Raw genomic sequence first — 72,089 nt, forward strand, 5'->3', positions numbered from 1 at the left:
AGATTATACTGTTCTGAAGATTAAGAGCAAAATATTAAATAAAACTAAAATATTTGTTTGTCTTCTATGAAAAATATATATTTTTTTAACACAAGAACACAAAATACCAGAGGGATATTTAAAAAGTTTGCATTTTTTGTAGCTACTGTATAAAAGTGCATGACTGAAGTCTGTAAAAAATAATTGACTGTCCTTCAAAATCAAAAAATCTAAAAACAGACTAGGCTCTTTAGTCAGTTGTCTACAGTATCTACGCAGTTTAGGGACTGTATTATCCATGCAGTATGGACTCTGTATAATCCTTACAATCTGTTGTCTACAGTATCTATGCAGTCTAGAACCTGCTTATCCATGCGGTCTTTCTTTCTACAGAATCTACGCAGTATAGATGTTACGCAGAAGAACTGGGCTCTATATTTCTGAAGTATAGAAATTCTTTTTCACTTTCCTAGTCAAGACACTGCAATACCCAAATAGTCAAAACTCAACAGTACCAATCTAGATTCTTAGTATTTGTTTTACACTTCTTCAGAGAATAGCTGCTACAACATCTACACAGTAAACACTCTACTGAATCTAAGCAGTTTAGAATCTACTGTATTTTTGCATCCTAAACCGTGCATGCCAAACGCATTTTGAATACAATTTCAAAACACTAACTAAATCAAATAGAACTCAAATTGTAGGGTAAAAGTTCATATCAAAATAAAAACATGAGTCATTATTTGCTCTAGAGTATAAAATAATATTTAGTAATCAAATTAAAATATCTACTTATACTGGAATTAGATAAATAACTGAAGCAGAAGCAAATCTACAGATCTATCATTTTCTAAAGCCTAATTCTATGGATAGTGTCGGTCTGTCATTTGTAAATCGACTTTAACTTTTTATACTAATTTCTAAATGACTTAATTTTTATGATAAAGTTTATTCTTTTTGTTGCTAAAACAATAATCCTAAATAAATTGGATATTCTAAAATTAAACATAAGTTTTATTCTTTAAAAATGAGATGATCAGTATTTATTTTCAGATATTTTTTAGAATATTTATCAAGATTATTGAATATTTTTAGAGGAATAATATGCCTGAAATAAATTTACTAAGATTTAAAGATTAAAATCTGGTCTGTCCGTATGTTAAAACTTCCAATTGTCATATTTTCCATGTTTGAAAAGCACAGTAACCCTGTGATTGGTACTTTTTTAACTATTTCTTTAAGCTCCGCTTTTCTAGGTTTTCTTTTCTTCCTTGTGTTATTAATATTATACGCATATTCTTTATATTATCCAATATTTTTAAAAGCGAAGCTTTTCTATAATTAGGGTCGGTCCGTCCGCCCGTCCGTCCGTCCGTAACGGATAGCTTTTTTCGCTAATTTAGGCATGTTAGAATTGTCCTATTAATTTCAAACTTTGCAATGTGATTCCTGTAGTAGTTAGGTACGATTTAGAAAGCGTAGCAACTCTATAATCATTACCAGAATGTCCATACGTCCATTTTAAACATGTTGATTTTTTTACTTTTTTAACAACAAATTTTTATGTGATCAAATAATCCGATTTATCTGATTTTTGGTATACTGATTCCTGGGACAACAAAGTACAATATTATAAGCGAAGCAACTCTATAATCAAGTCCTAAAAATGTAAGTATGTCCATAAACATTATTCTGAATCAAGCAGTTTTTCAACAATTTTACTTACAATTTTGCTTCGACATTTATACATTTATATTCTGATTATTCAGTTCTGACACTATACAAGTGTTAGTGTCCGTTTGTCCTTCCGTTTCAGTGCTTCGCTTTTATGGATGTTGTCATCCTTGTTTTTTAAATTCTATAAAACTCCTGTTTATTATCACTTATTTTTAGTTTAATTCATGTAAATAGTATTACCAGTTGACTTAACAAAACACCTCTTAGTAGCGCAGCTACTCCAGTGTCTGTACGGCTGTAATAGAGTCATTCAACAAGTATGAGAATTTCTCAACGGCCAAGATTTTTTAGTGTAGATTCCCCTAAGTTTATTATGTATGCTTAAGTATTTAACACCATTGGCAGCCAGATAACTTATTGGCTGCTTTTCACACTTTTCTTATTTTCAGAATATTTTAGTAGTTTGAGTTTAAAAAGTATTTTCAATAGATATCCGCTGGATTTCAACCGGTTCATAGACAAACTGAAAAATCGTGGATAGCATCGTAATACAGACAATTTCCACGAAATTTTTAAAAATCATAGAAATAATACCAGCCACTCGTGGCTAACAAAACTGGTGCTAATATTATAATTTTTCGTTTTAATCTCCGTGGAAAGCTGTCTATAATACAATGCGATAAATGAATACTATCTTTTACTAGGATTACACCTCCCCTTAAGAATTAAGGGTTAACAGAAATTTTTATGTTGATTTTTTATCAACCCCTGTTTTGTCCAAGAATGATATTTGATAATTATTTTACAACAGTTTAAATATTGAAAAATTTGCTATAATATGAAAAAATATGAAATATCTGAATTATGTAATTGTGATATCAATAATAAACGTACTAAGTACTTGAATATAAACACGATAAGATAAAAAATGTTTTTCTTTAGGGGACCGAGCTGACCAGGTATAAATCTGCAGGTTATATTTTTCAGACTTCTAGGATGCAGGTTATTTTCTTATTTTCGAGTGTTTGTTCATTACTTTAGGACAGGTTAAGTTAGGTTATATTGGCTTCTTCGTAGCCCTATAGAGTAAAAGGAAATACTCCCAACTTCCCATATTTTTTTTAAAAATGAGATTGATAGGCACTTTGGGGAAAAGGACCTTTTTATCTTTCTATTCCCGTCTCAGTTTTTTTAGTGCACAAAAGAACGGAGAGATAATTTAGTCGATCATATTTTCTTTGGCATCCCTTTAGCGTTTAGTCAGACGTTTATTTTCAAAGATTTGTAGCAACTCTACAGACTTCTTTAACAAGCCTTTATTATAATTTGTCTGTTGAATGCATTTAGGGAGATTATGATTTACATTCTGGAAATTTATTTGCCTTTTATATGAATTTACTTAAAATTGACATGAGAATCTTCTTTGGCATTGTAATTTGTAAAAAGATTTTAAGTGGACTATTTGGCCTTTATAAAAAGTGGTAATATCGACATGTCATTTTTGAAATATTTTTAAATTAATACGTCGACGATATGGCTCAATAAAAAGTAGTATTGGCTCGCATAATATCGACAATCTTTTAAAATAATGGATACATACAAATGTTGACATTCAAACGATGGATTTTTTGGCGGAGTCATAAAGTCATATTGACTTTGTCTGTCCCAATAATTAGATTAGTCAGTATTTGGAAATTCAACATAAAATAAATTTGTAAAGCTAAACCACTATGGATGTTTTGCTTCTTGTATATTCAATTATTCAGTGTATGATAGTTTCAATATAATACACATTTATCATAGTAGGGTCCCTTTCATATCACATTTATTTCAAAACTTATTTATCTATATGTTCCCTATACCTATTAAAGTAAATAAATAAACTTTTTGATACATAAAGGTTTTTTTTCTTAAGGATGACCTAGTCCAAAAAACATTTGCCCTTACAGACAACTAACCCTTTGATTGCACGACTTTTGTCTTGTAGTACATTGACTAAAACAACAAAAAGTGCCTTGCAAAAAAATCGTCCTCCTTTTTTAAAAATTGATTTACAATAAGGCGGTCAGGGGTTAGTTTTTTTCTTCCTAACCCCTGTGGGGCTTCCTAAGATAACCCGACCTAAAGTTAAAAACACAAAAATAACCCTTTCCTTCCCCGTTATTTTCAATTTATATGCAAATATGGAGGTACTGTGCTCAACAAGGCACTTTGAGGGTAACAATCAAAACAACTAACCATGTGTTATCTGGGTTAGGTATTGAATTAGGGACCTAAATGTATTGATAAAAAGGTTGGTTGCCTGTTCCTTATTCTTTATTGCCAGACATAAATCTTGGGGCTAAAATTATTCAATATTAATATTTAGATTCCTGTGCAAGATTTTAATCATTCCAATATTTATTGGTGGTGTTAAATTTAAGCGTCTACCACAGATATAATGTGTGCGGGAAAAAATGTTCTACAATATTAAATTAAAGGTTATTCAAGATTGAAAAGATAAATTGTATTTAAAACACATTTCGATGACTTTTTCACACTCTTAAGTCTACAGTTGGGACTTGGTAGTTTAGCTAGATGTTAAATGTACATGAAAACCAAATATCTCCTAAGACTGCATAATATATATAAAAAAGTGTCATGTTTTTTTTCTAGAAATATATATCATTTAGTAATAAACAAGCTTTATATACTAATGCTTTACAGACGAACAGTGCGAGGGATCCTAAGCTGTTTTGAGCACAATTTATGTGTTAAAAATCCTATGTTTTTTTTAATACATAATATGTATGAAAAATTGAATTTTCCCCCTATTATTCCAAAAAAAAATATAGTTGAGAATCCAAAACTTAAGTAAATGGAGTATCAAGAAATGGCCATAATGAGTTTTCCAGTATGATTTCTGCTGGATTTGAACCTGTTCTCAAATATAACCGTTTCTCAGCTATATTGAAAAATTATGTATAGCATCGTGTTACAGACAATTTTTCACGAATATTGACATAAAAAGCATAAAAAATATCAACTTTTTTAACCAGGACTTCGGGGTTAACAAAACTGGATTTAATCTTATATTTTTTATTTTAATATTCGCGGATAGCTTATAATATGATGTGATAAATAAAAATTATTATTTTACATGATGAAAACTATTTTGTACTATTATTTTATAAAAAAGTAGATCCATAACTAATCATGACATTTATACACAGATTAAAATATTTTTTATAAAAAGTTTAAACTTATTTAAATTATCTGAATGCGTCTAAAAAATTTGGCTATCCATATTTAAAGAACCTTTTAAAATGGTGGCTGTTTCTTTTGTCACTTTTATACTTCAGTATTACAGCATAAAATATTCAATCTTTATAATAAAGTAACAGTATCTCTGTGTGTCTGTACCGAAGGATCTCGCTAACCACTGAACTAATATGGTCCTTTACAATGTAGCTTCTCATAGGTCCTGGAAAGGTTTATAACTATTAAGGTATTGGGTACACCAACTTCCTAAGATAAATCGCCAAAAAAAAGTATTAGTCCCCGACAAAAAAATTTTATGCCTGTCTTTCTAAAACTAAAATAAAAAATTGGGTTGTCGAATTCAACCCACACTCTCTCAAGTGTCCTGCAGTATAGTAAGTAAGTCGTTTGTCTGTTTTTTCGTCTCTCTAAGCCTATCAATTTTTTGTCAAACTACATTGTTCATTCACGTTTTATGTGTAAAAGGGTGTTTACTCTCCTCAAACTTTGAAACACCTCATTTACGTTTGTCTAATAAAACAAAATGAGTCTATACAATGCATTAAGTGACAATGCTGTAATGGAAAAACCTGAGAACCAAGCTTGAATCTAAATGTATTGTCTATTGAATATAATTATCATATTATGTATGAATTACAAGGATCAACAATTCATCATCATACAGTTTGGACAAACTTTTTGGAGATGGGTTACTTCTGTATATATGTGGTATCCGCCGAGGATAAATGGCAGACACCGGAGTTCAAGTAGATTACGGCAGTGTGACAGACGTGGACACCTTACTATAGAGAAGCTACGCTTCTCTAGCTTTCACTAGATAATGATCAACATCTATCTTCAGTTGTCACTTTATTGAAGGTTTAAAAGATACTGAAGCTATATACAACAAACAATAATTACATGGATAGGAATAAATAATCATAACATAAAAGCATAATAATACATATACAATGGTCAGTTTGGGCAATAATGATCCCCCATCCCTGAAAAGGGTGGGGGAGAATTAAGAATACAGTTAACCATAATAAACATGACAGATTCAATCATTAATTCTAAGCGTAGGGAGGGGGTCACTAGACCCCTTCCCCAGGACTCGGGGGAGGGCCATTGACCCTCCACCGAACCCCAGATCAGGGGTGCCATAGGCATGGCTCACGGTTGCCGAATACCACATATACACACAGGTTCCGTAGATATCTACCTATCTATTTATCTTATATCTATTCATCATTATATCTATAAACTTGCGACTCTGTCCCTAAAAGCCTCTAGGAGAAATTAAAAAAAAAGGATTGGCCGGGGGATAGACCCTCTTCTTTCAATTTAATTCTTTTTAAAAGCGAAGCTTTTCTATAATTAGGGTCGGTCCGTCCGTACGTCCGTCCGTCCGTCACGGATAGCTTTTTTCGTTAATTTAGACATGTTAGAATTGTCCTATCGATTTCAAATTTTGCATGATGATTCCTTTAGTAGTTAGGTACGATTTAGAAAGCGTAGCAACTCTATAATCATTACCAAATTGTCCGTACGTCCATTTTAAACATGTTGATTTTTTTACTTTTTAAATAGCTTTTTTCGTTAATTTAGGCATGTTAGAATTGTCCTATCGATTTCAAATTTTGCATGGTGATTCCTGTAAAGGTTAGGTACGAGTTAGAAAGCGTAGCAACTCTATAATCATTACTAGAATGTCCGTACGTCCATTTTAAACATGTTGATTTTTTTTACATTTTTAACAACAAATTTGTATGTGACCTAATTCTCCGATTGGTCTGATTTTTGGTATACTGATTCCTGGGACAATAAAGTACAATATTATAAGCGAAGCAACTCTATAATCAAGTCATAAAAATGTAAGTATGTCCATAATCATTATCCTGTATCAAGCAGTTTTTCAACAAATTTACTTACAATTTTGCTTTGACTCTTATACATTCGCATTCTGATTATTCAGTTCTGACATTATACAAGTGTTAATATCCGTTTGTCCTACCGTTTCAGAGCTTCGCTTTTATGGATGTTGTCATCCTTGTTTTATTGGGACAGTGGTATTTTTTCCAGGGGCGATTTTTCTTGGAAGGGTGGAAATAATTTCCCTAAAAATAGTCATAAACCTTCATTGTACCTATAATGAACTACAAGGAACATTTTATTCATATTATCACTTTGTAAACAATATAGGTTTTATTTATCTATCCATTCATCTACCTTTCTTTCTAGCTATAAACATATTTTATATGGAATGCTTTTTTAAAACTTTAAATTAATTTTATTCTCTTTTTTTCATATATCTGGTTTTGTTAATTAAGTATAATAATAGTAATACATATGAATCTATATAAACACATTAAATATTAAAACAGTAATAATATAATAATCAGCACAGCAAGCAGCACAATAGTTCAACCATATAACATAATCAATTAAAAGCTAAAATTGTCAACAAAAATTATTTTATATTTTTGTATTTACTGAAGTCTTGTCATCTGCGTCTTTGCCTTTATCCTTCTCTTTTCCTGAAACAAATATATTTGAACAAGGAAGACAACATTCATGAGTAAAGAAGCTCAAAAATTATGAATGGATATCGGAAAAAAATCATTAAACTTGATTGAATAGGGAAATCACGAACTCTTTTAAATTACGCAACCTTTAAATCACGAAAAATTAAAAATCTAGGAATCGATCTAGCACCACAATTAATAGACAGATCTTAATGGACGAAGCCCATTTTGTTCCGAATTTGTATCACTTTTGAAAAGTGCGACTCCAGTTACGTCATATTTTTCTTTCCCGAAAAAGGGAAGGGGGGAAGAAAATCTCTTCAAAAGAGATGGGGAAAATTCCCTTTTCTCTCATTTCTTTTTTCTTCCCCCCTTCCCTTTTTTTTCTTTCCCCCTTCCCTTTTTCGGGAAAGAAAAATATGACGTAACTGGAGTCGCACTTTTCAAAAGTGATACAAATTCGGAACAAAATGGGCTTCGTCTCTTAATGCAACTTAATGGAAATATGTAGAATATGAGCATATTCAAACCCTGATAGTTTCAGCCGTCAATCCTGAATAGGAATAGAGAAAATCACGAGAACCTAAAAATCTAGAAATCGATCGAGCACCCCAATTAATAAACAAATCTTAATAAAACTTGGTGAAAATATGTATAATGTAATATAAATTACTCTCTGAAAGTTTCAGCCTTCTATCTTGAATATGAATTTTAAAAATCATGAAAACTTGAAAATCTAGGAATCGATCTAGCACCCAAAATAACAGACTGATGGACAAAACAATGTATAGATTAGATGGGCATATGTCATAGGAATCTTCACTAAAAATTTCAGCTGTCTATCTTGAATAGGAGCCGAGAAAATCACGTTTCTCTCATAGCGTTACTGACTGACGGACTGATGGACTGACGGACATACAAAGGGAATTATAGAGTAGCTTCGCTTCTAAAAATTTAGATGAAAGCTGTAAAACCCAGGGAGGAATGAGACATTGAGCTGTTTATTACACTAGTCCCAAAATTATATATTTTTTTTCTTATTCATCGGCTAATTATTTAGGGACTTTTGATTTTTTGAATTTTGATTGATTGGGATAATTTTATCAGTTTTTGGGGATGCACATCATTTTATCACCAAATGTCCTATTTCTTAGCACAAAATAGCCTAAAGCCATCAGTTGATTGAATTTTAAAACCTGGCAAATATCCTTAACTATTCTTAAAGCTATATAGTAGTGGAGCACTCTTATGGTGCGGTAAGGGGTAAGGGTTGGGTGTTGAACGCTCCTATTAGAGTCAAAGGCTAAATAAAATTTGTGCATATCCTCTGTTTATTAAATAATTACCGACTATAAGTCAGTCTTAAGGACAAAATCAGAGAATATAAACTTCATAAAAATGCATTACATGAAATAAATGTAAATTTACCTATTCCAAGACTTGGAACCAATCTTGCTAATTCCTCTCTGTATCTTGGGTGTGAGAATGCAAATACCAATGGATTCATACAGCTTCCAGTTTTTGCTAAAAAATTAGTTCTAACTAGTTTAGTTTAGTGATACCTTATGTCTTTTTCAAATAAAAAAAAAGATTACTGACTTATTTGTATTGGCATACAAACCTCATTTATATCTAGAAATTTTTCTTAGCAAATAATAATGGTGTAACAAATGATCTAGGTGATGAAAAATTGGCAAGTAAAGCAATATTTTATGTAGAAAGACATACATTAATTTTACTTCCTTGGAAAATATACATCCAATTACTGCATAGAACAATGATGTAATGATTGGAACTCCATTACAGAGAAATTACAATTTTAATGTGGAACCGACAGATAGACAGACAAACTTTTTAGACAAACTATCTATCTATCTATCTATCATTTTCTAAATCTTAATTTAATAGACCATTGTTCCATGTTACATACCAAATACTACTGGTAGCTGAGAAGCTAGTGGTGTAATCAGCATAGGATCTCCAAAACAGCCAATCATAGTAATGACAGCATAAGGAGTCCAGGTGAATGTCCAGACCATCACACTTGTCAGAGCAACCTTAAATAGTCATTTATAATTGAAACTAGCGGCTACACCCCTAGAATCCTCTATGGGCACCAAAGGTGGGTGGGAGAGTTGATAAGCTCCCTTACCCGTTTTGAATTGAAGCATTTTTTAATGTAAAAAAATTGTATCAGGGTAAATTTTTTCTATGGAGGGTGGAGATGAATTCCCCAAATAGTTAATAACCTTCCCTGAACCTATAAGAAGCTTTACTGTAAAGGAGATCCATATAGGCAAAGTTGTTGACGAGATACTTTGCTACAGACAAAAAAAAGCTTACTACAGGGTGCACCACATAAATCCGGACTTTTTCTTATTTTTAAACAAATAAACATAAAATCGTCAATTTTAAAGATTTTATTGAATTTTAAAAACTGGGAAGCAACCTAGGTATATGACTATTAGATTATTTAATAAAATCGCCGCCAGCCTCAAACACCGCCTCTACCCACCCCCTGAACCGCCCGCCCACCCTGGTCACCATGTCCCTGTTCAAGCAGGCGAAGTTCTCCATGATAGGAGCAATGTGAGAGGTCTTTTTGGTATGGGCGCGTCTATTGGTTCATGCTTAAATGGCGCTCTAGGCCCAAAAGTCCATTGGATTAAAATCGGGGCTGCTGGGAGGCCTCATCTCCTTAAGGAGTGAGTAACAGCAGGATCCAAATTAACCCATCTTTAAAGCTACCCTTTGACACGGCGGCTCTCATTTGGGCCACAGTTAAGCTAGAACAACGTTTTATACCTTTTTAAAAATGGCACGAAGATTAAGATAGGGTTATCAGCGCAATACATTGTCTAAAACGAGTTTCAAGGTTCCGTATGGGCCCCTGAAGGCAAGAACCGAGAAATTTTCAAGATTTTTGACGTTTTTGACATCTTAAAATCTACCACGATCCACTTTGTCGGAGTACTACAGCCAAGTTAGCTGGGATAGAGAGCTCTAGTATTTTCTAGTATTTTCGCTAGGTATCTGATAGTATCTCCAGCAAGTTTCATTAGTCCATCTCACCTACAGATGGGCTAAGGTCAGATTTAGTAGGCCCTAGTCATAAATCCACGGTAATTTATCTGCGCAATTCGAATCTGCCTTGTTGAACATATGCGCGGCCAGCTCGGCGTACACGTCCTCCATCGTCCAAAGATTTTTATGGGCAAAAAGGTCATTACCTAAGCTTTTTATAGTGGGGTCACTCGTCCTGATTGGTCAAGTAGTTTTAGCGCTATGGCCGTTTTAAAAAAGTCCGGATTTATGTGGCGCACCCTGTACATAATTTATATAATAGGATATATTAAATTGTAAAATATATTTCAATTTTAAAATCAACCTAGATCTAGTAAGTTATTTGCAACCACTGTTCTCATGGTATTGATCTATCTTGCTTGGCCACTTTAGTATTAAGGAATAGATAAACAATCTAAAATGCATAAAAGACAGACCAACAGGGTGGAATTAAAGGGTGGCTGATAATAGTTATTTCTCGCATCGTATTATAAACGGCTTACCACGGATATAGAATGTACAATTATATGATTAAAATTGGATTTTTTAGCCCCGAGGTGCTGAAGGCACCGGCTAAAAAAACCGGTTTTAATCTTTTGGTTGTACATTTTTATGTTCGTAGAAAGCTGGATATAATACGATGCTAGACATAGTTTTTTCGTATGGATAAGATCCGGTTCCTATCCACTGGATTCGAATGAATACGAGAAAATTCTTTAAATGTATTTAAATTAAAAGCTGGAAAAGTAAAACTCTAAACAGACAGACTAACATTAGTAAATATTATAATAGCTTCATCAACAACAAAAACATCTCCACCTTTGCAATTTTTAGTTCTTGTCTCTCATTGTTATTGGATCTGAGAGACTCGACATTCATTTTAGCAGCCTGGGCTTTCAACTGACGCTCATTGGCAATTACAGCTTTTACTATCTAAAATAAAACAAGGATGACAACATTTATAAATAGCGGAGCACAAAAATATCGTAGATGGAATTACGGACAAGGAGATCATTTGTTAAAATTAAGAATTTATTAATAAAGAAAGAAATCACGAAACCTTTCTCACGAATTTTTATATTTATAATTGACGGACATACTTAATGCCTATTTGTATGGGGAATCTTTACAAAAAAAAATCCTTCTATCTTGAATAGCAGCTGAGAAAATCACTTTGCACGCCAATAGCCTCTAGAAGAGTGCAGAAGCCTAAAACCATTCCATTCAATCGTAAAATAATTTAAAAATACAACTTATTCGGACCAGCAGTTCCCGAGATCTAAAGCTTCAGACTTACTACTTTATTTAATAGGATTATATAATTAGAAACGTACTTACCGACCAGTACATAACAAAGAGAATGACCAGAGGCAAAGCATAGTTTGATACAAAGGTGAAAATCACAAAAGATTTGTTATTCCAATCCTAAAGCAATAAAAAGTTTATTTCATTACAATTTGCTTAGATACTCTTTTCCACTTGTGCTTCGAAACAGATTAACCCTTAACGGTCGGGGGGGGGGGGGGAGGGGCGTTGAACGGCCCGACCGATTAAGGTGCGGCAAGGGGCCCGACTGTTAAGGGTTAATATCTTCTGGATTAGATCATGTTCTCAGTACTGAAGCATCATATATAGCATCGTGTTACAAACAATTTTTTACTTATTTTAGGAATAAGCACGGGCCTTCGGTCCCTCGTATCTAACAAAACTGACTTTAATCTTATTTTTTCATTGTAATATCCGCGGAAACCTACCTATAATATGATGCGATAATAGTTATTTCTCGTATCGTATTATAAACGGCTTTCCGCGGATATAGAATGTACAATTATAAGATTAAAACTAGTTTTTTTAGCCCCGTGGTGCCGAAGGCACCGGCTAAAAAAATAGTTTTATTCTTATGATTGTACATTTCTATATTCGTAGAAAACTGGATATAATACGATGCTAGAAATAGTTTTTTCGTATGGATGAGAACCGGTTCCTATCCACCGGATTTGAATAAATACGAGAAATAACTTTTTGTAATTTTTGTCTTTCATCTAACTAACACTAATATATTACCTGTTTTAAATAGACATAACCACATGTAATAAGGAGACCTTCAGCTTCATAGCTTCCCCAATCAATGAACAAGGGCAGAGCACAGGACAAGAAAGTGTAGATCCATAGAAAGATGATTATAATTACAGCCTAGAATATTTTGAATGTATATTGAAAAGTATTTTGCAACTGAAAGAAAACCATCCACTATGTATGCAAATGGCTTTTTTTTAGTTATATAAGTTCTCAGATAACTGGACAAAGTGTCTCAAAAATCAGCCATATGACGTCATAAAAATGAGGGAGAGGAAGGAGAAGTAGGAAAGAAATTCCCTAAAAAATGGATAATTCCTCATTTTTTGATTTTAGAGACACTTTGTCAAAATACGTTCTCAGCATCTCTAACGAAAACGAAAGTACAAAAAAAAATTTCATGGATAGAAATTCAAGAATTTTTTCGACAATTTTCCACAAAGTGACTTATCAATCATTGACAACCCCCCTCCAGTCACTACTTACTTTTGAAATAAATTGAAAATTATTGGGTGGGTGTTTTAAAGAAAAAAAAATATTTATAATCAATTCATAATAAGAAATGAGTAGATAGGTTTCAGCGCTCAATAGGCACCATTTTATGGGGAAAAAAACATCATTTATTTCTACTAATGTTACCTTAAAATGTGTAATTTTACCGCCAGCAATACCTCTGACAATAACATTATATCTGTCATAACCAATGGCCACCAGAGTTACCAAGGAACAGGTGCCAAAAGACGCCCCCAGCATTCCATAGATTCTGCAGGCTGAAAAAAATATTTAGTTTTTGGCGACTAGAACAAAACCGCATTTGTAAATCTTTGAAAAAATGCACTAAAATTTATTGTTTTTAGAGAGGGGGTGGGGGGTGGGATGATTGTAAATTCACTCCTTCTCTTTGAAGGGAGAATGAGTAAAAATCTAACCATTAACGTTTTTAAATAAAATATTAGACCTTTGAGATCATACAGGAAATGCATAAGAACAATATCTATTTTATACCTTGAACACCAAAGGCCCAGTATCTAGCAAAGAACTGGTTAATGACGACAGGGAAGCCCATAGAGGTGATCATACACAAGTCTGAGAAGGCCAGGTTCACCATAAACATGTTCGTAGGTGTGCGCAACTTCTCAGACTAAAAAAAGAAGTTTGGATCCAAAAGCTGCAGAATTTTAATTAATTAGACGATGGACGATAAATTAATTTACAGCCCCATTGATAATAAACTAAACTACCCCTTTTGTAATTAAGATATTGGTTGTATATTTTGGACAATACTTGTTTGGAAACAACCCGTCAAAATTCAGTAAAAGTACCCATAAGGTTGGGGCAACAAATAAGATAAAGTAGTTATAAAACTTTTGGTATTGGTGAAATTTACAGTTCAATGTTCCCAACCTCTATGCTGCTGAGCCAATGCGAAAAGTTTACGCCAATAGGTTTCGTGTTTTCTTCAAAACATCGAAAATATAGGTATTTGTCCCTTTCCTTCAATTTATAATTCTGAATGAATCTAAATAAAACTTACCCTAATGAAGGTATAGATAACAAGACAATTTCCAGTGATGTTAGTGCATAGTAAACAAAGGATTATAAGCACTATCATATGGATAATCATCGGATGCTGAAATAAAATATATAATTTATCTGAATTATTCAATTATTTTTTTTTAAATGTAAATGTTTGAATGTTTAAAGTTTTGAAAAATCCTTAAGAGTTATCATATCGTATGATTTATTGACAACACTGCAGTGCCTTCTCTTTTTTTTGGGGGGGGGGGGAATTGTTGTAGTTATTGTAGTACCCTCCCCCAAATTTGTATAGCCTTCACCTGGACCTATAAGAAGTTTTAATATATATGGGAGAAACATATGAGTTCAGCATTTAGAGAGATACTTCGCCATACACACAGACAGACATACATACAAACACCTGTTACTTTTTACCATGAATGTTTTTATTGAATACTACCTGGGGAGGGAATTTACCCCAGTGCGGGTCTATAACAGCAAACATTTCTTCTGGAATACCTGTAAAACAATAATGAATATACAATACATGGATATTATGACAAGGGGTTTGCTCCTATAATTCTCATTTAATGGACAGTGAAGGGAAGGAGATTGGGTAAAAGAGGTCGTTAGGTGGCCATCCTGTGCAATATCCAAGTAATTATATCTCGATTGATACAATACTCAAACTAAAATATAATCGATTAAACAAATATGTATTAATGCATTTTTGGGGGGATTTTATCGAAAATTGGTCACAAAGGTTCAATTCTATGATGAATTTTTGTCCCATATAATAAAAACTCATTAAACTGGACATATCTTTACTTTGCATTTTACCAATGTATCCTCTACTTCTCCGTACATCTAATAATATAAATGTATAACCGGGACAACAACCTAGCTCCAGTGATCGGGACCTTTTTTGTCTGCTCCTTCTCTTTTAAAGTGAATTGGCTGTGTTTATATTTCCGACGCTATTGGTTTTAATTAAAAGGCCCAATTGAAATTCAGCACAGGGTTCCCAGGGAGCTACATAAAGCTACTATTCTTTTACTTTAAGCATCAAAAATTACCTTACCTGACATATGATTTGCCCCTTCCTTATAGTGTAGTCCAAACCTTGCGTCCATATACACAGGGTATGGATTATTTTCATCCATACCCATCTTGGCGCTAGAAAATTGACTCTGAAACAAACAAGGATGACAACATCCATAAGTAGCGAAGCACAAAAAATCGTAGATGGGAATACGTACAGGTAGATTTAAAAGGTTTTTACTAAAATCAAGAATAGATTTATTGGATAAAATAAATATGAAACCTTGTTTTATTTTGTATGATGACGATGGTCAAAGTAAATTATATTAAAGATGCTCATAACAATGGGAAAAATTATTTTGATACTGATATCCCATAAAAGTTTGAAAATTGGATCAAAATAAAAAAAGATCTTGGGAAATATGTAAAACATATAAAAATAGCCAAAAACCTGATAAAAGGCAGTCTGGCCGCCATGGTTGTTTTCTTAAAACGACAAAAAATTTAATTTTTAAATCCTTAAAAACTTTAAAAATTTGGAAAATCGGACCATATACACTGAAGATATGAAAAAAAATGTTAAATATATTTATAAATAGCCTAAAACCTGCCAAAAAGGCAGTCTGGCCGTCATGGTTATTTCCTTTATAGATGGGAAATTTAATTTTGATATCTACAACTGAAAAAATTTTGAAAATCGGACTAGAAACACTGAAGATATGGAGAAAAATGTTAAAAATATAAAAAAAAACAGCCTAAAACCTGCTGAAAAGGCAGTCTGGCCGTCATGGTTGTCTTCTTTAAAAGACGGGAAATTTAATTTTGATATCTATAACTGAAAAAATTTTGAAAATCGGACCATACACTGAAGATATGGAGAAAAATGTGAAAAATATAAAAATAGCCTAAAACCTGCTAAAAGGCAGTCTGGCCTTCATGATTGTTTCTTTAAACGACAGGAAATTTAATTTTGATATCTGTAACTAAAAAAATTTTGAAAATAGGACCATAAACACTGAAGATATGGAGAAAAATGTGAAAAATATAAAAATAGCCTAAAACCTGCTAAAAATCGGTCCGACCGCAAATGATGTTTTATGGTCAATTGTGCTCCTTAATAATGGGAATGTTGTCAAAAAATTTCAGCATTCTATCTTTTATAGGAGCTGAGTAAATCCCGTTTCCCCCATAGCGTTACGGACTGACGGACTGACGGACTGACTGACGGACTGACGGACGGACGGACAAAGTGAATTATAGAGTAGCTTCGCTACTAACAAAAAGTTGAAAAATAACCGATGGCGGATGTCAAAGCTTTTTTGAGGTTGAGTAAAATGATAGGTTTAAATTTTTGAGGGTGAAATATAATGTATTCTTTAAAAAATTTTGTACCCTACCCCTGCTCTGGAAAAGAGTTAACAATGTAAAACTAATTTATGTTTTATCAACTTGAAATATTTGAAAAATGAATAGTTAAAAATTAAGAAATTCGGCTAATTTAAATAATTTTTGATAGGGACTGTAGAATTATGTAAATATGGAGTGTCTTTATTGAAGGATTTGAATACGACGGATTGGAAGCTCTTCATAGTGCCCATAAAAAATGACGTCATACAATAAAAATAACCAATGATAGGCCAATGCACAGACTACATTACTAATTACAGGCTAGAATACATTTAAATTAACAAATGGTAGGCCATTTTTAAAAATCTAAATTTCTTTTAACTTTTAGTTGCGTGTTATGTGAAAGATATGATAAGATTAAACAGAAATTAAAAATGTTCTGTAATTTATAGAAATGATTATCCCATGTAGGATATCATCAGATTAAGAATTAAGAATATAAGATTAATATTATCTTGAATTAATCTACATTAATTTTATCTTTTAACTAAGTTTTACAGGAAGGGAGGGGACATTGAGCTGTTTATTTATTAGTCCCTAAAGTTTTCTTATTCTTTGGCCTTGCAACTTAGGGGACTTTGTTTGGTTCATTAAGTTGAGTGTCCAATCGTTTCAACCACAAATTGTAATCTACAGAAGGGGTAACTTTGTGAATCATAATTTGAAATGTACATCAATTTATCGGCCATTATCTTATCCCTTTTAATCTCTGAAGTTTTAGCATCGTTAGTGTGTTAGATGGCAATTTGAATTTTTGTAGCAAAGCAACTCTGTCAATCTAAGTAACCGTCTTATGCTCAAGAGTCGGTTATCATCATTATGCAAAAAAATAAGAAATGGAGGGGCGGGAGTGGTTTTTTATTAGTTAGGGATAGTTTATGTTTTGCACCGGGTAACCTGCATGGTTAGGGCACTGCAGGTTAAAGCCTTAAAGGTTTAGTAGGGTTTAAAGCTGTCCTTATAGCGTTAAAATCAAGGAATAATTTGAGGGAAAGCACCATCGAAAATATGATTTACTCGGCTGCTATTAGAAATAGACGGTTGATTTTCAATTTTTGAGATTCTACTGTTATCAAGCTTTTAATGATTAGTTTGTTAGTTTGTTGTAATGCTTTTAGGGCTCTGAAAATTTTACAGGGGAAATGTATTAATGTTACTTACACACAAAATAAGATAAACCACACTCCCCACAATGAATTAATTATTACTTGGATGTTATACCAGATTTTCATGTCTTAATGTAAAACTCGCATCGGGATAAAATAACGATACAACCATTTCCCCCCTTTACTATACCCCTCACATCCTACTCGATGATCAAACAAACTAATAAATGAGTTCCTTTTTGCAATCTAAATAGACGTAAATTTTCCCCTGTCATACTATCCACGTATATTCTATATCCGTTATTCCCAATCTTCATTAATGAAAAAATTTTATACATTTTTTTGCGTACTTTTTATACCAAATAATCGGATTGAAATGAAAACTTATATATATATTATGATTCAAATTATGAATAAATTCTGCTGATTAACAACGTGGATGAAACCCTTTAAAATTTACAAATTTTACCAAATATATGTTTTTACATTATCATATTAGCAACTCTAGAGCAAAACAACTCTCTAAACTACATTTATTATATTTTCAATTTTGATTAATTTAATAAAAAAAAATGGGGATAAGTGTCAGTTTTTCTCCTAGGAGGGTGATGATGACCTCCGCAAAGTAGACTTCCCAGAGGCTATTTTATGCTAGACTGTAAAGGAGAGCCATATCGGTTAAGCGGTGAACGATTTACAGACAGTTTCTATAAAAAAAAAACAGTTTCAGTTTATTCGATTAAAAAATTACATTGGGTTTTAAACTCAGAGGCTAATTGCTGTCATTTTTATAGGCTTTTCGCTTTTATGGAAAATACTACTCTGATTACAATATAAGTAATCCATATTGTATTATATTTATACAGAAATATTTTTTTATATATTTTTTTTTATAAAGCTCCACAAGTGTTTGTGTTTCTGCACTTTTCTTCTGAAATTTGGTTTTGGCTAAAAAGAGCAAATAGTTCCTTTTTAAATAAACTTTCAAAGTTTCAAGTCATTTTCGATGTCTGCTAAAATATTGCTGGTAACGAATATTGCCAAAAATTTATGAATTTTAAAGGCTGCTAGCTGCCAAACGGCTGAACGTACAGATCATGGCCGCACACTGTTTTAAGCGGCATAAAAAGGACTACAAAAATCTGGATAGCCATAAATCAATAATGCATAATTATCTTGCAGTGCAGAGAAATGCGCGAAAAAGACCTATTTTACGCGGTTTTTCTTCAGTGAAGCTTCCCTGTGCATCATTGGATCTTGTTTATTCCAGATTATTTGTAGGCCTTCTTATGCCGATTAAAATGGTGTGCGGGTATGATCTGTACGTTCAGCCGTTTGGCAGCTAGCAGCCTTCAAAATTCATAGATTTTTGGCAATATTCGTTACCAGCAATATTTTACCGTGAACTGCAGTAGATCCAATAAATTTATACCAACATTTCTTAGATACTTCACCTGATTGTAGAATTAGATACAAGATTTTGTGCACAGACCTAAAAGTGAACCACTCCTACGATTACCTTAGGAATAGCAGAAAATCTTAAAAATCCATCCCTACATTATGGGTTACCATAACCTTCAGTTGAAGATAGGGATATAATTTCCATTTAATTATGTAAAATAATGTAAAAATGAATGGAATATACTTTTCTATTTGTTCTCTTTTGGTCTGTCTAGTCAGAGGGAGAGGATAATGGGCTGTTTGTTACACCAGTCCCAAAATTTTTATTATAATGTTTTCTTATTCGTTGCCTCAAATTGATTGGGGACTTTATTGAATTTTGATTGGTTGGTTCACTAAGATGAGTGTCCCCAAACATTTCAACCACAAATTGTTATCTAAAGAAGAGGTAAGTTTGTGTTTCATCATTGGATTTGTACATCAATTTTTCGGCCATTGTCTTATCTCTATAGATCCCTGGGTACAATTGGACGTAATTGTCATTGATTTGATGAAGTTACGAAAAAAATGAAAAGAAAGGCAAGAAAATTCCACTTTTTAGCAGACATCGAAAATGACTTGAAACTTGTTTATTTCTTTGTGCCGTAATAAATATGTAATTGAGATCATATGTGGGTCACAAAAAAAACGCATCAGTCGTAATTCAAATGTGTATGTGAAAATAATGTTACATATCTATGAAATTGACAGTAAAAAAGTGTATTTTTAAAGAAATTGTTATAATTATGAAATAAGCAAATATATAAGCAAAAAACAGCCATGGAAATGTTTAGACTTATTTCTAGTTTATACAATGGATTTATTATTACTTGGAACTTACACCAGATTATCATGTATTTTAATAAAGTGAAACTTGTAGCGGGCTAAACTATACGTTCCCCTCCATCCACCCCCCTAACCCAATCCCGTCCCTAACTACTGGATGAACGAACAGACCAATGAATGACAGGAATATGAAGGCGGGCATGAATTTATGGCATAAATTTTATGAAGAGGGAGGAGGGTATAACATTGGGGAGTAGTATTACCCCTTCCTCCTCTACAAAAAGGACAAGCAATTTACTCCCTTTGTTGCTATCCTAATAAAAGTATTTCAGATAATTGAATTTTTTGTTATTATGGCAAAATGTTTCTAAATGTTACAGTGTTCTTGCTAAATTATTTATTTGCTCCCAAGGGATCAAATCTACATCCAATAATATTAGGTAATGTATTGTCGGTAACTAACGGCTTAGCACCTAGAGGAATTTTCAGAGAAACTTGAAATAAGGGTAGGGAAAGGTCGACCTACATTTTTAATTTTCAGTTTTAGAATTTCCTTGTGAGGGTGGAATAAGCCACCTACAATTAAACCACTCCTTGACTTATAAGAAGCTTCAAAGAAAAAAGGAATTGAGGTTGGCGAGATCTTTTGGTACAGAAAAAATGATATATATCCCAAGTAGAAATAACTAAAATTACTCCTTCTGATTAAATAAACTATTGGTTGAAAAGTTTGAACACTACTAGTTTTTACCAATAAAGATTCGATAAAAGTCCCCAAAGTTTTAGAGCCAATAAAGTTTTGTTTAGTTCCTGGAGATGGGGGGTCCCAGATAGAAGCTCGGGTCAACAGATCTACTCCCATCCATTTCTGGTGCTATGATCATACAGACTGGTTTGATCTATGGTTAAATATAGGTAAAATATATTTGCAAAAATAATGGGCGGTATTTTTCTTATTATCTCAGCTCCTATTAAAGCTAAAGGGCTAAAAAATGTTGTGCATATCGCCAGTTTGATAATGAATTTCCGACTATAAGTGAGTCAAAGTCAATTTTCGCTTTCTTCACCCTTTTATTTAACAACCTTTGTTTTTAGGTCCTTTTTTACTTTAAAATTTCAAACGGCTGTAATTTTCTTATTTTTGAAGCTAGAATTTTTTTTTATAAATGTTTATCTTTATGTAAATTTTATATTATAAATCTCAAAACATAAATTTCGGCGGCTGCAGCTGTACTTGGCAGCTGCCAGCCGCCACACTCAGTGGAAAAACGGCGGCGAATCTTGATGAAATTTTAAAATGTTCTGTAGACATAAAAGAAAAGTTTAAGTTTAGATTTTGAAGTCTTTAAGTCAAAAATTGCGGTCACAGGAGGCTTTTAAAGATTTCTGGAGACCTGGAGGATCAGGACCTGCAGGATCATACCTAGAACCTGAAATTGACCTGAACACCTATATTTTATATAAGGGTTTACTACTAGAGGATATTTTAGTAAGATAAAACAATATTTTTGCTCTTTACTTGAATGACCCTGCTAGGTTTGCTGCCAGGATGGAGATATTCATAAAATCAAACTCTCAGTTTTGTGTCATACCCATATTTAAAAAGTCACTGAGTTATAGCCCTCTATCTTTCACACACAGAAAATGAGATAAAAAAAAACCTGACCGTTAAGGTTATGTGTCTTGTGGACCCCTTGTATTTTATTTTTAAAAAATAAACTTAGGACATGTTAGGTTAGTTTTTATTGTGTGCAAAGTAGCCCCTTACGGTTATATTCTGCTGCTAAAAAAACTTGCCCCCCCCGCCCACCCTTTATTTACATCAAGGGGGTTCTTTCTAAAAACTTTTAGTAAAAACACAAAATGAAATATTACAAACAATTTATACTATCTACTATCCTTTTTTAAAAATAATTTTAAAGAATAATCTAACATTTTATTAATTTTTGTTGTCTTTTTTAGAACAGCTTCTACCGCCAGCCGTTTACTGCTGGGAACAAAATATCCGCCTTAGATATAACAGAAAAACAAGAAAAACTAGCAATGCCCGTGGTGTGGAAACTAGGTCATTTCTAACACGCAACGAATGTTCTACAATACATAATAGTATTTAATCATATATTCTTATAGACAGCTTTCCATGGATATTAAAATGAAAACTTATATATTAAATCCAGTAGGCCCGAGTGGACAAAGGCCTGTGCAAAAAAAAATAGTATTAATTTTATGACTTTTAATTTTAATATTCGAGGGAAATTGTCTGTTATACAATGATATACATGAGTTTTGAATATGGCTGAGAACCGGTTCTAATCGAGCGGATATTAATCGGTTTCAAAGTCATACTGGAATAGTAATCAATCATTAATCTTAGGGATATCTGCTATCAAAAACGCAATTTTAATAATAAATATTTTTTTTATATTTAGGATTCCTGGGTTTGGAGATACGTTTACTGTTGAATACCTAGATAAAAGTAGAGGGTGAATATCTTATAATCAAATCTTCTCTATCCTATTATATAAAGTAGTAAGGTTGTTTGTCTGGAACTAAAATAGTGCCATAGTGCCTAAACCCCTCTATGTCGACTTTGGACCAAAAAACTGTGTCTAATCAATCAATCAATATAATCCTCGTTTTGTTAATAAATCTCCGAAAAAATATAATTTATTTTATTTAGATCTGTTGGTTATTATTTCAATTCGATTGTAGATGATTTGGTCAAGAAACAAGGATATATTAGGTAACATTTTGCAGCAAAGCTACTCTACAATACTTAGGATTTACCAGTTGGTTACAGGCAGGGCTCGGCAGCCGCGCGTTTGCGGGTTTAAATTTAATGCTGAGGCGCGGCTGCAGATCCCTGTTTACAGGAACAACCAACAACTAAATTGATTTTTTCATTATCTGGTGGGCTACCTTGTATTTAATAAGACAGTGTCTGAAAAATCTGCTGAAATTTCGAAAAATTTAGAATATTATTAGGTTGTTGTTTACAGCTGAGTTATAACACCTTTAGAACAATTATATTGCAATACAAATTAAATAACATTTACGAACTACGAATACCTAAAATAAAAACCTTGATTAATTTAGAGCTGTGAATATTCATGGGGCACCATACGACTTTAGACTGGCAGCTAATGAACAAAAACAATATTTCATAGAGGTAAATATCATAATACTTGTTTATCGCATCGTATAATGGACAGCTTTTCGCGAATATCGAAATTAAAAGAGGGAGGTAATTTTCTTGTAAATCCCGTAAAGGTGTGTGTTATAAGGCCTAAAATTAGTAGTAGAATGATAAGGTGCTCTATATATTTGTATTCCCTATTGAATAGAACAATAGGGAAGAAATTTTTTTTTTTTTTTTAATAACCTTTCCTGGAATATCTTTAAAAAATAAGAAATTTCTATCAAACGCTTTGTTTGGCTCAAACTGACACAAATAAAAAAAAATATAATTATAATAAATCAACCTGTAAAGAATGACTTCTTCCTTTGTTTAATGGTATAGATTGTTCTTAACCTTTACCTTGTACCTTTAGAAAACATTATTATTATAATTATATTTTTTTTAAATTTTTGTCAGTTTGAGCCAAACAAAGCGTTTGATAGAAATTTTGTATTTTTTAAAGGTATTCCAGGTACGGTTATCAAAAAAAAAAAAAATTTCCCTATTGTTCTATTCAATAGGGAATACAAATATATAGAGCACCTTATCGTTCTACTACTATTTTTAGGCCTTATAACACACACCTTTACGAGATTTACTAGAAAATGACCTCCCTCTTTATAAGATAAAAACCAGTTTTGTTAGACATAACAAAACTGGTATTAACCCTTAACGTTCAGGCCCCTTGCCGCATCTTAATCGGTTGGGGGGGGGGGGGGGGGGGGCGTTCACCCCCCCCCCTATTATCTCAATTCCTTTAAGAGCTAGAGGGCTAAAAAGTTTTGTGCAAGTCCCCTGTTTGATAATGAATTTCCGACCTTAAGTAAGTCAAAGTCAATTTTCGCTTCCTTCACCCTTTTATTTAACAACCTTTGTTTTTAGGTCCTTTCTTACTTCAAAATTTCAAACGGCTGTAATTTTCTTATTTTTGAAGCTAGAAGAAAATTTTTGTACAGAAAATGTTTATTTTTATGTAAATTTTATATTAGAAATAACAAAATATAAATTTCAGCGGCCGCAGCTGTACTTTTAAATTTCAAATTTTAATACGTTATGTAGACATGTAAGAAATGCTTAAGTTTAAAATTTGAAGTCTCTAAGTCAAAAATTGCGGCCACAGGAACCTTTTAAAGATTTCTGGAGACCTGGAGGATCAGGACCTGCAGGATCATACCTGGAACCTGAAATTGACTTGAACACCTGTATTCAATATGAGGATGTAATACTAGAGGATATTTTAGTATTTGGTAAGATAAAATACTTTGTTTAAGTCAAAAAAATATTTTTGCTCTTTACCTGGATGACCCTGCCAGGTTTGCTGGCATCCTGTGCCCACCAGGATGGATGTAGATATTCAAAAAATTCCAACTCTCAGTTATGTGTCATACCCAAACTTAAAAAGTCACGCAGTTTGGGCTCTTTATCTTTTACAAACAGAAAATGAGATAGAAAAACCCTGGAAGGGGGGGGGGCGTTAAGGGTTAAATTTATGATTTTTACTTTAATATTCGTGGAAAATTGTTTGTAATACTATGCTATGCATATTTTTTTTAGTATGGCTGAGAACCATTTCTAGTTCAGCGGATATTAATCGGTTTCAAAACCATACTGAAAAGATCTTATTTACTACTCATAATTTAATTCTTATATAATAATATTTATAAAAAAGCTTTTACAGCTCATTATCTTTGTTATCATCAATTGCATAAATTCTTGTTTTATTTAGCTGAAGAAGTTGTTTGAAAAAACGTATGAATCGAATGGAGGAAAACCTGTGATCTTAATATCACATAGTATGGGTTCTTTGATGGCGCTACATTTTCTGCAGTCTCAAACACAGGTAGATAGATAGATAAATATTTATAATTACACAGATAGATAAATAGAAACACAGGTAGGTAGATAGATAAATATTTATAATTACACAGATAGATAAATAGAAACACAGGTAGGTAGATAGATAAATAAACAGATAAACAGTTTCTAGCCTTTGCGGGGACTCGAGACTCTACCCTTGTTGGGCCAATCACCTAACCCTGCAGGAAAATCAGCATTATGTAACCTAAATAACCTATCAAAAGCTACTGTAAAAATGTGACGAAACCAGCTACCTCGTTTTTCCATGATCCGAAGATTTATCAGATTACAGATTATTCTATGCAGAAAAATAGATAAATTAATTCATCATCTGGAAAACATATCTTGCCAACAAAATTAGAATTAATCATATAATTATTAAGTTTACCATCTGCGGAAAAGTATCTATAATACGACGCAATAAATAACTATTCCTATATAGGCCTGGAAAGACAAGTACGTAGTAAGATTTGTAAGTCTGGCTGGAGCCTGGGCTGGTACTGCACAAGCTGTTAGGGTAACTCATATATTAGAATAAAGTAACAGGATGTTTGTCTGTCTGTACCGAAGGATCTCAAGCATGTAGTAAGATTTGTAAGTCTGGCTGGAGCCTGAGCTGGTACTGCACAAACTGTCCGTCCGTAAAGATTTAGGAGAAATGCAATTTTCTCAGTCGCTGTTTATAATAGACAGCTGAAAGTTTTTGTGATTATACCCCGTACCAATGAGTATCCATTTTATTATATACTTTGTCTGCCGGTCATTCTTCTAAAGAAAGATTTTGAGATTTATTTTTTCGCTACTAAAAACATCTTCATCTTCCAGGTGTTTGCTGAGGGTACCGATCTTAATTCAAAATTTTTAAGCGAAAAACATTTGCTCTGGGAGAGAACTTGTCCTAGCCTCGCATGGTTGATGCCAAACAGGTATTTAGTATGTTGACAATTTATGATTTTTCACACAAAAAAAAATAAATGTTTGTTGGAGCATTTAGCGAAACAACTAATGAACCAAATAAATTTTAAATTATTGGTATAGGGATTCTCTGCAAAAAATATTCAGCCTTCTATCTTGAATTGCAGCCAAGAAAATCATATTTTTCACTAAAAGTAGTAGATATAATTTTAGAGTATCTTTGCTTACAACAAAAATTACTTTTATTTGTGTAATAGATGTATTTAGGTTTTAAATAGTTCATAATATTCAAATGATTAAATAGGCCACAGTAAAAGTGTCTGACTATGACGTCAGAAAAAATTAACAATTAACCAATGAGAAGCCAGTATTCACAATGGAAAATATATAGCGGCCTCTCATTGGTTAGTTGTTAATTTTTTCTGACGTCATAGTCAGACACTTTTACTGTGGCCGATTAAATATGTTACTTTTTTTTAAAAGAAGACCTTCAAACAATATAGTCTAAATTTGAACTAGATTGTTTAAATGTTTTCCAAATAAAGTAAAATGATTTTAAATTTTAATTTGAATGTTAAAAAGCTTAATAAAAAGGCAGAAAATTTTAATGATACAATTATAAAAATAAATATTTTTTTACTTATTTATAACATATCAATTTAGTATTTTTTTTTTGTTTTTTAGTCTTTTAACAAATTTAACGTACCTATCTAATTTTAAACTTATTAAAAATTCTAATTCGTCATTTTTGAACAAAAAAATGTTATCTTGAACGAAAAACAAACTTTAATTCTATTGTGGTATCCGCCTAGGATAAATGGCAGACACCAGAGTTCAAAATGACTACGGCAGTGTGAACAGACGTGGACACCTATACTATAGAGAAGCTACGCTTCTCTAGCAATCACTAAATAATAAACAGCATCTATTCAGTTGTTCCTTTATTGAAGGTCTAAGGATTACTAAAGTTGTACAACATAATATAAATACATATGGATTAGGAATAAAGATAGTTAAAGGTAAATCATACAAGTAAAACATAGATAGTTGCAATGGTTAGGTAGATGGCTATCCCTGTCCGGGGGAGGCAGGATAGCCCATGGAACAGCACAATAGGTAGATAAGCATAGAGGGGTTGAGTGGTAGGTCTGGGTACTAAAAAGGGAAGGTTTGATGATTACTGTGACAACAACAGTCTGTGTGGGGGTGATTCTATCAGGTGAGGTAAGGCTTAGATCCTTTATCCTCAGGGCTGAGGTGGTGCTGATAACTTGGTGGTTGAAGGGGAAGGTTCCAGTGCTTAAGAAGGGAGAGGGAGGGGTAACATCTCTCCCTCCATTTGCAGGACAACTGAGAGATGAAATCAATACCGTTATCTGACATATTTTCAGGTGGCTTTACAATTGTAGAATAACAGGATTTAGCTGGGTGCGTAGCATCACTATAATGTCTTGGTTTCTGCATGGCCCAGAGTTGCCGCATACCACACTATCATGTCATCTTCTGTGACTTCCATTAGCCCAGAAAAAAGCAGTGGATTTATAAAGATTTAAAGAAAAGAGCGCTAATCGTGGTTATGGCATCTGAACCGAAAAATAATCCATGTAAATAATTTTTAGTAATAAATGGGACGACAAGGATGTTCTTATTCAACTTCCAGACAAACAATATACCAGGTATAATAAAATATTAGATTAAGGAAATAAGTCTATCGTGTCAACTACTTAATTTTACAATTGTATAATTTTTATAAACCTAAGAAAGGGTGCTATTCCTCTCGAGCAATGTTAACCCCCCTCCCTCTAAATAAATTTAAAATAATTAAAGGAATTTTTTTGCCTTTTTTTTTTACTTTAAGTCAGGTTAGGTTAGGTTATATAGGGTAATAGCTAGGTATAGAAAAAATACTACCTCTAATTATTTTCATTATAGTTCAAACTTCAAACTATGAGGGAAAAATGTTAAATGCAAACTTATTGAGAACAAAATATCATGTATGGATCTAAAACATTTATTAATTATAATATTTTTGGTCAAACCATAAGAAATATATTCTTATCAAAGCTAGTGAATTTTTGTTAGTTCATATTCACTTAAGTTCAAATACTCATGTATATCTAGATCAAACCTGACAGAATTTTTCAAAAGCCTTTCCAATAAAACTGGAACTAACATGGAATATATGATGGAAGACACTAAGGTAAAAAATTAATGACCGTATGCTGTATCAAAATAACAGGATGTCTAAATCTTGATTTCCCTGAAAATAAGGTACAAATTTAAAGGATTTTATCAAGAATCATCAGCAACTTTTTAATAATTATTACAATAGGACCTTCTACATGACTTGGCCGCACCAAATGTACCAATGGACTGCATACACAGTAGTAAGGTTAATATTTTTTTTTTAGCAAATTCATTGCTTTCACACAAAGTGACTATTGAGCACTGATAAACAACCCTAATTATTTTTCTTTTTCATATAGATTCAAATTGAGAAGTTCTCCAATAGGAAGTTCTAGCCCTGCGGGGCAACCCAGTATAAATTAACCTAACCTAAAATAAAAATAAATAAAAAAAAGTACAACCCTAATAGAAGCACTTGAGGGGAGGGGTTAGTCAATACCTCCATATTCCAGAAGAGTTTCAAACTAAAAAATAGTGGGGGAATTAATTCTTATTTTTTTACATTCCTGTTACTTTTACCTGGATGTACGATTACATCATGTATTGTTTTAGTATTCAACTCCGGAAAAACTGGTGTATCCTCCAGGTATGATTTAAACCTTCACTTTTAGACAAAAGTAACCCCTATGTAGATTTTATTAATTGGTGGAAAAGCTTGGACACTCCAATTTTGTACATACTAATATTAAATCAATGTTACAACCTTTATGTGTTGGCAGAGTTTATAGTCTCGCCCTGAAAATCATAGTAAATGGTAAATTAAACAAAACATTTGAAATTTAGAGAGATACTTTTTACTGAAAATTTTTAATCATTCTATGATTCTATTTTATGTCACTATTATAACTAAAGCAACAAAATTAAATTACCTTTCCTTTTTAAATTTATTTTAATTTTCTAATTTAGATATCAAAATAAAATAATAAAGGGGGCATGAGCTATATGTAACTCTGTCCACAGGGCGCGTGCCCTGTCCCGATTTTGTATTAGGTCTTTGAAATCAGCTAATAGTGTCGCAAATAGCACAGTCCTTACAAAATAACATATTGCTAGCAGACGAAAAAGGGTCTCCATCACATGAGGCAAGGAGTTGTCTGGTTTATACATCTATATTTATACATTTGTTATTCAGATACATTCCCACTGTACGACCCGAAGACAATTTATGGTGATGGCGATGGTACTGTCAACATTAGGTAAAACATTATTGACATAAATGCAAACGTTTTAGGGATGTAGAAATAAAAGAAAAATATAGTCCAAACAAGGACAACATCCTTAAAAGCGAAGCTCTGAAACTATAGGACAAAGGAGTATAGTCCCTTTCGTGACAACGCCCCTTGAGGGGCGATTAGTCGTATTTTTAAAATGGCTTTTAACAGGTTATTTTAGGTTATATTGGGTTAGGTGATTGCCCCGCAGGGTTTTTGAGCACCGGCAAAGGCTAAAATAGGAGAAAAGCTACTGTTAAAATACGAAGAATCGCCCCTTAAGTTGCGTTGTCACGAAAGGGACTATACCCGTACAGAGAAACATTAATGAATGTATAAGTTGGACGGACACACGGACGGACCGACCCTAATTATAGAAAAGCTTCGCTTTTCAACTTAGTAATCTAGAAATAAAATTAAAAGATAGTCCATAGAAGAAATGGTAAAGCGCAAGTAAAGAAAGACAAAGGAATAGTTAGTTTTGGTTTATAACACTGGAATCCTATACAGTAATGTAAAAAAATCAGGAATAAAAAAAGTATATAAAAGTATTGATAGTGGTGTTGGGGGGAAGGGGTTATTGAAGTTAAAATATAGGTTTTTCTCGTATTCATTCGAATCCGGTGGATAGGAACCGGTTCTCATCCATACGAAAAAAACATGTCTAGCATCGTATTATATCCAGCTTTCTACGAATATAAAAATGTACAATCATAAAATTAAAACCAGTTTTTTTAGCCCGTGCCTTCGGCACCTCGGGGCTAAAAAAATGGTTTTAATCTTATAATTGTACATTCTATATCCGCGGAAAGCCGTTTATAATACGATGAAAGAAATAACTATTTCAATTTTCAATATGACTGAGAACCAGTTCATATCCAGCTGATATATCGAAGCCATGCTGGCAATGCAATTCTGATATTATATTATAGAAGCTTGGAAACATGCCTAGAATGGAAGGATAAACAAGAAGTTAACCATGTAAAGCTAGAAAATCTAGAACATCTTAGCATGCTTAGGTAAACAAGTGCTGCTAGCATAGCTGCTCTATAATTTGTGTTGATTGGCACAATATAAGTATAGATGAATAATCCAAACAGCTATCCGTCTTATTGTCCACTGACCCTTTACATGTCAGAAGACATTGTCTTAAAATGTGTGCATTCTTTTACAGTACAAGCTTACAAATCTTAGTTCAAATTTGGTTGTATAGAGGTTTAAACCTTTTTAGCTATTTCATCCTTTAAAAAAAACTGTATTGGTATAGCCAAACGTACAATAACTTTGAAGTCGCAGATATTTGGTAATCTTTAAAAGAAAGAAAAAAGATTTGTAAAAAAAATGATACAACTATTTTGATGATAAAAATCATTGGCAGAAAAGTTTAAACATTGTTATTATGTACAGTATAATCCTGGTCCAGATAGATTTTATAGTTTAATAATGCTTCCGGACAAAGTAGCTTCAGGACATTTACTTAAGAAAAGTAGCTTCCACTATTAATAAAGGTCATGGCCGCAGCGCTCGGCCCCCTGGCCTGCCTAGCCGCGGGCGCTCGGCCCCCTAGCCTATAACCTAACCTAACCTAACCAAAAAAATTGTAAAAACATTATTAAAATTGTAAAAATCTATCAACCACTTTTTGCAAAATCCATGAAATTCTAAACCACCTATGTATTATCAGTTTATGATATTTTTCTTAAATAAATGTTCTGAGGCTAACATAGGTTAGGTTAGGTTAGGTTTTAGGCTAGGGAGCCGAGCGCCCACGGCTAGGCAGGCCAGGGGGCCGAGCGTTGCGGCCATATTGGAGACTATTTTTCTAAGGAAGCTACTTTTCTTAAGTAAATGTCCTGAAGCTACTTTGTCCGGAAGCTACTTTGTCCTGAAGCTACTTTGTCCGAAGCTACTTTGTCCGAAGCTACTTTGTCTGAAGCTACTTTGTCCAAGATCCAATTTAATATTACTTGGATATTAAACCAGATTATCATGAATCATTAGGTTGAAATAACGACCTCCCCCAATCCACCACCTTTACCCTTATCCTCTCCCCTCCGTCTAGATGTACAAACTGTCCAATAAGTGATGTTCATGTTAGCAATCTACATTTTTTTAGGAGTGAAGAAGTTATCAAGCTTGTATCTGAGACTGTTGCTAAAATAAATGGTGCCTAACAGTTTCCTTGGAAATTTTTACTTTCAAATTACCTATACTTCACTTTTTGTACAAAATTTACATTTTTATAAATAAATTATTTAGTCTACCATTGAACTTTATACATAAACTAGCGGATTCGCCCCTAGCCTCTAGGGGCTTTGCCCCAAGAGGTTTCATCAAACTAATTTTTCGTGTTTTAGATTGCAAAGAAAATTTTATAAAAAAAATTTGGGAGGGGATTTTTTTTTTTTTTTTTTTTGGGGGGGGGTAATCGACCCCACTATTTTAATTTTAGTTTTAAAAAGAAAAAAAAAATTTTTTTTGGGGGGGGTATTTTTCATTTTTTTGGGGTTAGGGGTGTCCAAACCCCCGCAGAAAATAGCTATAAACCTTCGCTACAAACAGACAGACATCGTTCTACTTTGTAATTGTATTATAGATAAATAGAAATATAGACAGACAGGAGGACAGATAGATAGATAAATATACAGACACACAGACAGACAGGTAGATAGATAGATATGAAAATATGGATTGATTAAAGGTAGAAACACAGCGGTAGCCCAGTACTTAACAAATGACTTCAAACATACCTAAACACAATCAAAACTGACCAATCACAGCTAAAATTGAGCCTTGAACAGTCTACAATAGTGGTGTGATATTTGAAGAGATAATAATACAATGAATTATATTTAAAGAAGGGTAAATATAGATTTCATTATAGTAAGTAACTTAAACAGACAAATTAAACTTCTGCAATAAATTTGGGTTTAGTAACGAGGTTTCAGGAACTTGGACCAACGTAAATTAAAACTTTTGCTTTGTTGATAAAAGACTACAGTTGATTATTATCCTTATAGACTTAAATATATGCTAGGCCATGAAGAAAAGGGTTGATTGTATTATATTTGTCAAAAAAAAGAGTTCAGTGTATTATTAATTACATAAAAATGTAAAGATTTGATTATTTTATAGTTTAGATATGACATTATAGGGTGGATTAAAATAGGATATCTGCCAAATTTATGCTTTGATTAGGAATATTTGTATTTTAGCCATGTACAGCATAAGAACCAGAGATATAAAGGGATTTAAGGCAATACAATGACCGATAAATTTATGTACATCCCCAATGATGAATACCACTTCTGTAGATTAAAATTAGTGGTTGAAGCGTTTGGACACTGAACTAAATAACCAACCAATTAAAATTCAATAAACGTCCCCAAGGTTGTACAGCCAACTAGTACGGGGACTAGTAAAATAAATAGCCCAATGTCCCCTGATAAGAACCCTTTAGTCAACACAGCAACATTGAGAAAATGATTTAAGCCTATATTTAACCCTGTAGGAGATGTCCTACTGTTAAAACACAAAACCAAATTGAATGATGAGAGAATATTTCAAAAAGGTGTTCTAAAAACATGTTTTAAAACAGAAAACAGCCAATTTAAAAAGATGAAATTCTGAATTTATGAATGAAAAAACTTAACAATAAATAAACTTTCTAAAGTGTTTTATTTATTACTATTGGCTGTGCCCCTTACATCTAGATGCTCTGTATTCAAAGCTTAGAACCATCCCAAGACTTAAATTTGAAAATTAAATAGCCTTAAACCATCACGGGATCTATATGGAGCTTATCTAAAATAGGTAACAAAATTAGTTTAGAAGTTATTGAGATCTTATTCTTAAGCTTTATATACCTTTTATGATAGGATAACGTCTATGAGTTTTTACATATTAGATCTTTTTAGAAAGTTATAGAAGATAACTTGCCTTACATTTTCTTCGACATTATGTCCAATGTTAAGCAACATTAAGGAATGAAATACAACAAAATTTTTATTTCCTAATTTTTAGCTAGAAATGAGGAACATATTAATGAAAATTACTACATAAAAGAAAAGAAAGGGTTTGTAATATTCAAGCACTGGGAAAAGTGTAGGTTAGGTAAAGTTTGGGTTCTATAGTCTTTTTGTCATAAATTTTTACAGCTTAATATAACTTACTCAGATAAAGATTAATCTAGTTATAGTTAGTTATGTATTGACTTTAGGAAGAATATATAAAAGTAGCCATTCTACACTTGTTATTGTACACCAAATTCAGTAAGTCTTAAATCAATTTACATATCAAGTACTTTATATATTTACAAAATTAAAACATTTAGAAGACTATGAACATAACAGAGGCAACCCAACAAACGAACATAAAAACAATTATAAGCTTACATTTCATAATATATTTTTCAAACAAAGTCGCAACAAAACTGCTATGTTAACTTTTATGACAGTATTTATGATTTTTACAATAAGATTTAACTATAGAGATGCTATAATTGTAAAAATATGCCTAGATGTTCTGGGAATCGCGATATTATAGAATCGAAATAATAGGATAAATTAATGTATTTGTAGAATATTTTTTGTCGAAATCAGAATGTTTGAATTCGACCTAGAATTATTATGGAGTTGTCAAGCCTTTAATCTTATCTCTAATAGTTGCAGGATTTTTAATATGATGCTTAACTTACGCGCCGACAAATCCTAATATGAGAAGCAAAAGCTCTCCTACTATATAATATGAATGTCCTGTATTAATAAGATTAATATCTATTTTGACCTTGTAGGTAAAAGAAAGATCAAAACCACTAATCAAATTGTTTCAACTAAAAAATATATATAAAAAAGGATGAAAAAATAAAAATTATGAAGAAAAAAAAAAATGAAATCTAATATAGAAACCTTTTTGCCACAATGCCAGTTTTTAGCTTAATTTTGTCTTTGAAATAAAACAAATTATTACTGAAACTAAAATCATAGTTATTTCTCGCATCGTATTATAGACGGCTTTCCGCGGATATAGAATGTACAATTAAAAGATTAAAACTAGTTTTTTTAGCCCCGAGGTGCCGGAGGCACCGGCTAAAAAAACTGGTTTTAATCTTTTGATTGTACATTTTTATATTCGTAGAAAGTTGTATATAATACGATGCTAGACATGGTTTTTTCGTATGGATGAGAACCGGTTCCTATCCACCGGATTCGAATGAATACGAGAAAATAATTTTACAGAAAGATGTGTTTTTAAAACAAAATTAATTCTTTTTTGCTCCTTATTGCAATGAACTGTAGAAAATGTTCATTCAATATGATTATGCATTTTCTTTAAATCAAATCTACTTGAATTTTAATATTTTCTCATAAAATAAATTTCAGTATATAATTTGATTGGTTGTTTTTTAAACTTTATTATTATGTTGAATTGGGTTTTCATTGACTGCACGTCATGACCCTACCATGGTAATGATACATAGCTATTGTAGTTTCAATGAAAATTAATATGTCCATGGATAGAGAAAATGATTCTTAAAACTATTTTTGATATTAGCAGCAGGGTATCTAGGGGTAAGAAAGGACAGAGAATTAATCTAAAACCATTCTGGCACTCAAATGTAAAATATCCTGAAACCATCCAAGCTTCCGAAAAATGGAGAACTCAACCAGACAAAAAAAAACTAGCATCTAGAGGCTGTACATTCAAAGGAAAATAAAAAAAATAGTTCAAAGCCATCATAAGACTTATATAAAAATTAAATAGCCATCATGGGACCTGTGTGAAGCTTCCCTAAAGTTTAGTAGTAATCTTAAGGTTAAAAACCAAGAAAATCTTATCTTGTTTCAAGACAATATTCTACTTGATTATTTATGATTATTTTGCAGTTTTTTAATCGAATAATGTATGTTTTTTAGTAATATGATCTTTGAATTTTAAACTTAGATGAATCATTTTAGTATGTCCATTTGTATTTAATATCCACATCCGCGAAAAATTATAATTACTTCCATAAAAGTTAGATTACAAATTAGAATAGACCTCCTACATATTATACATATACATCAGGATAGACCTCCTGCGAAGACAAATTAAATTGACCAATCGGCAAAAAACGCGGGTAACCATTGTTACACTTTATGGGAGATTCAAATTCAAAACAAGGGAGAAATGGAAATAAGGTAGGAAGTTGTTTTTGGGTTTGAGATATAATATAGGGATAAGTAAACAGTAACAGAAGGGAAAAAATAATTTGTAGCACTGGAGGGGTGCCCACAACCCCCATGGCCCTTACAACATCAGAGCATAAAACCCCAAACAACCAAAATTAAAGGACTTTGTTATGGGTAATGATGAAAAAAATAGAGTAAATGCATTCCACAAAAAAATTACATCAACATTAACATCAAATATTTATTTTAATTGGAATATCAAAATACAATGCTAATGACAGATTATGGATATTTACATACTAGAGTTAAGCTCGATATAATTATCTCGCTATTGGCTAGGTTTATTCAATGTTTTATTTACTTTCTTTTGGTTATCGAAATTCTGACTATTAACCCTATTCTTCCATTATCTTCTCCCTAACGATTTCCTTCTTTAAACTATTTTAGGATCTTAATATCTTTTATTTCAAATTATCGTCCTGGTTAAAATGTTTAGTTAACTGTTAAATTTTAGTTTAATATCTGACCACATTACTCACGTATCGCTAGCATCAAATTATTTTAAAACTAAGTATTCTTTTATTTACTATTTTATAAATTTAAATTTTCTGTTTTATGGATAGAAATGTAATTGTTTCGGAACGCAATACCTAGCCGTTCTCGAAATCTTAATCTCAAGCCCTCCGAATGACCAACATAGTGAAGTTTACAAATGTGTATTTATTACCATGAAAACAGTGAGTCTAAAACAAAAATATAAGAATTAAATACATAAAATTAATTGTTATTTTTGTAACATCGAGGTTGCGTGATTTCAATTTAATAAGAAATATAAAATTTCTAAAAAACTTTAAATTGGCACGAATCATATTAAACAGCATCAGAAATTGATAATTTTGGAATAAAATGATCAATAATATAAAGGAAAATATTCGTATGTCAAAACTTAGCAGTTAAATGGTCTATTTGTTGAAAAATTAATGATTTAAATTTCTTCATAAAATTATACCATTCTACGCTTATTTTCAAGAATTAAAAGATAAATTCTTACCACATATGATGTCAAACTAAGCAGGAAGGCTTATTTGAGATATTCCACACATCAGAGCGCATGTATATTCAAGCAATACATTATTTTCATTTACGTAGCTCCTCACGTGGGACTAATCAAAGGAAAAGTGCGCGTTTCTTTTGTCCGTTTACAAGCCACGCGCCGCGCGGAGATAGTTAGGAATGCCGCGTAACACACTCATTCTCTAGGAAATTTGGTGTAAGGAAACAGGGATTAATGGGTTCGAACTTGCCAGGGAATACAAGAAATACATACCGAAACAGTAATACTTCGATGTAATTCAAATAGCAACATGAAGTAAAAAAAAATGAATTTATTCTTCATACAGTAAAATAATGGGTCTTATCGTTCCGGTCAATGAGAGTTTATTATCGATTGTTGGAGCACTATGAGTTTTAAACATTTATTGTTTGGAAAACTTGAGCTCATATATAGACATTTATTTCATATATAGATCTGTCATGGATCTTGGTGCAATAAAGTAGGCTGTTTTGTAAATGTTAAAAATTGGAAGATTTCATTAAACAAAAGTTCCCGCAAATATAAGTATTAAATAGCAAAGTTTTAGAGCTTTGATACTATATAAAAAAAACAAGAAAATGTTGCTAAAGGCAGGATCTAACGCACACATAGTATTACAAAGTATTTACAGTGCCATATATCCCTGATAAAAAACGGTGACCAGCAGGTGATCCCTGGGGTGCGCCCCGTTAGGAGCTTTTCCTCACGGTAGCACTTGCAAGCCACTGGTTAATCATTTTATACCTATTTTTATTTTATTATTTTAGCAAATTTAATTTTGATGTAAATGCCAGTTGTTGAAAAACTTTAATCTAATGGTTTTTTAGCTGAATGAGTATACCAATAATAATAAATGAAGGGAAACGTCTAAACATTTTAAATGGGGTATATTTATTGGATTTTGATAAGCTCCTTCGCTGTAAAATTATAAACCCCAGTGATATATAAAAAAATAACTTTTCAGTATAGCTTACTTTGGTTCAGGTAACCTTTTTTCCACTCTTAATAATATGGACATTAAAACATCTAACCATTTTGATATTTTGTTCTGCTAAACAATTTTGAGACTTCATGATAAAGCCTTATTTCATGCAAAATATTTCAATTCACTACATTTGGCAAATTCACTTGTAATTTACTATTTTCTACTTAGGGAAAAAAAGTGTACGTTTGATTAAAAAGCGCTGTGTATTATAATTGATATATCATTAATTGCACGTTCACTAGATTTTATGTATGATACTCCCAATCCAACTCCTTTACCCCAACTCCTCCCCTCCCACTGGATGTACGAACTGACCAATAAATTTGTCAACAAAATTTTCCTCTGTTAATATATCCGCGTATTCTGTATCCATTCATATTATCGTAACAAAATTTTACTTTTGTGAAATGTGTTATTTTTATACAATATTCATAAGTTATCTTTGTACTATATTCTACTAATAGCGGCTAAACCCCTTGAGGCCTCTAGTGGCACTTTTTTTAAAAAGTAATAAGATACCTTACAATGTTGCAAAGGAGTCTATATCAAATTATTACGATACTTTGCAATGTTACGTAGGAGTCTCTATTCGAGAAGAAAAAAATTCGATTTATTGTGATTTCTCTTTGGAGGGTGGTGGTACCCTCCCCCAAAATAGTTATAAACCTTCCCGGGACCTATGAGAATCTACCCTGTTAAGGAGAACCCGATCGGTTCAGCTGTTAGTGAGATCCTTCGGCACAGACACACAAACAGACAGACATCCTGTTACTTTAGTATAAGGATTTTGATTTTGCAATAAAATAAAATTATTTTAGAACAGAAAAAGGTGTTTTTAAAACAAAATTAATCCTTTTTTTGTTCCTTTTTTGCATAAACTGTAATGCTAAAAAGGTCATATCAAATCTTCCTAAAGTTGTCTTAAAAAGAAAAATTTTAACCCCCTGGCCCCCTTCTTTCAATAAACCTAAACAATTCCAAATTTTAATAAACGCAAGATCTTGGGTGTGGTGTCAAAGTTGCCGCCCATTTTCCAATCAATAATAGTTCAATACAAATGATTAAATTTACTTTGTATCAACCATAAATTTGCGTGAATTTTCTAGATATTTTAGGTCAGCAAATAGATATTAACTTTTTATGAATTTGGCATAGTCGGTATCAATTTATGAGGGGTGGAATTTAAACCACACAGGAACATAATTCATCCAAATAACATATTCTGCCCTCATCTTTTGTATCAGTTAAAACGTATAGAAGACAAAATAAGTTTATTCTTTCTCAATCCTTATTATTAAATATTAAGATTGAGAAAGAAGAAAGATATATTTTTATGGCAAAAAATATATCTTTTCAAAATCAAGTTTTTAAAAGTATATATATAAAAGTGGAAATTTTTAATGTGTATGTTTTTCACATTTTTCTAATTGAGTTCCCCATTTAGGGGAAGCTTAATATAAACAGATTCTGGGCAGGTTTTCATCTATTTATCCAGTAAGGTCAGTTACATCCTTCTTAAAAAAGTGGCACATTTAACCCCAAGCGAAGCTTTTTCTATAGTTAGAGTCGGTCCGTCCGTCCGTCCGAACGTCCGTCCGTGATTCCTGTAGTAGTTAGGTACGATTTAGAAAGCGTAGCAACTCTATAATCGTTACCCGAATATCCGCACGTCCATTTTAAACATGTTGATTTTATATTCTGATTATTCAGTTCTGACACTATATAAGTGTTAATGTCCGTTTGTCCTATCGTTTCAGAGCTTCGCTTTTATGGATGTTGTCATCCATGTTTTTTAAAGGTTTCTTTCCCCCCTCCTCTCTTATACTCGCCTAAAATATTCTGCCTGAATATTGGCTTATCTTGTCTATTATTAGTGTCGCATTTTTGCCCCAAAAATCAAAAGTTTTTTGCGCAGTGGCAAAAACTTAATCTGTAGGGGTGGCAAAACATCTTGGAAACAGAGTTGCCACATCAAATTATGATTGAAGTAAAAATTACAAATATGTTGAATGTATGTATCTACAATTGTACTACTTTTGCAGTTATGCGGGTTTCTCTCCCTTTTAATATTTATGGCATAGCCCCTACCCTTAAAGATCTATATCTAATATAGAGAGGTTACCTCATAAAAATAAAATATTATATAAAAAAAGTTGGCAACCGCAATGGCGCCAAACGATAAAACACACCGCAATATTGGTTTTCAATCAAAACAACACATTTACATATTTGTGCGGACATATAATAGCTTCATTTCTGGAGACTTTTAAGTCAGTTAGTAAATTGTCACTAGCTAATATTTTTTGTAAACGTTCTAATACACGTTACTACACCTATACACGTAATTATTTAACACCTTTTATACTGGTATGAATTTTATCTTATGTTTATTTGTATAATAAAAGTATAATAAGTATGGAATAGTAAATGGAATAACAAAATTACTTAATGACAACAGTACAAGGTTCAATACTGTTCCAAAGTCAATTGCTAAAAAAATTGCAAAGTCTTGCTAGATTTAAGGAACACTTCCTGGCAATATTCGCGTGCAAACTACAAAATTGGGACCATGCATAATCAAGAAACAAACAAAAACCTTCTATTATCAGACTTTAACTGATATTACTAAATTTCAATAGTCTAAGTCTAAAAAAAACAAAAAAAACTAACCTTTTTTAAAATCCTAGGCTTATGTTCCCAGCCAGAAAGTAGCGTCACTATCGCGCTACTATAGCGCACGATATCGTGTAGCAATCGAGCACGAGTTCTTACGATATCGCTAAATAGTCGTCCAATGCACATCGACGATATGTTACGATAAATGGTCGAAAAGGTACTTAGAGCTGCGCGATACACCCACGAAATCGTGAGCGATATCGTAAGGCTCGTAAGCGATATCGTGCCAAAATCGTGAATAAAAAGTACATTTAAAAAATATTTAACATCATGTAGTTTTGTTTGTAAATATTGTATGTAAGTAAGAGGTTGCTTAGAGAATCCATTTTATACTGTGCATGCAGACAAAGAAAGAGAGAGTGAGAGACAGAGAGAGTTATAGTGTAAAGAGGAACCATACTCTGTGCCCTTCTGCTTAAGGTATACTCTCAACAGTATATTTATGTTTATCATACTGGATGGCAATGATTTAAGGAATATTAAGACACACATTTAAAAATGTTGCCATTTAGAAAAAAAGCTTTTTAAAAATACTTTTATTTGTAATATTAAACATAAACACATTATGACAATTTTAGTTATCAGTTTTATATTTATTTTGTTTGACAACAGAAAAAATGCAATATATTTTTTAAAATAATGTGAACTTCTAGCGGCCAATTTATAAACTATATTTCTCACAGAATGATGTTGATTATATGTTGGTTGTGTGTCTGTTTGTAAGTGTGTGTTGACACACATAAAATGCTATTGTTTACGATATCTTAGGGAAATCGTGGTTGCCGCGATTTTTACTACAAAATCGAATTAATCCCTAGCGATTTTTTTCGATTTTTGCTATAAAATCTTAAATAAGATTTTGGCGATAATATACTACATATCGGATGCGAGTTTCCTTACGACGTTTCTAGCTGGGTTATTTTAGAGGCACTTAAACTTGAAGAAAAGTTGTAGGCAAACAATTGAAATGACAATACAGGAAAAAATCTAAAATTCAACCTTTAAGAATAAGAATCAGTATTCCAAAAATCAGAGAATAGGATATAAGAATCATCATCCAAAGTTTAAAACTGATAGGACAATTCTAACATGTCTAAATTAACGAAAAGAGTTAACCGTTCCGGAAGGACCTACCTAAATTTTAGAAAAGATTCGCTTTTAATAAAATTTCATTTTATTATACGCCTGTAACACTAACAGCTATTGAGAAATTCAAAAATAATTTTAATGGTCTTTTTATCATTTATAAAATTAGAAGATCCCCATAAATAAAACAAGGATGATAACATTTGATAAGAACGAAGTTAAATCGTCTATTTATATTTCATCAAACTGGCTGGAATTGGGTTGCCATCCTTTCTATATCAGTTACTAGCGGCTACGCCCTAGAGCTGCCTCTAGTGACATTTAAATGTTTTTTTTTATTTTGAATATCTAATTTGAGAAATAATTTGTCCATGGTCAATCAGCTGTTAAATTTATGTCTCTACGCAGCGCCACTAAGCTACTTAGAGACATTCATACACTAGCGACACTATGCGGCAGGAATATTTCAATTTTTTTCGATTTTATTGTGATTTCTCTTGGGAGGGTGGTGGTACCCTCCCCCAAAATAGTTATAAACCTTCCCAGGACCTATGAGAATCTACCCTGTTAAGGAGAACCCGATCGGTTCAGCAGTTAGCGAGATACTTCGGTACAGACACACAGATACACAGACACACAGACAAACATCCTGTTACTTTAGTATAAGGATACTATATCATAACAGAAATCTTTCTTTTGCAATCTATAAGAACATTTTCTTTTATCTAAATTCTTGTACAAAGCAATCCGTCGACGCCTAATGGACGTACAAACACTACGTGACGAAAGCTTTGCTTTAAAAAAATGATTATATTCCTCATCAAAAAATAAATTAGATTATGAAAATGATTAAGTTCTATTCAAAGAATATACAATTTTGGAGAAAATCATCAAACGCCCTTAGATTTATGAATTTTTCTTTTTGTGTATTTTTGTTATAAATTATAGAGAAAATTGTTTCAATATATTATTCAATGTTTTTTTTTAGTACGACTGTACATTTCAAGGTTAAAAATAAAAACAAAAAAGGAATAGTTATTTATTCCATAGTGTTAAAGACACCTTTAGGATATTAAAATAAAAAATTATTGAATAAAAACCAGTTTTGTTAACCCGAAGGGGCCGATGGAATTTATCTTATGATTTTTATTTAGATATTCTTAGAAAATTTCTGCAATACGATGCTATACATGATTTTACAGTATTGCTAATAACCAGATCTAATCTGGCGGACTTTAATCGATTTTGAAGTCTTACTGGAAATGCCTTTAAACTTCAAGAAATACAAATTAGCAACAAAATTGACCAATCTTTAGATATGAAACTCTGAAACAATGTATTTTATTCATGTTTATCAAAATTTGTAATCAATATTTATTTTTAGATAATCTTTTTTTTTATTAATTCTGGTCTTTAAGGCTGTATTAAGAGGATGAATAAAATACAAAGCGTAAAGGTTTTTCATTAATTAGTTATGATTTGTTTATAATTTTAATTAACAATCAATTCAGAAGATAGTTGGATAAATAAATAACTTCTTTTTTTTAAAGAAAATTTTGTCATATGTGACTTTTTTATTATTTTAGAATAATTCTCCCTACCTAAAATGTGAAGAAAATGATTTTATCATTAGCGCGCGAGCATTACAAAAATTGGTGTGAGAGAGATGTGTGTGTTAAAAAAGTGCTTTACAAAATAACCAAAAAGTCAATCTTAAATATAAAGCTATCAAAACCCTTTTTGATATAATCTATTAATTTGTATGGCCGTCAATCTTAATTTAGATATTGAACGCTCTCAAGATCATTTATAAAAATAATAGAAAAACAAATTTTCTTTTCATGAAGCTTTTCTCTATTGGGCTACAAGTATTATCCTTACTTAACTTTACCTCCCATGAAATATACAGCAAAATGGATGCCCGTGGTCCGTTATATGGTTAACGTTAAATCACCATCCAACATTTCAAAAATGATTTGCTACTATTTTTATCATGTTACATTATATAAACTTTTATAGGGACCATCTAAAAAGAATTATATGTACATAATTTTTGGACAGAAATCATTTTCATATCAAGAATACATTAACCTATACAAAAGGTTCATCAAAAAGGTTTTCCATCAAATTGGGTTGGCAATATTATATTATTCGATTTGTACAACTTAAAGGGAGTGTGAACGTAAAAATTTCTCATCTGATTATCAAATCTTAACATTTACAAAGCACATTTCACTACACTGATCAACCAAAAATGTCCTATTCACAAAAATATCCAGAAATAATGCCTTGATTTTATGGTATTTTGAGAGGGAAAAAGGAAAAAACAGGGAAAATCTGAACGTTTTTGTTTCTTATAATGTTTGTAGGGATATTTAACTTGTCATATATAGTTGAAACAATTTACTTACTGTTAAGGATTTATTTTATGCTATAAAATTGCCAATTCGTTTTTTTATAACATAGTAATTAGGTAATAAAGACATATTTTAAATTCGTATTATTGACAAAAAAATACCTCTCTGTCTACAAAGGGTTGAATCTCATAGGTTATATAAAATAATAATATCCTTTTTTATTGTGTTGAACAATAAATAACCCACTTTGGAGAATTAGTTTACACTTTTATCAGACTGTTTATAAAGAAATATTGCGTCTTTATTATTTACAAATTTGTAATTAAAGGTGGGCGAGAGATGGGCCATTTAAAGTTAATTGGATACTAATAAAAAACCTGTTTCTGGCTTTGTTATTGTATTTAGTTTTCAATAAAAAAATATTGCTTATTTTATCAATTTCTATGTAACTATACATTGGATTAAAGCAAGGATTATGTTAAAAGTCAGCTTAACTGTTAGGAAAAATCTAGAACTATGTGAAAAAGTTTAATTTTAGCTATAATGGGAGAAAAAAGCAATTTAATGCACATTTTATATAATACGGAAAATTTCTTCCTTTCCCCGTACCTTATAAAAATCGTCGGAAAAAGCCGTTTTTTAAGCAAACAAAAGCGCGTTTTGCTCTATCTGTGAGATATTATGAATGAGATAATGTTAATATTTGTTATTAAGATGAGAAAAATTTACGTTCACAGTCCCTTTAAGTAACGGATAGCTTTAGTTTATGGACAAAATCGCACAGTACATTTTAATTTTTTAGAGGTATATTTCGAACTCCATACTAAAAACTGGCGGCTATGTCCCAAGATGCAATTTAAGCACTTAGGTGAAAGGAGGGGCAATTTATTGAAGGGTGTAGCTATCCTCCCCAAAAATTTTAAAACTTTCTGGATCCATGATTTGCTGTAAAGAAGAGCCATATAGGTTAAGTGTTTATCAATTCTGTCAGGCAGTTTTAAATTCTGAAATTGATTCTTAATTTATTAATTTTTAGTACATTTTAATATCTGTTCAAATCTAGTAAAGAAATTTAGCTGGTGGAGTCAATTTAAATCTTAGTAATTTTTATAGGCCGAAAGCATATATGAGTATTTTATAGTGCCCGTTTGTGTATTAGTAACGAAAATATTCTATAGTTCATTTTGTTTGTCTGTTAGTTTGTGTTTTTTTATTTATACCAATATGTATGATCTTAAATTTGGACCGGAATAGAAGGCAAAACAAAATAACAAAATTTGAAAATTATCTTCTATCCTTCCTTTTTATCCTTCATTTTTACTTCACACTTTTCTCTTTCTTTTTTTATACTCATTATTTTATCTTTCTCTTACTCTCTTAATGTTTGGGCGTAAAATTCGAACATCTTTGCTTCTATTAGGTGTTTTTTATGAAATGTTTTATCTATACTTTTTAATAAACAATTTAAAGAGTTTTATATAACACTGCCCTACAAATTTTATTGTAAAAGTGGTCTTTTTAAAAAGATATTTTTTTTTATAAATTTGACGTTTTTAAATCATTTTTAATTAAAAACTAAATTTAAGTTTTATAGTATGAACAGAGTACATTAAAATATTTCAAGCATGTTTTAGATTGAATTATCGATAAAGTGGGGTGGATTTGCCCAACGCCACTCAAAACTAAAATCTTTTTTATTCAAAAAATCTACCAAGATGTTTAGATTATGTTCTTACAATTTAGCCATTAGTATGTTATTGAAAATTAAATGATAGAATTTTCCAACGTATTTCAAAACATTATTATATAGAAATCAAAATCATTAGCTTTTTATACCTTTTGTGTTCATAATTGGTTTGTTTAGGTTTGGTGAGGTCTCCAAAGTTTTAGACCAATAAATAAGGGCCCGTGTTTATAAAAAATGTAGGGACTCGAATGATTCAGAAACCAAATTACTTTTCCCTAGCTCGTTAAATATATTGCTTTGCTATTTTTAAGTTTCTGTGATAATAGTTATTAATTAAAAACACTTCTACAAAAGTTGTTTTGTATTCACATCAGTTTGAAGTCTTAATTGCAAAATAATCTAATTGTTTAGGCTTTTAAGGTTAGTTTTATAAAAGCTTCATACTACGATATAACAGCAGAATATTTGTCTTTTTAACAAATCAGTAAAGTGTATCAAAACTAGTATAAAATAGCTTTAAACTCACTTTTAATCTAGTTGAATTAAGCTTTAATGCTTTACATTTTAATTTTCAAACATGTTTAATTTTGTTTGAGAATATCGTTTCTGTCATTGACTTATAGAATTTTAATTGGATCATTGTATGATTGGTAGATAAGTCGAAACTAAAGCAAATAAAAAATACTATTTATTTTAAAGCATTAATTAATTATTAACTAAAATTAACATTTTTCAAGCACAAACATCTGAAAGTAAAAAAAATAAGAATGACAACATCCAAAGGTAGCAAGGCACAATTAATTTATAAATAGACAAATGGACAAAGTTATAGAGCAGATATTTCAGCGGACATAAAAAAGTAAAGAACAAAAAACCACGAACAATTAAACAAATACATAAATGTCTTTTTTAGCATGAACAACAGATTAACGGACCAAGTAAGTTGCATGATATCCTTCAAAAATGAGCAGTCTATCCTAAACAGCAGACGTAAAAATCACATTTCTCAGGTAGTTACTCACGGACAGACAAAGTGGATGATAGAATAGTTTCACTACTAAAAAGAATATATAGACTCGTAGTACAAAAATTTTAATATTATGTAAGGGGGGGGTTTTTAATGCAACCATCTCGTAATCAATGTATAGATGGCACTTAGAATTCGAATTTTGATCTGAAATTTTGCATGAGTAATCCTTGGTAGGTCTATTTTCCCTAAATCGAACAAAAAGTTGGAAAAGTAGCGGCTAACGGCTGGCGGCTCATCCGTTTAGCCATTTGTTGGGTATTTTCAAGCGAAATCCATCACGAAACCTCTCTCCACATAATGCTCTTTTCCGATCCAAAACGTTTTCAAACGGTTCTAGCCGGTAGTTGCTGGTACTAGAAATCTAAAAAATGTTTTTTTTGTATCATTTCACATGATTTAAAGCAAAAACATGTTTCAAAAAGTTGATTTCTACGTAATTTATGACAGATTTGCCCTAAAAATAGCCAAAAAAAAACGGCTAAACGGCTGAGCCGTTAGCCGTTACTTTTTCAACTTTTTTTTCGATTTAGGGAAAATAGACCTACCAAGGATAACTCATGCAAAATTTCAGATCAAAATTCGAATTTTAAGTGCCATTTATACATTGATTACGAGATGGTTGCATTAAACCCCCCCCCCCCCTTTATTTATAACATACAAATAATTATGATACTTAATCAATTTAATGTATAATGTTATTCGTTAACCATAAAAATACAGTGTTCCTAAAACGGACATTCATAAAAATCATAAACATACATCAATCAATTATAAAAATTCATTCCAACCAATTTTTACAATAGAGATATAATATTTATACCACAAGTATAATTACAACATTAAAACTTATATTAATTTATTTACAATCCATTCATCTTCTTATAGGTACTTTCGGGTAAAATAGAGGCTAGGCCGCGCCCCTAGAGGACATTAGGAGCACTTGAGGAAGGGTAAATGGGAGTCAACTTTTAATTTTAGTAAAAGATTTTTTTTCATAGTGTGATTTTTATTTTATCTTAAGGACTTTTTAAAGCTTCACTGTAAAAAGAACCTTACTGGTTAAGTAGTTACCAAGATCACTGGCTAAACATAAACTAACTGACAAACATCCTGTTATTTTATATAAGGATTATAAACAAATAAAAATGATCGTGTTCACATTTAAATCCTTATCTGTCCTGTTGATGTGACTTAACTCATTCCATCCCATTAGATCCTTCCATATTGATAGTAGCACCACCATTTATATATCCTTCATTAGCTGTATTTGTAGCACTACCATTTCCATTCTTTGTAGGACCATTCACAGATTTTTCAGAATTGTCGTTGGTGGATTTTCTTTGCTTAATGCTCGATTCTTCGTTGATAGATTTTAAGTTTTCTAATTATTTTAATTGTTAAAACATTAACTTTTCTAGATTTGTATTAGAATTGTGTTTAGTAACTTTTTACATTACAAAAGATGAATTGGATCATGGAAAGAAAACGATGTAGTGGGTTACGTCGTATTTTCACAGTAGTTTTTCATAGGTTATGTAAGGTTAGGTTGGGTTAGGTAATAGTTAATGATTGCCCCACAGAGGCTAGAAAAAGGAAAAAAGCCTCTGTGAAAATAGGACGAAACCGGCTACTTCGTTTTTTTCCATGATCCGTTGACTTTTTTATCTTTAAAACTTAACCATTTAAGAGATATTAAGAACAAAAAAAGATAGAACTGAGAGTTGCTTATTCAAAATTATGAACTTCAAACAACGACATTTGAAATAATGTTTTAAAATTAAAATTCCTTCTATGCTAGGTTTGTTACATTTTTTGCTTTCCTTCCATAGTTTCTAAAAAGAATATTAGAATCAAATAATTGTTAGGTATACTATACCTATCTGCTAAGGAAATTTAAAATATCTTAATTAATCATAGACATAAATCTGTGTAATATTAAGACATATCTATATGGAGAAGGAGCATATATGATAAAGATAAAAAAAATCTAAAACCTAATGTGTGATTTTTGAAAAAAATATTTTTTTTTTCATTTAATATAAATACTAGGGTTGGGCCGGATACTTTTTTGGCCGGATACCGGATACCGGATATCCGGCTGATTTAAAATGCCGGATACCCGGCCAACGCCGGATATCCGGCAAATATCCGGTTATCCGGCCAAATTACCGGATATCCGGCCGGATAACCGGCCAAATTACTAGATATTAAAGTAGTAAAAAAAATTTTTTTTCAGAAATCTTATATAAATTTACATAAAGTTAAACTTATTCAGAAAAAAGTTCTTCTAGCTTCAATAATAAGAAAATTATAGCCATTTAAGATTTTAAAAAACAGAGATTTTTGGTGTAAAGTATAAAAAATTATAGAGCCGGATATCCGGCCGGATAGTTTCAATATCCGGTATCCGGCCGGATATCCGGCCACACCGGATATCCGGCCCAACCCTAATAAATACTTTGTTGAAACTCTATTTATATCCAGGTATAAGGTATAACAAACAAGTGAAATTAATCTAAGATAATATTTTAGGGGGGGGGGGGCAAATGGAGAGGTCGTCAATTTTACTATATGTTGCCCCCAAACGGCAGATGAAAAACACTTTAGGTTTCATGATTTTTTTCCCACGAATTTATTTCGTTATTAATGTAAGCTGATTTAAATCTATTAAAACTTAACTTTATTTTTGTTAATAGATTTCTTTTAAAGTTCAAAAATATTTTTACCTTGCAGTTCTTTTCAGGAATATCTGGACTTTCAATCCTGAAAAAAAATATGTATTTTCTTCTGGCTCTATCCATTTGAATAAACTAATTCGAAAAAACATTTTTAAAAATGTTTTTATTTGGTATTTTAAAGAATAGTTATTTATAGCATCGTAATATAGGCCGCTTTCTGCGTATAATGTAATAAAATAATAAGATTAAAACAGGGAACGAAGGCCCGGGCCCGGGTGGAAAATTGTTTGTAATACGTTGCTATACATGATTTTTCAGTATGATTGAGAACCGGTTCTAATCCAGGATTGTTAATCGTCTTCGAAACCATACTGCAAGAATAGTTTTTGTACCTAATGACAATGTTGTGCTTTTGTTGATATAGACTAAAAACACTAAGCAATGACAAAGTTAGCATTCAAAGTCATATCCAAAAATAAAAACAAAATGTAATTACCTGAGTAGAACACAATTCTCAGTTGTAACTAGAAGCATGAACCAGCTGGTCAACACAAATGGAAAGGTAAAAACAGGCAGGTTTCCAATCTTAAACAGAATAACACATATTTTATTTTTTTACAAGATGAAAGTCAGTTCATTATGATTTATCTTTTATTGATTAGACTTAACCACCTTTCATATTTTATTGGTACAATAGGTTTATTTTAAAATTGTCACAAATCATTTCTAAACTCAAAAAAAAAATTTACTTATTGGCGAATGGAGTTTTTTTTTAAATTTGGCCTTAGTTGTGTTTCCAAAGATTTGGAGACATTTTTCCTCGAAATTGTTAGTAAATGGGCGGAGATTTGTCGTAATATTTTTCAGGGTAGAAGAGAGATGGGCGCGGCTAGGAAGTTGGCCCTGGACGTTTGCTCCAGGCAAGCATCGTAGAATATATATACATATACCTGTAGAAAAGGAATAAGGGTCTTCTGTAGGAAAACTGTTGTCATGATGGCCAAACCAACTAAATATATTTGATATATAAAATATAAATATCTTATCCTTATAATAAAGTAACAGGATGTTTGTGTGTTTGTCTGTGTGTCTGTGTGTCTGTGTGTTTGTATGTTTGTACCGAAGGATCTCGCTAACCGCTGAACTGATCGGGTTCTCCTTAACAAAGTTGTTTCTCATAGTTCCCAGGAAAGTTTATAACTATTTTGGGGAGGGTACCACCACCCTCCCAAGAAAAATCACAATAAATCGAAATTTTTTCTTCTCGAATAGAGACTCCTACGTAACATTGCAAAAAATCGTATAGATTTGATACAGACTCCTTCGCAACATTGCAAGGTATCGTATTATTATTTTAAAACACCAAACATTTGAAGTGTCACTAAAGGCCTCTAAGGGCGTAGCCGCTAGTGATATATATAATTACTGTAATGATATGTACATTAGCTGTCTTACATTTCAAAATACCTTAACTATCAAGTTTTTATAGACTTAAAAATTACAATTTTTAATTATTGTAAAATTTTGATAAAAATACAGCATGTTATTTGAGCATACAAATGAACATAATTAAAGCCTTAATGTTGACAAATTATGAATGTCTGCGCATTTACATGGCCTGGCAAAACCAGACCATCAAATCACTTGTTTAATAGCTACGCTACTCAAGTAAGAAATAGTTACCTAAAGGTACAGACTTGAGTGTGGTATGAGCAAAGAAGCATCCACATGCACCCGCAGTTAGGACTGAACAGTACCCCCAGATTCCACCATACACTGCTGGTAAATGGTCAGTATCTAAAGCACTTGCTGAATAGATAGATTAAATAATAATTTTATAGCTAAACAGAATGTAGTTGAATTAATTTCATAATGTAGACAAAAAAAATAAAAATGTAATCTTATTTTGATGGTCATTAAAATCTGGACAATATCCAAGACACGACCATCCCTTTGATTGCACAACCTATATCTGCGAGTCCTGACTGTGCATGATAGTTGTTTGTGCTTTTTTATGGGATAAGTCTAGACAACAACTAGTAAACCCCTAATGCTAAATTTTATGACCAATAGTGTGAAAAAAGTTGATAATATAACCTATTCAATATAATCACTTTGAAGTAGAATTGCGCTGGACATTTGACCATTTTCAATATCCGGCCAGATAATGGATATTGAAACCATTCGGCCGGATTTCTGGTAATATAATCTTTTATATTATACAACAAAAATTCCTGTTAAGAAACAGTCACAAATATTGTTTCTTAAAATCTTAATTTTTGTAGCATTTTTTAAGAACCTTATTTAGCTACTTCAATATCCGATTATTTGGTATCTGGAATCCAGCCAAATATGTATCCGGCCCAACCCTACTTTGAAGCTAAATTATTAGAAAGGTATTCTCCGAAGTCGGAAATCTTCTAAACACAGAGATTAGAAGTGGGAATCCTTAGGCAAATTATTTGACCAAACTAGTTAAATTATACAAATATAAGTTCTTACCAATGATACAACCTAAAGAAGCACCAATAAACTCCCAACAAGCCAACAGTGGGGAATAAATGGCTATCCCTATCCACATCAAGATGGAACCCTCCAGAGTATCAACTGCATAAACCTAAACAAGTTGGATAATTATGTAACTGGTGACAAAGTTATGATAGCTATTACAATAAAGGATGATGTTGTGTTGCTTAATTGGGTATGCTAAAATAAGATAATGGATATATTAATACTTGGATGTAACATAAGATTTTAATTCACTCCGATAAAGTAATACTCAAGTCAGGCTAGATACCAGTACCCACCATCAAACCCCTTTACCACATCCCCTCCACTCCTACTGGATGGACGAACTAACCAATAAATGAGGCTCATATAAGCATGCTAAATTGACGACAAATTTTCCCCTGACAATGAATCAATGTATAATGTATATTCTATATGCATTCATAAAATTACTACAATTTACCTATTTATTGACATATTTTAAAACATAATTATTACCTGTCCCATAGATTTAACAATGCCAATAAAAACATTGAGATAATCAACCACAATTTCTTCTTCTATGGCTGGACTTGCTGCTTCTTCCTCAGTTTTCTTCTAAACATTAACAGTAATTATTATTGCATTGCATTGTAACATTGGTCTAGATTCTGGAGACGCTAAAAGGCTTTCCAATGTAATATTCTTTCAAGGCATTTTTCACGTCTTAGGTAGGAAATTTACTAAATATAATCAAGTTTGATAAATAAAGCTTTGGTATTACTAAACTTTACTTGTTATCAAGAGGCTTTTGAATTGGATACTTAAGGCTATTCTTGTGAAATGAATGTCTCTAAAAATTGCATCCTATTCATTACATCAACAGTCAAGAAAGGTAGAATATTTTGGGCAATGCAATATGCAATGTAATTATTTGAACTCTCTACTTTATATTTTAAACCAACTGTAAGGTTAAATAACAGTTTAAACCAATGGTTTTAAAAAAAAATTTAGAAAGAGAGACAATGTCTTTGCAGATAAACAAGTGCATAAATGGATATCTTTGGTTATAAGGCATTACCAAACAGGATGTTAAAAGACAAAATATGTTTAGGTCTTTCAAAACTTTGTTTTGTGAAAATTGCAAAAGAATATTAAATTTTTTATTAAAATTTATATGAAATGTCTTGACAAAAAAGTTACATCTCACTACTAAATGTACAAACTGTCTTTGGTTATGAATACCTTGTATTGAAGAACAGACATGACCAAACACCCTGTAAGGTTAAAAGACAGGGTAAATCCAGGTACTCCGAACTCTTGATATTCTCCTTTAACATTCTAGAAAATAGATGGAAAAATTATCTATTCATAGACAATAAAATGCTCAAAAATAGAAAGTAAAAACTTGTCATCATTAGCAATACTGATATATGAATTATCAATATATGTATTATGTCCATCCATCTGTTTGACTTCCACTCAGCAATCTTCCGTTCAAGCCCCGCCACGTGATGATAAATTGAGCCATACTGATGCTAACAAGAACATCATTTATTGGTCAGTTCGATTTTTTAGTATTAGGAGAGGGAATGTGGTTAAATGGGTGAATGTAAAGTTTCGTTATTTTAGCCAGCTGCGATTATTACTTGAGTACATGAAAATCTGGTGCAACATCCAAGTAATAATATATCGATTCCTCCACTTTGATATCTTTAATGATGACATAACTTCAAATGTATTACCTTAAATTTAGCTTTGACTCCATTGAGTAGGCCTCCCAGGGCAACTTGAATAGGTACAGAAAGTATTCCTCCTAGAACTGTAACTATCCACATTCTAGAAAATATAATTACAAGAATATATAATTGAATGTCTCTCTGAGTCTTTTAAATTTTTGTCTAGTAATAACCTATTAAGCAGTAAGATTTTTTTTATTGTATGTCTGTTTAGATATCTTCTATCTAGATTGAGTTCTGCTTTTTAGGAAAGATTCACATAACTCAAAGAATGGTTTTAGTCTATTTTTCTGTCATTTCCTTCCTTTATAATACATAGTTACTAGATGTAAGAGCGCAGCCGCTAGTTGGCATTTAATATAATTATTGACTGTAAGAACACATACTCCCTGGGAATTAAGTCATAATTTGAGGGCAATATTAAACAAATTTTCTAAAGTTTTGGTTTAAATAAATGATTCTAGCTACTTTAGTAGCTATATAACTTAAATCAAATTTGCAATTAATTCTGTCTATATCAAAATAAAGGGTCTACTATAAAATTAAAAGTGTGTATGCCATTTAGACATAGATTATGTAATATGATAGATTTAATAGACAGTATCAAATTAACATTCTAAAATCCTAATTTTTTTTGTCTACCTATTTATGGATGAACACCTACTTTCATTTTTTTAAAGAAGGCGTCTTAACTTTTTTGCTTTTTATTTAAGATAGCTAGCCAGTGCTTTTTGTACGTAGTAGATGTAAAATTTTCCATAGAATTTTTTGTAGACCTCTTATTTTTAAAGTAATTTAAGTTTAAAAAAAAAAAATTAAGTCGGTTTTAAGGTACTAAAACGCAACAAAATAAAAGAAGAAAATTGCCAGTATGAGCAAAAATGGTAAGATCTTTAATTTGACACCTAACTTTTTAAGTTCTGTTGAGTAATTATTGAAATAATCTATTTTTTTAACCTCGGTTTAATAAAAACTTTAAACTTAAATATTTTCTCACACAGACATTAAAAATGTGGGTTCAGATATACCTTTATAATCAGAAAAATAATACGAATCCATTCTAAGCAAAATTGAAAAAAGTAAAAACTTTAAAAAAATAAAAATGGCCTAAAATATTATATTTTTACAGGCAACACTTAATTGTAACTATTAAACTAGCCAATCAAAAATCTCAAAAATTGACAAATCAAGAAGCTTCAACTCAAAACTTAACCAATAGAATTGACCAAAAAAAGGATAATGTTCATACAATATATACAATAGATAATACAATAAAAATAGTGATACTTACATAACATGTAAAGAATGAAAAATTATGAACAAATATGCTTCAATCTGTTTATAAACTTCAAAACAATGCAGTTAAAAATGCATTATTGTTTCTTGTGTTTAAAAAATATCTGTTACAGTGTATGTACATTTGTTTAGGTTTTGTTCAGGTTTTGTTCAAGTCAACCCTTTAAAGCCGAAAATTAAGATTCTAAAATAAACTTATATTTTTTATTATAATTTTATAAAACTTTTTCAATTTTGCTTAGAATGGATTCGTAATATTTTTCTCATTCTAAAGTCATAAATAAACACATATTTTTTATGCCTGTGAGAGAAAATATTTAGGTTTAAAGTTTTGATTGAAACGAGGTTAAAAAAATAGATTTTTTCAATAATTACTCAACAGAATTTAAAAAGTAAGGTGTCAAATTAAAGATCTTACTATTTTTGTTCATACTGGCAATTTTCTTCTTTTAATTTGTTGCGTTTTAGTACCTTAAAACCGACTTAATTATTTTTTGAAAAAACTTAAATTACTTTAAAAAAAAAGAGGTCTACAAAAAAAAAACGATTGCATATCTGAATTCTATGGAAAATTTTACATCTACTACATACTAAAAGCACCGGCTAGCTATCTTAAATAAAAAGCAAAAAAGTTAAGACGCCTTCTTTTATGATTTTGCAAAAATTGTTGAAAACCTTCTATGGACCTATAAGAAGCTTAACTGTAAAGGAAAACCATATATATTCAAACACATATACAAACATCCCATTACTTATATAAGGATCTTATTAGCTTGATATAGCTGCATAATTTTCACTGTATACTTTATATGTACTTTGTCAATTGCAATTAATTATCTTGTATTTGACTAGGTATAACTGGATAGATTCAACATTTTCTAATTCAACACAGGTGACTTTTTTATGTACCATCACTCTCACTAAAAGCGCCATTTCTGAAAAAATCAAAAAGGCTGACCAAAAGTCATACAGATAGAAAGACTTATTAGGCAAGTTAAGGGTAGCTCAAAGATATGTAACAAGAACAAATGAAAGTAAAGTTACCTGGAGTCAACAGGATTATTATACAGTAGAGGATACAAAGAGAATACAACAGAACCCACAAGTACACCATTAAACTGAGTTATACCATCTTGTACTAAATCTAGAATATTATCTATAATACAAAGTAGCTTGATGTCTGTCCGTCTGTCCGTCTGTCCGTCTGTCCGTCTGTCCGTCTGTCCGTCTGACCGTCTGACCGTCTGTCCGTCTGTCTGTCTGTCCGTCTGTCCGTCTGTCTGTCCGTCTGTCCCTTAAGATCTCGGAACCGATCGGATTCTACTCTTCAGGAAATATACCTATTGGTCCTGTGGTGGTTTTAGGCTATTTTCTTAGGGGGTGAGACACCCCCAACCCCCCCAAAAATAAAAAAAACCACCCCCCAAAAATTTTTTTTTTACATTTTTTGTAAAATCTCAGTAACTGCTGATCAAATTGGACTCTACCCTTCTGGGAATATACCTACTGGTCCTCTGGTGGCTTTAAGCTATTTTCTTGGGGGGTGGGACACCCCAACCCCCCCAAAAATAAAAAAATCCCCACTTCCAAAATTTTTAATTTTTTTAAATTTTTGTAAACAAAAACCAGTAATTGGGGTGGGGGAACCCCACTGCAACATGGGGCGAAGCCCCCATGAATCCCCCCCCCAAAAAAAAAATTTAAATATTTTTTTTTTAATTTTAATTTTTGTGTATGCGAACAACCTAGGTTTAATTTTTACGAATTGAAATTTTTGTGTATAAAACGCACAACCTGGGTTTAATTTTTACAAATTAAAATTTTTATGCATAAAACGCACAACCTGGGTTTAATTTTACCACAGAGTAATTATACAAAGAATAATTTTTTTGAATATTTCTATTTAGGAGGGTTGACTTCCCATTACTTCATAGGGCGAAGCCCCTAGAGGCTAGGGGCGAAGCCGCTAGTATTATATAACATATGATACACAATTAAATATCATACATAAAGAATACAACAGAACCCAATAATTAAATATTCATATGCTTTCGTTTTTAAATTTCTAAACCTTTTAGTAAAAAAGTAATAGCTATTTATTGCATTTTATTATAGACAACTTTCTTTGCCCGAGGGGCCGAAAGTCTGGGCTAAGAAAGCTGGTTTATTCTTTTGATTTTAGTTTTGTCTTTAGTTTTTGATTGTCTGTAATACGATGCAGTGCATGATTTTAGTAAGGCTGAGAACCAGTTCTAATCCTGCGAATACTAATTGGTTTTAAGCCATACTTGAAAAATATTTTACCTGGATTTTGTTTAAAATATGTAGCACTGGATACTGCTGCAAAGGTACAGGCCAGAGTTCCAGCCCCTATCACTGGCCCACCAAGAAATAATCCTAAACAATTCAACTATAAACAATTGACCTCTTTGGGTACAATTCCTCTCCACACCAATTTAAACTTACTCTGTGTTTGAATTTTAGTATAAAAAACGCGCTCAATCGCCCAGGGTATTAAGTAGTATAACACCTAATAGACAACCAACGCTTTGATTACTTGACTTTTGTCTAGCAGTCCTAACTGTGCATGGCAATGAGTTGCGCCTGTTTTGGGCCAAGGCACCTATTCTAACTAACAATATCTCGCATCTGACTTAGCAGCAGTAAGAGCCATTTTTAACATCTTTACTTATGACGCGATGTTGATCCGTCATTAATCTGTCATTATCACTGTATTTTAATATGTTGACTGAAATAAATATTTGATGTTGATGTTGATGATCCGACATTTGGTCCCATCACCTCCCCATCCACAAGCAGATTAGGCCACTGATACCATAAAAAATGCGATTTCGTCTCTCTATAATACAAAGTAGAACGATGTCTGTCTCTTTGTTTGTAGCGAAGGATCTCGCTAACGCTGAACCGATCGGGTTCTCCTTTACAGGGTAGCTTCTCATAGGTCCCGGAAAGGTTTATAACTATTTTTTGGGGGGTGGACACCCCAAACCCCCCCCCCCCAAAAAAAATAATTCTTTTTAAAACTAAAATTAAAATAATGGGGTCGACTAACCCCCTACTTCCCCCAAAAAAATCCCCTCCCCCTAAATTTTTTTTAAATATTTCTTTTAAATCTAAAATACCAAAAAATGGGTTGCTCAAACCTCTTGGGGTTAAGCCCCTACAAGCTAGGGGCGAAGCCGCTAGTTAGTATATATTGTAGTATACCAATCTTCTTACATTTAAATAAATTATAAAAAACAAAAATCAGTTCCATGATTTGTTATTAATTGCAGAATAGTTTTACTATGTATATATGTTAATAGATACAAACACATATTAATTTGTAATCATTACTTATCTAATCAGCATAAACTATGATTTGAATTATCTTTACACAATACATATGACAAAGAAATTATAATAAAATAAATTATTTAATAGATATTTTAAAGCACTTGAGATTATTCAAGTTCAATTCTTAAGTGTTGGTATTGCAGGAATGTATTAAATTTGCCATTTTTTGTTTTAGCTTTGAAATTTTCACAGGCTTAATTCTATTACTTTGTTTTATAAACTTTGACATATTCAATGCAAAAAAAGTTCTTGGGAAAAGATAAATTTTAAGAAATAAAAGGACCAGGCATTTTAGAATAAAAACTTATTTGGACTAAAAAAAATAAATTATCTTAAAATCTTACGGCTAAATGATTAAGAATAATGAAGTCATTCTAATCTATTTCGCCAGCAGACCATAACTAATACAACCCCACTGTCCTCTCTGCATTAGTTTAATCTAGAAAGGGCAACCCCATTTTTGGCTTTTATCTAAGTGCTGTTACTGAACCTATGAAATATGTATTAAAAGGAAACAAATTTTTGATGGAAAATATTGAATTTAATGTTAATAATAATTGTTTTCGTATTCATTTGAAACCGATTAATATCCGGTGGATTAGAACCTGATCTCAACCATAAGAAAAAATGATGGCTAGCATCGTATTATATCAGTAGCAGTTGTCTACGAATATAAAAATGTACAATCCAGGGGCGTCCAAGCTTTTTATTTTGGGGGGGGTAATTCGTGTTTGGGGGGTAAAATGGCGCGCGAAGCGCGCCGCAAATTTTTTTTACCCCCCCCAAAATTTTTACCCCGGGGGTAAAATTTGCTTGGGGGGGGTAATTACCCCCCCTGAAATCTGTTGGCAGGGGTAAATTTAGTTACCCCCCCCCCCCAAAATTTACCCCCGGGGTAAAAATTTTGGGGGGGGTAATTTAAATTTTATTAAATATATAGTATTAAAAATGCGCGCGAAGCGCGCAAAACTTTTTTTATTACAGATTTTTTATTTTGGGGGGTTAAATACCCCCTCCTAAATGGTTGGGGGTGCCTACGGCACCCCCAGGGTAGGGGTAAATTTTGAATGGGGGGGGTAAAATGAAAAAAATTTTGGGGGTGCCTACGGCACCCCCAAAATCGTTTGGACGCCTATGGTACAATCATAAGAATAAAACCATTTTTCAGCCTGTGCCTTCGGCATCTCGGGACTAAAAAAACTGGTTTTAATCTTACAATTGTACATTTTATATCCGCGTAAAGCTGTTTATAATACGATGCGAGAAATAACTATTATCAATCTCTGAATTTCTGACACTAATACATGCAAAGCATTTCTCGTCAAATCATATATAATCTCATTTCCATAGAAATTTCAGGCAAAACCCTTCGGCTTGCGAGTGAAAAAACTTATAAACTTCTTATTTGCCGTTTAATTATTAAGATAAAATTTTTAAAAATAATTTTAGGCAATAAGGTTAGGTAAGTTAAAGGAAAACCATGCACTGTAGCATGGCTGGAGGTTTAGAATAAGTATGAAAAACTTTTTAAATATTAGGATTGAGGTGACTGGAAGGTTGAATGAAGTAATTCTTACATATCTTAAAAACTTTGCACTAATTATCTAAATATATATTGTTAATATTTTTTGTGTGAACCAAAATATTAGGGGCAAAACAGAGTATGAACACCTTCTTACAAAGTAAAATAAAAGTAGATTTGCTACTAAAAAATCTACCTATAAGGATTAATATACCAGATATTGGGTTTATAGCAAAACATATTTTTTGAATATCATTAATTAAGTAGAATTTAAAGTAACAACGATTACATACAAAGACATAATCCTTATAATAAAGTAACAGGATGTTTGTCTGTGTGTCTGTGTGTTTGTCTGTATGTTTGTACCAAAGGCTCTCGCTAACCGCTGAACCGATCGGGTTCTCCCTAACAGGGTACCTTCTCATAGGTCCCAGAAAGGTTTATAACTATTTTGGGGGAGGGTACCACCACCCTCCCAAGAGAAATCACAATAAATCGAATTAAGACTCCTACGTAACATTGCAAAGTATCGTAGAAGTTTAATAGAGACTCCTTCGCAACATTGCAAAGAATCGTATTATCTTTTTTTTAAACCAAACATTTAAAGTGCCACGAGAGGCCTCTAGGGGCGTAGCCGCTAGTATCCATATAAAGGAGCAAAACAAAGTATGAAAACTAACCTACAAAGTGATATAAAAAAATGTACCTATAAGGATTAATAGACCAGATATTGGGTTTGAAGCAAAACATACTTGTGATATGCCACGTAATATTGCATCTACATATCTGAAGAAAAACATCTATTAATACAAAATAAGAAGGATGTCAAAATTCATAATTAAAGCAAAACCTTTAATCTGATTATAGGCTATGAGATCATTAAACTTTGTAGATTGTTAGAACTTAATAAGCAAAATATTAACTTAAGTCTAAACAAATTTGTGTACCCATAGATTTGTAGCAAAATTGTTTTAATACAGGATACTTATTCAAACAATTTTGACTACATTAAAAAGATGCTTCGCTGACACGTGTATATTGTTGTCACAGGAATACTTTTTACAAAAATAAACTATGGACTTTTTGGAGTAATCATTGATAATGTTGATACGCTCTCTATATTGGGGACCTACCCTAATTATAGAAAAGCTCCACTTAAAAAAACTTCCATATCCCTATCCTCGCGCAAATATGAATCTAATTTTTTTTGCTTTTTAATTCTGTTGTGCAAGACCATAAATAACCATAATTTTATTTGAATATAGCACGACAAAATTAATTTTTCATTCACAAAGCATGTTGTAGTGGGTCTTACTTGAGATACTTGTAAAATAAGCAGAATGGCATTTTCGTGATCCTAAACGAGTGGACAGATTTTTATGAAATTAGTACCATTTTAAAGCGTTAATTTTTCTCTATTGATTTTTCTTTTATTTGAATTTTTAAGCCCACAAATGACGGATCCCGAGTTTTAATTATGAAACATTTGTACTTATTATATTCTGTTAAAATCTTGTGATATCTCATATGAGGCCATATTTTTCCAAGAAATCAATATACATATAATGCTCCGCATTTATATGTATATTTGACCTTTCTATCATCCACGCGTGTAGGTTTTAGGCGATATTTAACTTATGTACTTTTGTAGAAGAGAGCTCCAGTTATCCAGGGATTCGGCATCCTCAATGCATCACGGAGATTTCCCCTGCACAACTGAACGTGACTAAACGGGAAACTCAACATACACTCCGGCCTGCTGATATATCCTACGCAGACCTACGTGTATCCCTTGCCATCCCTGTATGATCAGAAACGCCCCCTCAATACTTCAATACTCTCTGTAATTTTCCTATATGTATATTGATATAATATGTATTCATTAATTTTGTGTAAACTATACTTGTCTATTGAAAATACATCAGTTCCGCACAAACAGTTGTTAGTAGAGTATCAACTCCAATTTGTGGGCAGCTAATCATAGCTGCAATTAATTATCCAGAAACATATAAAATCCCCTGTGGGTACTTGCGTGTAGTATTCGTTATTTAACTTAGCGGAGACGTACAAACGAAGGGAACGAGTTGCTTCGCTCTTGGATCGCTTCAGCCACAACGTTACCATTCCAACGTGAAGTGCCGCCACACCGCTCGAGGCGGGCTTTAATAGTTTTTAAAAAGCTATCTATTACGTCCGATCCGTTACAGTCAAACTGGTGGCAGCGGTGGGATAAACCGCAGTGCTCAACAGGAGATTTACGAGGAAATTACCCAGAGGAACTACGGTAATTTCGGACGATTGTGTGCATCCAGACGAGTTTTATGAGAACTGAGATCAGAAAGGACGAAAACCCCTGTGTTTGGAGACCAGTGTGGAACCATTCTGACGTCTGGGACATCAACTTGGTAAAATTTTCCTTAAATTTTGAAGAAATTTTGTAAGTTTCGAAGATGGCGCAAGCTCAACAAGCCGCTGATCTAGAGCAGTTGAATTTGCAGCGTGCTATTCAAGAGGCACAGGCAGAAGGAGCGCCGAATGAGAACGCTCAGCTCATTGCGCTAGGCAATACCTGGTTGGAGAACCAGCGCCGGAAGCTTAACAAGCAGAATTTTCCCCGGTTTTGCAACCGTGCCGGAGAAGATTGGGATGGCCACAAGACCAAGATGGCCAACGCGTTTAGAATTGCCCGTCATCACCCATCGGATCAAGAGGGCAGGAAAGGCCAATACATCATGAGTCTCGACGGAGAAGCGTTCCAGATGGCCCGAGAAGTTGCTGACAACCAAGATGCGCTCACCCTTGAGCAGGTAATGGATAGGCTGGATGCCATATTCCTAGCACCATCAGATTCAGACATCAACAAGGACGCGTATAAGCAGTTGTCGCAGGGCAAGAACGAGATTCCGCAGACGTACCTTGCCAAGAAAGAGCAGATGTGGTTGAAGGCCTACTCCCCAGACAACCGTGATCCAGGCCAATTCCGGAAAGAGGTAACCCTTGGTTTACGCCATCGAGAGGTACGAAAAAGAGTTTTCTGTCAGCTACCTAGTATTACCAGCATGGGTGTCCTACGGAATGTTATTATGAACGAGATTGCCACACAGCGCCAACTTATTCACCATGGAGATGCTGAGGATACCTCCATGGATGGCCTCGCCACGTCCAACCGTGTCATCTATCGCAACGACGGCACCGAGGATATGGAGGTCAACGCTGTCGGAGATGGAACTAGTAGCGTCAAGTGCTACAATTGTAACCAGACAGGCCATTATTCGCGTAATTGCCCTAAGAAGAAACAGCAAGCGAGTAAGGGTACGGGCGGTGCCACCAAAGACAAACCGAAAGGCAACTGTCGGAGGTGTGGCACGCCTGGCCATTGGCAGAAGACGTGTACGATTCCTGAGGACAAGCTGGCGAACGTGCGCAAGAGGAACCAGGAGAAGAACGCCAACAGCGGCGGACGCGGCCGACAATATCAAGATCGTGGCCGTCACGCCGTGCGAGAGATGCGTACCAATGAACCTGGAGACGCCGACAGTGGCGTAGGAGATGATGACCAGGCGCAGTTCTACGGAGATGTCAACTGTCTGGAAGCAGTTGGCCACCGAAGCAAGACTTCAAAAAATGTGAGAGAGGGCTCCCGTCGGTAGGTCGGAGTCCCTCAGCAGCTGTAGACCCTACCACCCTCAATCAGATGCAAGGACGAAGAGGCGCCCGGGCCATGGTTAAGATCAGCCTGCGTGCAAATGGACCGACTGTGCGGACCTATGGTCTCATCGATACCGGTAACAAATTGCACGAAGGAGTCGCCGTAAATGAGGAGTTAGCCCGGAAACTACAGTTGCCGATCGTTCCTTGCGAGTTATCAGTGGGAACAGCGGCGAATGGCGGCGATATGGACGTCATCGGCCGTGTGTACAACATCAGCGTCATCTTGGGAGATGACTGTCCTAGCTACATTCGAGAGGCCTTGGTTATACCTGAGCTTCGCACCCCCATCAATCTTGGGTGCAAGTGGGTCGAGGAGATTCGTGGAGTTCTAGATTACTCATCACCGGTGCAGGCGGCGTTGGTCGTGAAGCAGACGAGAGTCCCGCTTGTGCAGTCCATCGACTACGAGGTTCCAAGTACCTCAGAAGATGAAGAGCGGTCTGGAAAACCGCCGGGGGAGCACTCGCCCCCCAACCCTCAGATAAGTGTTTCATTACGAGCCTTCGAGGAGTTGAATGCAGAAATAAGTAGCTATAGTAATGCTGTAAATGTTTGTACGCCCACTTTTAAAGATTTATGTAAAGCAGAAGATAATTTTGCGAATGGTAATGTGCACCATTCACGTGAGTTTTTAGCACTTAAACCGGATTCCGTCGAATCATATGTTGCGCAACTTTCTTTCAAGCACAAAGCAAAAGCAGATTTTGAGCGCAAAAACGTTTGGACACGTAATGTCAAGGGACCGCTTCGTAATTCCCAAGGGCCGGCCGTTCGTTTGAAAACCGTCGCAGTAGGTAAGCGGCCGCGTCCTGTCCGTTTGTCCGTCCAAGCGACTAGGATTCTCGCGCCAGAGTCAGTGTCTGTCGTGAATTTTCTTCCTAGCCGAGAACTCCGACCGCAAGCGATTGTCATGGTAGAAGAGACCGTTTTAGATGATAGTCCAGTGCGTGTGTTGGAAGGAATATACAGAGCCCAGCAAAATGGGATAGTCCGCATCCCTGTCGTCAACTTGCAGGAGGCGCCGTGCATTGCATCGGCCGGGTGTGTGTTCACCGCCGAGATTTGTGAGGACAGCAGTATGGTGATCAACACCGAGAGCTTGGTGTTGAGAGAGCCCCATGAAGTTATTCAGTCCATGTCCGAGAACAAGACGAGCGACGCCACCAAGCCCATGACGAAGGAGCAGATGGAGAACCCCACGTTCAAGGAAGTTTGGGAGGACCTGGAGATGGAGGACAACGAACTACTGAACGAGCACCCCGATGTCAAGAAGCAAGTCAAGGAGCTCATTTATGAATACAGAGACATATTCAGTCAAGAGGCCCCTGGGCACACAGACCTGGTAACCATGAAGTTGAAGCTCAAGCCAGGGACGGAGCCCATCAGGCAGAGATACAGGGAGCTGAACCCTAAGATGTTGAAGGATTTGGAGGCACAGATGGCCGACTGGCTCAACCAAGGAGTGATCGAGCCGAGTTCATCGCCATGGGCGAGCCCCCTTGTTCCCGTGCGCAAGAAGGATGGAAAGATCAGATGGGCAGTGGACTTCCGCAGGTTAAACAGTTGCTTAGAGCAAGACAGTTACCCGCTGCCGAGGATACAGACCCTATTGGACCGCGCAGGAGGACATCGTGTGTATTCAACGTTAGATGCCACAGCCGCCTACTTCAACATCTCCATCGATCCAGCATCCAGGGAGCTGACGGCTTTTGCCACGCCAACGGGTTTGTGGCAATTCCGCCGCATGCCCTTCGGCATCAGCACAGCACCAGCGGTATACAGCAGATTCATCAGCACCGCAATGAACCCGCTGGGAAGCGAGGTAGCGCAATGCTACCTCGATGATGTAATATCATACAACCTGAGAGTTGCGGATCATGTACCACAGATGCGACAGGTTTTTGAGGCCCACCGCAAGGCTGGAATCAAGCTGAAGGCTAAGAAGAGCAAGTTGTTCCAGAAGAAGATCCAGTATCTTGGCCACATGCTAAGTCACGAGGGTATCGGTATGGTGCCAGAGTATGTGGAGCGTATCAAGAACTGGCCGCCGCCCTCAACTGTCGCCGAGTTGAATAGTGTCCTTGGTTTTTACGGGTACTACCGGACCTTCATACCGGAGTACGCCGACTTGACGTGTGAGATGAATGCACAGAAGAAAGCCACGAAGCTAGAGTGGACCCCAGGGATGGAGGAGCAGTTCCAGCAGTTGAAGGACAAGTTCCAGAATGCCCCCATCCGCGCTGTGCCTGATTTTGAAGCGGATACCCCATTTCAACTGACCACCGACTACTCCGGAAGAGCAATCAGTGCGATCCTGAGTCAGGTTCAGAATGGCGCCGAAAGGTTGATCGCCGCCATGGGACGTAAGACGACTGGCGCGGAGCAGAGATATCCCTCATGGAAAGGAGAAGCCTCCGCAGTTATTTATGGCATCAGAAAGTTTCGGACAATCCTGAGCTTCAAGCCGTTCCAAATTAATACGGATAACAGCGCCCTCAAGCAGTTGAAATCACTGAAGAAGAACACTGGCATGATGGCCAGGTGGACTGAGGAGCTGGCTGGTTACGAATTCCGTGTGGTTCATCGGCCGGGGAGACTCAATACCAACGCCGACGCGTTAAGCCGGCGTACCGATGCTGACATGCCAGACCCCACAGCCGAGGAAGAGGCTGAGCAGGAAGAGTACGTCGGAGCTGTAGATGATCCTGCTGACGAGCTTCCTGACCGCCGAGAACGGTACAGAGATAGAGTGTACCGGCATCAGTTAGACGACCCTATTTTAGAGAAGGTTCGTAGATGGATTGGCGTTGACCGGCGTGCACCAGACAAGGCAACCCTGCGTGGAGAGAGTAGAGACGTGCACCGGCTGGCTGAGATTTTCGACACTCTGCGCATTGCAGAAGATGGAGTTATTGAGCAGGAGATCAACACTTTCACAGGGAAGCGACGCAGAATCATGGTCCCTTTGTCCCTGAGAGAAGAGGTGTTCACTCACTGCCACAGAACTACCACCGGAGCGCATTTTGGCATGCACTCCACCATATCGAAGTTTTTGAGAAATTTTTATTATGTGGGACATCAAGCAGACATCCGCCTGAGGATCGCCGTCTGTCATGACTGCGTTCAGAAGAACATTAAGGCCAACATCAAGATAGGAGCGCACGTACCCATCCAAAACGGGTACCCGCTCCAGACAATTTATATGGATGTGGTGGGCAAGTTCGACACAACTACAGAAGGATACAATTTTATCCTGACACTACAGGACGGATGGTCACGCTTCGTTCAGGCGTACCCCTTGAAACAGAAGACCGCCGACGAGGTCGCCACGACAATTATGGACAAATTCATTTGTACCTTTGGATGCCCGCAGGCATTCCACAGTGATCAGGGAAAAGAGTTCTGCAACACCATCATGAAGAAACTCTTGCAGAAGCTCGGTGTTAAGCACGAGCTAGGCCCCGTGGCGAACCCCCAGAGCAACCTTATAGAGAGGTGGCACCGGACCATGGAAGAGACGCTGAGAACCGTGATCCAAGGACGGGAGACTCTATGGCCAGAGTATTTACCTGGAGTTGTCCTGGCGTACAACACGAGGATCCACAGCAGCACCGGCGTGACCCCCTTTCTTGCTTTCCAGGGTAGAGAGGCTACTCTACCCGCGGATTTGATTTTGCGGTTACCAAACCCTGACGATGACAAGGATATTCCCACAGCCGTGAGAAATTTATTGGACAGATACACGACCATGTATGAAGCCATGGCGAAGAGTCAAGCAAGCACCATTCGAAGAAATGCTTTGCAGTATCACGGCAGTCGCGAATTTCGAGTAGGCGATAAAGTTTTCTATTTGGCACCCAACCATGGTAAAGCAAAGAAGAAGATGACCAAACATTGGAGTGGACCATACTTAATTACCGAGAAGTGTGCCGACGTTTTATACAAGATTCAGACAATACCAGCGGGAGAAAAGGAGGACTTGGTTGTGCATGTTGGTCGGTTAAAACCATATTACCCCCCAGCAATGACAGATGGAGACCCAACTTCTCCCCCAGAACCATTTGAAGAAGACGGAGATGAGGCAGGGGAGCAAATTCCCTTGAATCCAGAAAGGCAGGCGAAGCCGCCTAATCCAAGAGTTGATTTCTCAAATGGGGATGACAGCGATGATGAGGGAGGACCCCCCAATAGACCGGGAGGAGCACCACCACCACCGCCCAACATTGACCCCCTCAACCTTCCCCTACCGGATACACCACCGCCCAGATCACCAGCGATGCAGCGCACACCGCGCAGAGAGCAGAGTGAGAAGAGAGGGAGGGAGAGAGATCAATCTTGCGAACCGTCCGGTTCGGGCACTCAACGGAGAGATGCCAAGCGAACCCCCGATAGAGAGAGAAGCCCGAGAAGAAGCTCGCCCCCGCAGACACCGCGCCGAGATAGAGAGCGCGAGCGAGCTACGTACACATACCCTTCCGCACCCCGGGTAGAGAAGCGCGCTCTGAGCGACAATGAAGAGCCGTCCACGGACTCACCCGAAAAAGGGGAGAGGGTTAAATCCGGAGGAAAGAAGCAGAGGAGTGGGACACTTTGGCAACAGCAAGTGGAAGAAAGCAAAGAGGTGCTAGACAGCTCGGACGAGGATATGGACCCGCCTGCAGTGGCTACACTTGCGCGGACAATCAGAATCCCCGTCAAACGCGGAGCAAAGCTGCCGTACAAGGGTACGAACGAGAGTGCGGGCCATGACATATACTGCCCCGCCCACACAATCCTTCCCCCTGGGCAACAGACTTGCGTCCCTCTCAAGCTACACACCCGTGTACCCCCCGGATATTTTCTGAAACTCTTTGGCCGTTCCAGCATAGAACGGGAGGGAGTAATTTTACTGGCAGGATTAGTGGACAGCGACTACACCGGCGAGATACAAGCAGTCTTCTGGAACTTGAGTACCGAAGCAGTGGAGTTCAACAAGAATCAACGAGTGTGTCAAGCGGTGATCCTAGAGACTCGCGAGGTGGAATTTTATCATGTCGATAATCTTCCTACCACTGATCGCGGTGCTAACGGCTTCGGTAGCACCAACCAGTGAGGCATATTCATTAGACATAGTAGATTGCACAAACCCTTCCACCATCAAGAAATTCAACAAGGAAACAATATGCAGAGCAGAGGAACCTACACAAGAAGTTCCAGTGAAGGAGCGCTACACAATTCTACAGAGGCCAACACTGACGAAGGTACACGGATACTCCTGCGAAGTGAGGGTATCCTTGTACCATTTCAAGTGCGGAGTTTGGGGCCACCTCAAGTTACAACAGGTACCCCAAACTATGAGGCACGAAGAAATTACTGCAGAAAACTGCCGCCGCATGTCACTGGTGCAGGAATATCAAATTTCCGGCTACGGTGACCCTATCAAAGTGAAACTTAACCGCCCAACCTACGTTTCGGCAACCCTGGCCGGATCCCTGAAGATGGAAGACGACAAGATCACCTGCATTGGGCAGACCATCCGCATGGGCGACACCATCCACTACAACACCCTGAAGTTAGCTGAGTACCAGATTCTACTTAAAGAAGAAACTTTTCTGGTTAGCAACAACAAGGTAGAGAGCGAAACGGATCATCTATCTCTATCATGTCCATATCATAAAGGGGAGTGCATCACTGGCGCCGCGACATTCGTCTGGAATATCAACGACAGCTCCTGCACTCTACAGATGGTCAACACCATCAACCCCCTCACCACCATGGACACCTACCTAGTGGACCACCAGCAGCAAGTTTTACTCAACACTACAGGCGCAATGAAATTAATGCATTGCCCCTTTAATGTCATCACCACGGACCACGACGGCATCTACCTGGGCAAGACCAGCGAACTCAGCAGACTCGCCACCATCGACCCCGGACAAATAGATGTAAATCTTCAAGCTGCAGTACATTTACATTATTTAGCCTACAGTATGCGCCAGACCTTCAGCCAACTAGATGTAACACTACGGAAGACCATATGCGAAACCCATTATCATGGAAAGTCAGACCAACCAGTGCTGCTGCATGAGCAGACTTACGGACTCTTGAAGGGAGACCTGTTGATGACCTTCCAGTGCACCAAGAGGACTCAGAAGATCAAGGACGACATCAATTGCTATCAAGATATACCTTTGGATCCTGATGGTTATGCAGATGCTGCAACTAAACATTATAAGTTGCATTCTACAAGGGTAACGTGTTCAGCAACTTTCCCCCTAACTGTCAAGTCTAAGGAAGGCTGGATTCAGCTGACTCCCGCCATCATCAAGACGCAGGCCCCCATGGAAATGACCATCGACACCCCTCTAGTTAACTGGACGGATTTCAGCCATGGAGGAATCTACACGGAAAGAGAGAGAGCTGAATGGTTACACACCCTCACCTTCCCCTCCTACACTGAGGCAAGCCTGAAGGAGATCACCTACGGACTATGCATTGGAGATGGAAATTGTAACCAACTTTCTACCAACAACCTACCCCTGTACACCCTTGAGAACCTAGTGCCGGACATGGAACGCAAACTTGACTTATGGAGCAGCGTCAAGAGCTGGCTCCATGAATATGGCGACCTAATGGCATTCGCATGCCTGGTCATCCTAGGGCTAAAATTTATTACTGATCTGATATGCATTATCCTCACATTTCTACGTGTAGGACCTGGAGCCGCCATCGCCTTAATTGCTCACCTTTATCTTTATAACAAGCATTCCTACCAGAAGCTTATGAGAAAGAAGAAGGCCGATACCAGACCCGAGAGGCGAGAACCTACGACAACAGCAGAGACAACGTCGCTATTACCAACGACATCAACCCCGAAGATCCAGATGACAGAGATACAGCCCATCATGTTAGATCCTGCATCCTTGCCATCATACAACACTGCGACTAAAACATCTAGGCTATCAACCTTAATACCATGACATCGCAATAGGTAATATTGGCCGACCAGTCTATTGTCTTTGCCAATTTGAGCGTTATGTTATCTGGCACGTCTGTTCGCCAGATAAAAAGGGGAGAAAATGTAGTGGGTCTTACTTGAGATACTTGTAAAATAAGCAGAATGGCATTTTCGTGATCCTAAACGAGTGGACAGATTTTTATGAAATTAGTACCATTTTAAAGCGTTAATTTTTCTCTATTGATTTTTCTTTTATTTGAATTTTTAAGCCCACAAATGACGGATCCCGAGTTTTAATTATGAAACATTTGTACTTATTATATTCTGTTAAAATCTTGTGATATCTCATATGAGGCCATATTTTTCCAAGAAATCAATATACATATAATGCTCCGCATTTATATGTATATTTGACCTTTCTATCATCCACGCGTGTAGGTTTTAGGCGATATTTAACTTATGTACTTTTGTAGAAGAGAGCTCCAGTTATCCAGGGATTCGGCATCCTCAATGCATCACGGAGATTTCCCCTGCACAACTGAACGTGACTAAACGGGAAACTCAACATACACTCCGGCCTGCTGATATATCCTACGCAGACCTACGTGTATCCCTTGCCATCCCTGTATGATCAGAAACGCCCCCTCAATACTTCAATACTCTCTGTAATTTTCCTATATGTATATTGATATAATATGTATTCATTAATTTTGTGTAAACTATACTTGTCTATTGAAAATACATCAGTTCCGCACAAACAGTTGTTAGTAGAGTATCAACTCCAATTTGTGGGCAGCTAATCATAGCTGCAATTAATTATCCAGAAACATATAAAATCCCCTGTGGGTACTTGCGTGTAGTATTCGTTATTTAACTTAGCGGAGACGTACAAACGAAGGGAACGAGTTGCTTCGCTCTTGGATCGCTTCAGCCACAACGTTACCATTCCAACGTGAAGTGCCGCCACACCGCTCGAGGCGGGCTTTAATAGTTTTTAAAAAGCTATCTATTACGTCCGATCCGTTACACATGTTCTTTTAAGATTAGGATCACTCACACTGTCTCTTAAGTTAAAAATATAACGCTATTAGAGTATACGCTATTTGTGCATACTAGTGGATTCACCCTTAGCCTATAGGCAAAAATGGGTGAGTTTTACAACTAATTTACCTATAATTTTATGCATTAAATTTATGCTTATTAAGTTCTGACAATCTACAAGTGTTAATGGTCGTTTGTCCTACCGTTTCATGTCTTCGCTTTTGTGGATGTTGTCATTCTATATTAGACTTTACCTTTCCTTCCAACAAAATAATTGATTGACAGACGGACAAATTGAATTATAGGGCAAGTTATGGACTGTCGGACGGTATGACTGACAGACTAGCAAAGCGAATTATAGAGTATCTTATCTACTAAAACTTGCAGCAAAGTAACCATGAAAGTCTTAGCTTTAAGATTATTAAGTTCGTAATAAAACAGTCCATCAGTAAGAAAGTCATGTAAACAAATTTAAAAGGTTCAAATTTTTACTCCTTTTCTTAATACTTTTTTGCAAATAAGATTGACAAAGGAGATAAAAATAGATAAATTGTCAGGAGTAAAATTACAGATTAATCCTATTGTATAAAGTAGATTTTTTTCTGTAGCTTAGGTTTTCAATCAATGCTAAACCGATTAAGTTTTCCATTATAGGTAAGCATCGCATAGGTCCCTTGATGGTTTTACGCTATTTCATTTTTGTTTGGTTAGGATGGTATTTGGATATTTTATGTTCTTTCCTATCATATGCCCCTAGATGCCATGGGCGCAGCAGCTAGGTATATATATTTTGAAATGATTAAGAAATATGGATGCTAATAAAATTGATTTGTCATACATTTACTTATCTTCACAAGCCCTGAAAACACCCACACGTCCATTGAAATTAACAAGGAAAACGTGTCAATTTATATTCAAACACTATGCATTTATATTTTATTTAATTTGGGGCATTATCAACAAATTTATAAAACAAAATATTATTGATTATTGAGGGATGGGACATTGGGCTGTTTAGTATATCATTC

The 72,089-nt window shown here is 34.3% G+C and overlaps 3 protein-coding genes across 3 annotated transcripts in view; 1 reads left to right on the plus strand and 2 right to left on the minus strand.

Annotated features, from left to right (window-relative positions):
* Positions 1-7,166: 7,166 nt before the first annotated feature.
* Positions 7,167-15,267, minus strand: LOC145328251 (compound eye opsin BCRH2-like). Its single transcript, XM_080171868.1, has 11 exons — positions 15,163-15,267; positions 14,542-14,600; positions 14,098-14,193; positions 13,569-13,704; positions 13,203-13,333; positions 12,552-12,680; positions 11,826-11,912; positions 11,307-11,420; positions 9,355-9,481; positions 8,853-8,948; positions 7,167-7,436 (listed from the first exon to the last, which is right to left on the minus strand). The coding sequence occupies exons 1-11, from the start codon at positions 15,248-15,250 to the stop codon at positions 7,375-7,377; spliced, it is 1,125 nt and encodes a 374-aa protein (XP_080027994.1). The 5' UTR covers positions 15,251-15,267; the 3' UTR covers positions 7,167-7,374.
* Positions 15,268-19,742: 4,475 nt separating this feature from the next.
* On the plus strand, positions 19,743-31,472 carry LOC145328252 (lysosomal phospholipase A and acyltransferase-like). The gene is made up of 16 exons (XM_080171869.1): positions 19,743-20,301; positions 20,669-20,776; positions 21,824-21,926; positions 22,291-22,344; positions 22,542-22,604; positions 22,958-23,030; positions 24,766-24,879; positions 25,339-25,413; positions 25,722-25,822; positions 27,431-27,487; positions 27,933-28,011; positions 28,144-28,203; positions 28,551-28,584; positions 29,131-29,194; positions 30,142-30,228; positions 31,326-31,472. The coding sequence occupies exons 1-16, from the start codon at positions 20,223-20,225 to the stop codon at positions 31,381-31,383; spliced, it is 1,209 nt and encodes a 402-aa protein (XP_080027995.1). The 5' UTR covers positions 19,743-20,222; the 3' UTR covers positions 31,384-31,472.
* A 15,883-nt stretch (positions 31,473-47,355) lies between these two features.
* Positions 47,356-72,089, minus strand: part of LOC145328253 (urea transporter 1-like) — a 26,147-nt gene continuing 1,413 nt past the window's right edge. The window contains exons 3-15 of the mRNA XM_080171870.1: positions 60,079-60,158; positions 56,798-56,890; positions 55,538-55,637; positions 53,204-53,297; positions 52,704-52,799; positions 51,978-52,076; positions 51,474-51,588; positions 50,655-50,780; positions 49,922-49,980; positions 49,468-49,556; positions 49,020-49,056; positions 48,080-48,125; positions 47,356-47,674 (exon numbers count right to left, since the gene is read on the minus strand). Coding sequence (XP_080027996.1) covers positions 47,490-47,674; positions 48,080-48,125; positions 49,020-49,056; positions 49,468-49,556; positions 49,922-49,980; positions 50,655-50,780; positions 51,474-51,588; positions 51,978-52,076; positions 52,704-52,799; positions 53,204-53,297; positions 55,538-55,637; positions 56,798-56,890; positions 60,079-60,158 — 1,219 coding nt within the window. The 3' untranslated portion in view covers positions 47,356-47,489. The remainder of the gene's footprint in view (positions 47,675-48,079; positions 48,126-49,019; positions 49,057-49,467; positions 49,557-49,921; positions 49,981-50,654; positions 50,781-51,473; positions 51,589-51,977; positions 52,077-52,703; positions 52,800-53,203; positions 53,298-55,537; positions 55,638-56,797; positions 56,891-60,078; positions 60,159-72,089) is intronic.

This window comes from Acartia tonsa, chromosome 9 (assembly GCF_053477335.1).
Source record: "Acartia tonsa isolate MP-2025a chromosome 9, ASM5347733v1, whole genome shotgun sequence".
Classification (NCBI taxonomy): domain Eukaryota; kingdom Metazoa; phylum Arthropoda; class Copepoda; order Calanoida; family Acartiidae; genus Acartia; species Acartia tonsa.

Bases quoted from the DNA above. Each gene is read 5' to 3' on its own strand.
- LOC145328252 (XM_080171869.1), top strand. From the start codon at position 20,223: ATGTTTCTAAATGTTACAGTGTTCTTGCTAAATTATTTATTTGCTCCC. The intron at 21,927-22,290 runs GTCATTTCTAAC...TTTTATATTTAG, and splicing joins GCCCGTGGTGTGGAAACTAG to GATTCCTGGGTTTGGAGATA. The intron at 29,195-30,141 runs GTAAAACATTAT...ATTATATTATAG, and splicing joins GATGGTACTGTCAACATTAG to AAGCTTGGAAACATGCCTAG.
- LOC145328251 (XM_080171868.1), bottom strand. From the start codon at position 15,250: ATGGGTATGGATGAAAATAATCCATACCCTGTGTATATGGACGCAAGG. The intron at 13,705-14,097 runs GTAAGTTTTATT...TTCTTTTTTTAG, and splicing joins TTATCTATACCTTCATTAGG to TCTGAGAAGTTGCGCACACC. The intron at 7,437-8,852 runs GTAAATTTACAT...TATTTGTTTCAG, and splicing joins GGTTCCAAGTCTTGGAATAG to GAAAAGAGAAGGATAAAGGC.